This window comes from Pseudopodoces humilis, chromosome 1 (assembly GCF_049639895.1).
Source record: "Pseudopodoces humilis isolate 2021_Gansu_Grassland_sample_001 chromosome 1, ASM4963989v1, whole genome shotgun sequence".
Classification (NCBI taxonomy): Eukaryota; Metazoa; Chordata; class Aves; order Passeriformes; family Paridae; genus Pseudopodoces; species Pseudopodoces humilis.
The window spans coordinates 13,178,284-13,250,372 of NC_142200.1; the positions used below are offsets into that span (position 1 = coordinate 13,178,284).

Consider the following 72,089-nt stretch of genomic DNA (forward strand, 5'->3'; position numbering starts at 1 on the left):
CATGACAGAGACAGCAGTTGGGTCAGGTCACATACAACCCACTCTATAGGGCTTCCTTCCAGCCCACAGTGAGCAGCAGTAGAGGCTCTCACTTGAGAAACCAGGTTTCCTTCTCCTGCTCCACAGATCTCCTGAGAGAGGCCTCTGACAAGCAAGTTGTTCTTCAGTTGTCTCTGTGTCCAGGTTTTCCACCTGTGAAATGGGAACAGCACTTACCTTCTTTACAGGAGCACCTTGAGGATAAATACAATAAATTCTGAGCTGGTCAGGTTATAATGGTGTTTAGATAAGCACCACAACTGAGCAATAATTCTGGAGAAAAGAGAACAGTCATGCTGAATTCAGCTTCATAAAAAAATTAAATACTTTCATTTCTGTTTACTAATTTTAGTATGTAACATTTGCTTTTTCTTCTGGTTTTTTTTTTCTTTATGGTTTTCTTTATATCTCAACAAAGACTACTGTGTCATGACCAATTGTACAAATACAGCCAAGAAAGAAAGACAACATGCTCTCACTTTCAAGTTTTTGTAGGACTGAAAAGAGAAATGTTCTATTTGCATCTCAGTCCGAGAACTAATGGCTTACTGTCATCTTTGGACAAAAACCTGGGAAGCCTTTCTGTACAACTTGGGCAGCCTGGCAGAGGAGTATGAAATGCATCAGGATGCTTTTGTTCAGAGACCAATCTCACAATGTCTAGATAAAAATGAGCAAACAAGTTTTAGAAGTTTTAAGCTCTCTTATTTTTTGAAATTCAGATGGAGAAATTATGAATGTCAAAATTCTTTAAAGTTATAAAGCAAATGCAAAACTGCAACAATTAGAGGAAGTGCAACAGGAGTCAGCATTGTGATCTGGTTTAGGAAGTGAAAGAGACAACACAGGTCTAGTGATTATCCAGTGGTTTTTCTTTTATTTTTATGAAGGGCACAGGTCTATGTAGTCACTGCTTCTGCCTCTCTCTTTTAAAAGCTGTGGTTTGCAGCTGTGTTTTAAGGAAACTTTTTACAGTAGCACAACTTTACTCACATCAGGAGTTATAACCAATATGCACAGCCAGAGAAATCATGATAATCTGAACAGACTGACCTCCTGCAGATCAATAATCTTGCAGCACCTGTGTCACTTTGGATTATTTTCAGACATTTAGCAAGGCAGAAGCAGAATCAGGACTTCAGTGAAGCACGTGCTGTGCATATTTTCTGCCAAAATTCTAACAAAATTTTAGCTTTCTAACATGTGCACTTTCACTTCTCGTTAGAAAGAGAATAATTGCAGTAACTGTTGCTTATCTCCACCCTTTGAAGGAAAGTCTCCTTTGAAGCTCCTTCTCCTTATTTACCAGCAGCTACCACACAGTGCTATCCAAACACCATGAAATATTTTCTAAGAATAGGGACCTGCATAGTACCTTAGATACTGCTGCACTGCAGCTTCACATCAAATAGAGATGTTTGAGGAAAAGTCTATTTGGCATCTGTGGTCTTGTTCCTTTCACCTTAAATGAATTGAGACAAATTATCTCCCTATGTCCCTCCCCACCTCCCAGCTTAGATCTTTCATTCTTTGGAGAGGTCTCAGCTTGTGTCCTTGAAGGTCATAGGCTTGGAGGAATTCTCTTACAAGGAAGTAAGATTTTTTAGAACCAGCTTGCACATTTTCCCTGGAATACCTGTCACAAGGATTACATATTATATCCATATCAGTATTTGCATACATCCAGCACACACATACCATTTCTAAGTCACACCTACTTTTTTAGCACCCGGTATAAAGTAATATAAAATTTAACTACTGACTTTTTTTCCTGTTTTGTTTTTTTTTTTAAAGAACATAACTGCACATTCCAGTCTGACTGTCCATGGATATTCCTCAAAGTACAGCAAAACTCTATCCATACTAACACAAAAATTCTATTCTTTCATTCCATTTTACCTGTGAAAGTTGTTCTTCATTACTGTAGTTTTTATCTTTATCTCTTCTCTGTCCTTTGTTTGTCTTTGATACTTAAGAGGGAAAGTTCAGTCTTTCCTCACTATGCAAACAGTTTCCATGCCACGGTAACTGCACTCTGCTATCTGGACTTCCATGAGTAGATTACAAGGCTTGAATAGCACTCACCACTCAAGGGTTTTACACGTCAGGTTTGAACTTGGAGGTTAGATACAAATGCCAGCTAAGCTTAGACAGCCCTTTAATTGACTCCACATGTGTGATTCGTACTCTGTAGGTTTAAATATGCAGAACATTAAGACCTGGCCTCCATGACCTCAGCTGGCTGCAGAGACTGCAGCTGTGGCATGCACAGTCTGTGGTGTGCAGGGCATAGCCAGGTTGCAGGGCACAGGGAAACCAAATCAAAGATCAGCATCAGTTTAAAACATTGTAACTGACTTTACTCTTCTCACCAATATTCACAGAATGTCACATGGCAAACTAGCCATGAAATTAATTAAATATATGTGAAACTAGCCCCAATGCAACCGTACCTTCTCATGAAATCATAGCCTCAATTTTGTATGTCTAGCACCAGGTAAGTCAGAGTAGCAAGGTAGTTTTTTTGACACTTTCCAAAGACAAAATTAATAACCAGACTACTGCCATAAATATATTAAGTAACTTTAATGCTGGTTAGCATAAGTCTTCATTATATACTTTCATCCATATACTCCAGTGTAAATGTATTTTATACAATATGAAGTATTTTTAAAAGTATATGGCTCTAGGTAAAATGTTCACAAAAAGTTTGGATGCAATGAGAGAATAAGGGGAAAAAAAATCAGCCAGAGTATAAAATCTTTGGAAGAAAAAAACCATCAGAAAACAGGTACATGACAACATCCCATTGTAGTAATTCAGGATGACCAAGTGGTTCCATAGTCAGAAGGGTGCCACTCACTGCTGTGCCACCCACAAGAACCCAGCCTGGGTCAGCAGGGTACTGCTGAGGGTGGCTGCCCCTTGGAGATCCTTGTACCTGACAAGTTTGATAAAGCAGCCTCCATGGCAGACACCCTTGCTGCCTCAAGGAGAGCGAGCAGGCCTGGGAATGAAGGAAATCCTTTCTTCCTTTACACAACCACTGCTGGTCTCTGCAGAATAATCAGGTGCACTGGCAAGATGTAGTGAACAAGTTGTTTTACAAATGATAGGGAGCCTTTACTGTCCCAGCTTATCTTTTTGGCACTATTCACAAAAGCAAAAGTTATTTACTAGCATAATAACTAAAAGCTTCACCATGTGCAAAATTATATGAGTGTCAGGGAGCAGAGAACAATGCTATAGTTGAGTTTTGCTAAGTCAATTTTCTGTACATAATATTACATGTCATCATACACCAGAATATTCAAGAGAGGCTCAATTAAATGTCATTCGCATGAAAAGCAAACTCCATAGTGGGTGGACTGCTTTGCACTCCACTGCTTTCAGCAAGATGTTGCATAGGCATCTGTCCAAATAAAAAACACCTTTACAACACTGCAGCTTTAGAATGCAACAAATAACACACTGCAAGAATTGAGGTCAGACATTATTCACTATTTGGTAACATTCCATTCAAATGATATTGACTCACATAATACCTAACAAATGCAGCATTTGAAGTAACAAGAACAAAGCTGTACTCCAACAAAGTTAAACAGTGCAAAATTTCCTGTTAAACAAAAATATACCATGTATATACACACACAACTCAAATGCACTGTTTTGTTTTATAGTATAAATATATCTGATTAGGCTAAATTCCTAAAACGAATAAACTACTGATTGAAAGTCCCAGTTTTCATCTAGTATGGAATACAGTAAGCTTTAAGGCTCAGGTGACCCTATCCGGACACAGCTATAAGTGAATATAAAAAGATTTCACTGGATGTTTTTCAAAAATATTTTCTCTGTACATCAAAGTTAATAACATATAGGTACTAAGTTGTAATTTCAAAGTCAGCTTGGGATCTGGTCATGCAAAGGGCAGAACACCCATGACTCTACCAGGAGCCTCAAGGCTCCACCTGTATGGAGTGCTCTGTAATGCTGAAAAGCACTTAATCCCAAGGCTTAACATGGGGCGAGTATTTTAGCTGCCTGTGCACTTAACATCTTGGCTTGGTTTCCATTTTCTTCCTTTTCTGGCGTAGCACTGGAGGTCTGTTGTCTGCTAATGACATATCTCTTTATCCCTAAACTCTCTATTATCTTACAATGAGTACACAGTAAAAGTAAATATCAGAAAGGGAAGAGATGGAAACATTTTTCTGTTGAAGAAATCCTGATTAGGGGTTACTTGCATTTAAAGCAAATTTTAAGCAGGGGAAAAAAAAAACAGTCTTTTTAGAATTAAATTACAGTAAAACAGACATGTAGCACTTAATTTGATCTGAAGTGGAACACGTGGGCATTAACCTCTCTTCAACTGTTATTTAGCCTCCATCTCCTTAATGCCAGGGCTGTGCTGCAACCATAACAAATAGCTGTTGCAAAGGCAAAAATCTAGAGGAGGAGCAGAGAAAAAAAAAAAAAAAAAAAAAAAGAAGAAAAAAGAAAAAAGTGAATTACACATTGTTCTACAATATTTTTCTATTCTAAATGAATACAGGAACACAAGTGATTCAAAAGGTACCTCCCCCAACCAAAATGCTTAATAAGGTAAAGACAGGTTTGGGATCCTCTGAAGTTTTCTCAGGAACTTCTCTGTAATAACCCCATTTTACTACTATCTCATGTTACTACTATTCACTTGTTTGCTTCAGCAGACATTTAGAAATAGAATATGAAATAAAATTTCTGCGTAAGTTATGGTGAAAGTAAATGTGTATGTACACTGTGTATTTCAGTTCTCTTATCTAGACTGATCAAACATCAATCTCAGATGTTTCTAACTGAATGCCTTTACCCCAGCAAACATCAAAGAAGACATCCCTCCAAACAGCAGAACTCTTTTACTTGGAGAAACACAGAAACAACAACTCCTATCTGTCCCCTTTGACCAGATATTCAGCCATTAGAACAAATTCCCAGGCAATGCCAGGGAAATTGCTCCTGCGTAAAAACTGATTTGAACTGAAGGTCATGCCACAATGAAAGTGAATATATAATGTACACTGGACCAAAGAAATGAGAAACAGGATTTCTGAAAACATGTCTCATATTATCCAGTGATAACAATGAATTGTCTCTTGTAATCTACCAATTCAATGATCCTTTGCTTTACATACAAGTGTTAATTTAACTAATTAAAGTTTTGAATAAATGCTACACCACAGAACTGTAAAAACTGAACATATATATATTTCTAATCATGTTAAATAAATGTAAACTTAAAAGACAATGTTAGAAACCTTTTTACTTTTTGTCATGTGGCTCACAGGACTGTTTTATTAATATATTTTTAAGATTCAAAATTTTTTTCTGGATGTTTTGACTTCCTAAATATATACTTCTGGAAAAAATGCAAAGACACTAAGGACTACATTTATTTCATTCACCATTTTCCAGCTACTCTTAATTAAGATACTGAGGCAAGCTACAAAAGAGTCTTCTCCTCCTCTATCTTGACAGGGATTTGAGGGGCTTGAAGAATTGAATTAAAAAAGTTAGCATGGAAGCAGGGAACGGTTTCTTGGAGTGCCCAGTATTCTGTTGTCAGACCAAATGACTGCAGTGACCATATACTCAGGGGGATCTGAACACACTAAACCAGGACTTAGAATTTAAGATATTTCCTCAGTATAAAGTCCCTCCCTTAGTTCAGGCACAGCTGGAACATCACCTCTGTCCTTGTGCCACATGGCCACCCAGGAATCAGACGTGCTTGAGTACGTTACTGGCAGGTGGGTGATGTGAGGAACACTGGCCTTGGGACACTGACATGCCCACTTCACCTCTTCAGGGCCTGGCTTGCCAAAGCTAAAGGCTTTTCCTTTCTATTCTGCTCTTGCAGACAGAATGCGAATCTTACACCTTCTGTTCACCTGTTTTCATCTTAAGATGAACTGAAAGTGCTTACTGTGCAAAAGTTGTGATGCACAGAGTTTTAAGGACAACAGATAACCCCAGAGGGTTTAGAAGCTTAATATATACAGTTCCCTGGTATGAAAGTCTTTGGATGGAACAAAAAATTAAGAGCAGTGGTTTCAGTTCTTTAAGTTAAGCCTGACACACCTCTACTCATCCCTGAAGAGTCCAGCCAGGATTAAAACTAAAGCCTGTTATATTTTCTGATTCAGCTGTGCAAATCCCACATCACCAAATACATTGATTCAGTGATGATGCAACTACAGTGAAAAAAAGGCATTCTGGGCTTAGGCTATCAAGAAAATCACTCCAATAATTGCAATGAGACAGCAGAGTCTTGATGTAGTAAGGACTTATGTGGAGCTTCATAAAGATCTAGTCCAAATTTTTTAATCTCCATGACATGTTCAGGACTATCTAAATGGTAAAAAAAAAAACAACTGAAATTTTGAGCAATGGTGTAAATTTCATACCTCATACCTCATCCTTGGATAGAGGCTCAGTTCTTTTTCTTCTACTAACCAAAATGTTTTTACAAAATACCTTGTCTAAAAAATATAAGCTGTAGTGATCATATATTTTAAAACACTACAGTGAACACTATCAACTCTACACCATACTGAAGAATAAGCGGTTTATCCCATAAGCATTAGCTGATACAAATATTTTTGCATGTTTCTGTTAGATACTACTTGCTGCTGTCAAAGGCAATTCTTTCTCTCACAGCTCCTCTTTCTATTCCAGTTTGCTGTTAAATTCCCAAGTTGAATGGCTGGCTACAAGTGCTTGCTACAGACTTATGTTCCCCTGATACAAATATATGAAACACCTACCGAGGCTGCTATGCTTATGTTATATTCACGACCACTTAGAATGCTCTCATATATGGTGGAGTTGAATTTGCAGGGAAAGTGATGCAGAGATGTAGTTGCTGCTTGCAGTAGAAATGCTCCAAAATAAAAGACAAAAGTAGCCCCATGGAAAATAAAGTCCTAAAAAGCAAATAACAGAATCAGTCTGGGCTTCAATACATATCTAATTCTTCTCATCTCAGTACAAATGAAATCCAGCACTGAAACATGAAACAAGAACTGATAACACTAACTTGAGATAAGCAGTATTAAATCCATCTGACAGCTTAACCTGGACATGTTTTCACAGCTTCTTGCAATTATAAGCAACTCACTAACATTATCAGTGATCAAGGGCAGCTCTCCCTCTCCCCAAATCTTACGTTCTTTTAAATTAAGAGGCACATACTCTTCTTTATGTACCTGCTGACATTTTAGACCACCTTAAAGTTAGTGGAGTTTACAGAAATCTCTCTTCAAACAGATAAAAAAAGAAGACATATACAGGGCAACTTGATCACAATTCAAGCAGTACAACACAATCTTGCAGTCCCATAAGTCTCTTCTCAGCTATAACCAAAGCTTCAAACATCTTCCCTCCATGCTTAAATTTTGGTTCTCTAATGCCAGAAACAATTCAGCTTTGACACAGCTGAGATGTCCAACATCCCAATACAATGAGATCCAAGAATTGGGGCATTTCCACAACTCTCTCTGACTTGGCCCTACCTAATAGTCATTAACCTGACAGCTCTTCATGATACTGTGGAATAAAATGTCCAAGACCTGTGAGGACAGGTTTTAGGATTTATTTCAAATATGCTTCTCTACTGGCCCTCTCCAGGCAATTCCCTCCACAATGATGAATGCTAACTGAACATAAGGTTTAAACTCCTAACTCTCATTTCTGGGTTCCATTACTGACACACATATAAAAAATCTGGTGCCTTTGCAGGCCCTAGTTCAGATCCCAGTATTGCAGCAGCAAGATCTAAGGCATGTTCCAGTACAGTTTAAAATGTCTATTCTTCCAACATCTCCTTCCATTATTCAGTCTGAAAAGCTGACATTTGCACTGCACTCAATTCTTGATCCGTAAAACATATCCTTTGTGCCTATACCTGTAAAGGTCTGGAAAAGCCACAGAGACAATTTTAAAATATACACAAGTATATGTGTGCTTTATGATACCTATGATATGCAGTCTAACTCCAGTACTAATGAGTTCCTTATGAACTTTAACTTCACTTAAGTGCAGTAGTCTATCAGTATGCCTAGAGTGAGAACCCAGGATACTTTATGTGTGTCCAGCAGACAGCACTCACCTGCATAGAAATTACTGGGTGACATCCTCACCTGATGCCTGCCTGAGAGCAAAGTGAGAATGTGCTGCACTACCTTGTCCAGAGAAATGCATTTTCTTCATAGATGTAAGATTTTCTTTTAATTGAAAGAATCTTCTTTTCAAACACATTACTTGTTCCACATTTGACTGCAGCTAAAGCTACTTAAATCATACCCTAGTCAGTTTTGGTAAGTTATGATATAAGCTGCTACTACAGTATCCCCATTCCACTTAGATCAGGACTGACTGCATACAGGAGAGATATTTTTCTGGAGAGACTCTTTCATCTCCTTCATTCTCCTGCCAAACCCTGTAATTTCCTTCTCCTGGAAGCAATTATAGCGAAGCTCTGTAGCATCAGTAAGGTTTCAAATTTACATGGTTATGGTTTCTGTGACCAAAAATGCCAAGATATTGTGAGGGACCTTTTCTTGGGTTTTAGTAATTATTGTTATCTAGTGCCTAACTCTCCCTTGCTTCCACACTTGTATAATCATTGAAACCTCATACAAAGTGTATGTAAAACACTATCAAAGCAGCATGATAAGTTCACATCTAATTTTGTAAATGAGTGTGTTGTGAGTCAGGCTGTAAAGGGCAGTACTTGTCATACCATCTGATTTAATACACTGATGTACTGAGTGATGGAGCTCCATAAGGTCCATATTTTCCACTGTGTACTATCTTATTTTTAAAGTATCTTTATTAGTATAAGCAGATATATTTACACCATAAGGTATTACTAAATCCAGGACTACATTTATAGTAACAAAAAGAGTTTGAGTATTTCCAGTAATTAATTATTTATTTGCAACAGAACGTGAAAAGGACCCAACTTGTCAAGTGCTGCTAAAGAGTTTAGTGTCAACAAATTACAAAACATTTGGGTACCCGAAAATAGTGGTAAAGTGTCTTCTCTTATATTTGTTGACAGCTGGAAGGGGCTGGGTTTCAGCTACCAACTTAGAGACAAAATTATTCCCTTTGCACTTATTTAAGATCACAGAATCACAGAATTACTAGGTTGGAAGAGACCTTCAAGATTATCGAGTCCAACCCATGCCCTAACACCTCAACTAAACCATGGTACTGAGTGCCACATCCAGTCTTTTTTAAACACATCTAGGGACAGTGACTCCAGCATCTCCTCAGGCAGACCATTCCAGTCTGACTGGATGTCAATTGAGTTATAACAGCTGTTTTGATAAAGTTATAGATGCAGTTTTTATACTAGTAATGTATCCACTTCCTGACATAGAAAATTTTCCAGCAATTTATTATACACAAGGGAACAAAATTAACAGTACAACAAACTGCCAGCATCAAGAAGCCAATGCGTAACATACACGACTGTTTTAAGATGAAATTTGTATAGCATTTTCAATCTATAAAAGGCTTTGTCCTTATGCAGCATCTCTTAAATAAATGCATGATTGTAAACTGGCAAACAGTTTCAATGAAACCCAGGACACTATTAATTTACTTTAGTTATGCTTAAGGGCTTTGTTGCATCATAATTTGTGAGGATGTTGCAGCATAAATCCCTGTAAAGGTCTCTGTGATTGCAACTGATTATTAGCCTAATTACTGTCTGTATTGTGCTGGAAAGCTGATGCTGTATGTATGTTTATTCACTATCAAAGTACTAAAGTTTGTTTTTTAATAGAATCCAGTCTGTTAGCACTGATGGGCTTTGATTTATCAGAGCTCCAAACTCATAAAGCTTTATGATTTGCTTTAAAGAACTTCTGTTTTAAGAAGTTAATGAATTGCCTGAACAGAGAGATATCCACAGCTGTTGACACTGAAGCATGCAATTCCAGCTATGATCAGGGGGAGTGTCAACAGGAGAACTAAGCTGCCCAGGAGGAAAGTGAAGGTGATCAGCAGTTACAGTCAGACATACTTCAGTAGTTTAGAATTTGCAGTTCTTTCGGAAGATTTTTTTTTGAAAATTAAAAATTATGATCACAGTTATGCCACCTCTTATCATTCATTTCCAGTACTATAATGTGTGGTATAATCTCATGCTAAACTACTTGAGTACTAAAAACTCAAAGTAAAAAATAGTTAATGACAACAAAGGAGCATGTAAATTACCAGTCAATAACCTGAGGTATCCATGTGGTTGACAAAAACTAATACAAAAACCTTCCCTTTTTTAACAGGAAGCTAGAGTCTTTGAGAACTACTGGCACAAGCCATAACAATCAATTCAACAAGATTCAGGCTCTGTCTTCAAAATGAAAAGCTCAGCAAAGAATACTTATATCTTCTTATATCTTATATCAGCCTCACCAAGCTCCATCTAAGAAAGATGAAGATGTTAAGTCTCCTGTTAAGATGTTAAGATATCATAGTGCAGGTTATGATGTCTTTTACCACCTAAGGTCTAACAGCCACTCATCATTGCTCCCCTAGCTTTGAGGAATTGACCCAAAAGTCACAAGTAGACTTTCTTAGGAACTGGAGGGGACCTTCTGAGTGCTGAAGTACAGTCTGTGCTATCTCAGACAATCACATCAGACAGTATATTCATAAATGCATTCTTTCCTTTATAATATTAGATATATCTTTCTACATCCCATTATTCACAAGGTGTTACTACCACTTCTCTAATAGTCAGAAAGTATTTTCTGATTTCCAGTCCACAATAATTTCTGGCCATTTAAACCAGTTTGTTGTCACGCCTTGTTAAATGAGTCCTCTTCCTGCTGCTCATACATTTTATATGCTCAGAGATGACAAGTGTACTCCTTCAAAAGCTCCTTCAGCCTCCATCATAAAACAGGTCTTGGATTTCCTCTGCTACCTCTGTAACCCTATTCTTTCTTTTTCCAGTTTTGAATTCCTGCTTGAAAAACTTTGTGCTAAAGCAAAAAGTCAGGTGTTAAAACTTAGGATCAACACTTCTCATTAAACATTTTTCAGTTTATAAAACAAACAGAATCCTTAAATGAAGAAAAAATCTTACCGCTTGGTTCCAGTTAACAGCAACTCTATTTGCATAACCAAAGAGGAACACAGAGAGAAACACAATGGAGAGGAACCACGCTGTTACTGCCACAAACATTACCCATCCCTGCAGCAGTGGCAGTGGAACTTGGGTAGAGGCGACCAAAATCCAGACTATTGTTCCAAACAGCTGCAAGGAAAGGAATACAGAGAATGAACTGAGAGATAACTTCTACTCCATCTTTTCTGCCTAAGAACTGATATTACACATTACATATCATCAGATGACTCTTAGGAATCATGAGAAAACACTCCAAAAGTACTCAGAGCCCAAGACCTCCTCTCAGAAATGATAGGCACTAAGTGGTGAAAAGACAAAGCCACTCTGAAATTCCTAAAAGCTCTTAAAATAGTCTTGAAAGTGAGATTTACAAACCCAGGTGACTTGTGTGCTGCTGCTGAAAATTCTACCCTGACTGAATTTTGGGCAAAATACAAGAACCGTGAAAACACAGTTCACATACACACACAAATATCTCTGTATTTACACTAATCAGCACAAAAAGGATGTACTTCTACTACTTTGGATTCAATCTCATACTGTTTCACTTTGTCATCCTAATCAGATGAGATATAGAAAGAAGATAAAAACACACCCATTTTTTCAATGTATTTGTAATACCAAGCTGAAAGAGGACACAAAGCATTAAAGCAAAAGAAAAAGCTAGAATACGGAATGAGTTGTAAACTATGCTGCAAAGACTAGAAAAATATAGAGCTTTCCAGAATCATGTTAACTTGGAGAAGAATTCAGCAGTGCCAATTTTCATTTCAGCAGACTCCTCACAGAAAATGAGTGGTAGGGACGCTGTGCTAGGAATGGTCTGATGGAGAATTTATGTACTCTAAAGCTTCCCTGGTTTAATCAACTCTTGGCCTAAGGAACATTACTATTTCTTCCTGCAAATCCTGCCTTTTAATAAAAAAGGGTAAATAGGTAACAATTATAATTCACTCCAAATATGTTTGTTTATTACAGAAATACTGAACTGCATAATCCAACTTGATAAATAGTGTCAACTAAAATCTATTTCCAAGCACAAGTTACTTCTTTCCTGTTTAAATTCTACAGATTTACAAACCAGAAGTCAGAGGTTACATTTTCAGATTCAGAGAGCTTTCTTTTGTATCAGTTGGGTAAGAGATACCTTTCAAAAGATGCCTGCTATAAAATTAGTTGGTTCTTCTCTGCTGTTACACTGCAGCAGCATATATGTAAAGATGCATTGCTAGTCTCAGTTCAAAGCTCCCATGGGTTTATGTATTACTGTTCAAGTTGTTCTCTAGGGTTCCTTTTTTAGCTGCGAAGAACGAAACTTTCTCTAGTTTCACAAGACTGCAGGTGCAAGTCTGTTACTTGGTGACCAGAGAGTGATGGGCAGTGAGGAAGTAAAAGGGATAGCAGAAAGTGTCTGTTAAACAGAAAACAGAGACAAATGAAATGTTTTCAGTATTTTGAATGTGCAAACTTGCAGGGTTCCTTAAAAATAAATTTAGAACTGTACTGTAGAGACTGCTGTAATGTCAGCACCCACTGTTGTGCTATTTCCCTCACACTACACCTGTCCACTACAGCTTGGCTGTCAGATGTACAATTGGTTGGCAGACCAAATTAACCTTTTGTCCCTACTGCCTCTGGGCCTGATTCAGTACACGGACTTGTGTTTCCAGTTTCGACTTGTCCCTTGCTCAGGTACAATTTTACAGCTTGTGAGGTGGGATCCAGCTCACATACTGGAACCCAAGCAGTATTCTGCTCTGACCATAAGAAAAATACCTAAAATTAATAAAGTCAGATGAGTTCTACTAAGTTTTTATAAGTTCTATAAGTTTTCGTGTTTTTTATCTCCCACTAATCAGCGGCACTGCAGAGCGCCATACCCAACCCCAGCTCAAAGGTCCTCTCAGCCCTTTGCACACCAGCGAGGTCTAACACACACATGACATTGAACATACTTATAGGAGTTTGCAGAGGACGCGTAACACGCGCACGGACAAAACCTGCTGTAACTCTCCGTGTGCCTTTTTGGGTCGGGGGGTCAGCGTGGCTCAAAGCCTCGAAAGCCCCGCGAAAGCCACCTGTGTGCGGGGCCGGTCCCGCTGCGGCCCGGCCCGGCCCCCGCACCTGCCCCGCTCACAAAATGGCAGGTGAGCAGGCCCGCGGCCGCTCCCCACCCCGGCCCCTCGCACTCACGATCTCCAGGAAGATGACGGCTCCCGAGAAGGTGCGCAGGATCTCCAGGCCGGAGGGCAGCGTGACCCGCGGAGGCGGGAAGTAGGGAGCGGGGTTGGGAGGCGGCGGCATGGACGAGGCTCCCCTGGGCAACATGTTGCTGCGGCGGTGGCTGCTGTGCCGAGCGCGGCCAGGTGGGCGAGGAGGCGGCGGTGAGGGCGGGCGCAGGTGCGGCCTCCCCCGGCCCGGCCCGGCGCCGGCCCCGCCCCGCAGCCGCCTCCTCGCCCGGGGCTGGGCGGCGGCCCCGCCGTGCGGGCACCGCGGCCGGGAGCGGGCCGTGTCCGGCCGCCGCCTCTCGGCTCCCCCAGGAGCGCGGCGCTCCGCGTTCGCGAGTCCTGAATCAGACCAGCCGGACTCGGGCGCGATTTCCTAATGACGGTTTGCAAAAGGTTGTTATTTGCCTTCTGGTTACGGATATTTGGGCTTCGAAATGGCGAGGTTGCCTTTTTGGGTTTCTTTTTTGTTGTTTTTTTTTTTTTTTTTTAAAGGAGCCTACTAGGTTGTCCATTCAAAATACTGAAAACATTTGATTGGTCTCTTCTTTTTGTTCGGTCTGGCTCAACTGTGCACCATTGCTTAAAAGTAATAGAAAATGTTTGTAAAAGTTTGGTGTAGAGAAAGGTACACATCCACCCAACCATTTATAATCCATTTTATTTCTTGCATTTCTTTGTAAAAGCATATTCTCCAGATAAAGGATATGCCATTCAGCAGCACTTCACTTATTTCTCCCGTCGTGACTTAGACTGGGATGTCCTGCCTCTGGAATGACCGAGTTTAACCTAATGTTGTCCCATGCACTGTTTATCCTCCACACATACAGCTGTGACTTTACAGATTACACTTTAAGAAGGTTTCATGCAAGTGTGTGTAGCTGCCCTGGAAGTTGAACTAGCTTGGGCATGACGACTGTATTCCTCTCTTTTTCGGTGCATGATGTTTCTCAGATATGCTTTTGTGATGACAAGAAATGCCACAGCCGGAGATGCCTGTCTTCCCCATGCCAATCCAAGCCCTAGGTGGAGAGCAGCTGGCTCCATAAAACAGGACTCATCTGAGTTTCTGTCACACCATTTTGTACATAAATAGGTTTGATGCTTTCAAAATGTATTAATAGCTGCTTGGCTTTGAAATCGTGACTTCTAAAGGAGGAAGAAGAAAAAGTTTGCATTCTTTCTTGTGCTCTGTCTTTATCCCTATGCCTCTTGTAGCTGGATGCCTCTTGAACTCTTATGTAGGAGATGTGGGATTGAATCCCCATTAGGCTGAAGAAGGCACTAAGCCCAGCCTCCCCTCTCTTTTGAGTCCTTCACCCCATCGCTTATCCAATGAGATTTTTTTTTTAATTTTTTTTTCCTCTAGACCTATTTTAAAAGTGAACCTTGTATCCCATCCTTTTATCTTCAGGAAAAGGCCCCAGGCTCTGGAAGTGCATGCCTACAGGACATGGTTTGGGTGTGTTTTGGAAAGGAATGAGGTTCACATTTGTGCCTAAGTGATTAGGTGTAGGGGGTTTGTTCTTGGGGTTGCATTCTGGAGATCATATGTCCAATTAATTGCACAGTCTGGCCCAAAATCTGTTAAGACTGCCCTGCAGAGGGAGAACTCTGAGTGGGTGGAAAACAGGGTTGGTTAGTTTATGGTTCAGTACAAGAAATGTGATTGTCCTTATCTTACACAAAGGAACTACAAGTAATACTTGGTCATAAACATTTCCAATGTTATTATCCAGCTGCACAGTTAATCTGTGTGAACTCCAGCAGTACTGGATTTTGCTAATGATTACATACCATGTGCAGTCACTTTTTCTCGCTTTTAAATACTGTTTCTTTCTACCTGCACATTCCTTACAACACTTATTTTCCTGAAATTTAGTCAGTTTTAACAAAAAAGTCCAAATTTCACTTTCACTACTAGGTATACACTGAGTAGAGTTTTGGTTGTGCTTTTTCCTAAATACTAATCATTTAAATTAATGTGGCTGTTTAAATTATTTTTGCTGTGTTCAGACAAGATATGCTACAGTGCCATGTGGGATTGCTTTTATACTGATTCATATGCTGTTTGAATCTTTTAAAAACTGGGTTTTTAAAGAGATTAGTGTCAGGATTGCATTTTTAAGTTTCCATGCAAATGCACATGTTTGTGTTGAACTGTTTTTTCATAGCATTTCTGTGTAACTAATTGCATCTTGGCATGTTACAAGGTAAACTAATGATCCAGCTTCCAGTCCACCAGAGTCAACAAGTAGACAGAAGTATATTGATTCACTGTGTGTAGGAAAGTGTGTCTGTACAACCACAAGGACTAAAAACTGCTCTTAAATGGCTGTTAAAAGCTCTTTCCCCTTCATGTTCTTATGCTTATGGCAGAATAATGTAAAGGAGGCATTGTCACAGAACTGTTAAACCAGCTGCTATCAATTTTAGATTAGGAAAATAATTGATGATTTAATTCCACATATAGTGATTTCCACATTATATATAGAAATGAAAATATATATTTTGGAATGCTGTAATTCTTCTCCCCCAGGTGGCCAACCATCAATAAGTTATGAAAATCTGTAGTCAGCTATAATAAAAGATAAATTAGTATTTTGAAAAACATATACATATACTGGGTATGAAAATTACTTACACAGCAGGCCTATGCAGCAGGATTCATCCTACCTTTTGGTAGTATGGCATGATACTTCTGGAGGAGCTGAATATTAGTAAGGATACTAGAATAATAGGTGAAAGTGATGTCAATTTCAGAATTCACGGTCTTATCACACATTATCAGAATTCACACCTTATCTGAGTATGTTATCATGAGCACTTCAGGAAGAGATGTAATCTCATGTCCTGTGTTACAGTGTACACAGGAGTGGTCTGCCAACGTGGTCAAAGAGATGGAAAATAAACCAAATAAATGATAGTAGCCCTACTCTCCTGTTGCTCTGTTTATTCAGAAGCAGATTTCCCCAAGCCAGAGTGGGGAACAAGGTTTTCCTGACAGTATTAGGATCTGCTTCTTTCTTCCAGTTACTTTCTTGTTCTGGAGGAAGTTGCCCCCAAAAGTCATCTGTGTTTCTTTTAGATTTGCAAACCTGCTCTTTCTTAAGATGGAACACAAACTCTCCTAATCCTATAGATAGTTACATATCAAAAATAGAAAGCCTGGAGCTGATCATGCAAAACAGACTTTTTATTTATAAATTAATTAATTTAACATGCTTCTGAAAATTGCGTGCAGGATTCTGATCTCCTACTGGTACAAACTCTGGAGTCATTCCCCTTTAACCAGTGGAATTAAATAGGCATAAAACTGGTTTGCATAAGATGAGTGATAAGGAAAGCCTTTAGCATCATTTGTGTAGTGTATTTACTCAGTGGTACCAGAACTTCAGGGTCATGGTTGGGCTTATGCATATTATGAATTAGTGTGCAAATGCCACCACATTGTTGAGGTTTCTTGGGAGGCAGTGCAAGAGTTTTAATCTTTAACAGGCTGGGCCAGGCTTCTGAATGCATGCTGCCCCTTCTTGCATCATTACACTAAGGGGAAAACAACTATTAAAATCTCTTACTTCATCCAGTTAAACTGAGCTTGGGATGTTTGCTGAGGAGAGGAAGTGAAGATAAATGTGCCACCTGTTTGGTCCACCAGTGCCAGGGATGGCTGGTTACCAAACCAGTCCCTGGAGCAGCTTAAAGCAGTGTCAGAGCTGTTCTCAGCAGTGATTTCTGGCTGGCTCATAAGGCTACGGTGGTACTTTGGACATGACCTCTTCCTGCAGAAGTGTCTTCTGTGCCCAGAGCTGTGGGATGAAAGGCATTGACCTGGTTACTTTGGCTCTCAGGGTACCCTTTACAGCAGGGAATCCTTTGCTGGCTGGTCAGGGGTGTTTGAGGGTCCCTTCCCACAAGCACCACACAGCTAGAGGCTGGTGTGGGCCCAGGGACTCTCCGTGGTGGAGTAAACTGGTGTTAGGGAGGTCAGGCTGAGCCTCCTGACCTGTCCTCATAACATTGTTTTTATGATCCTAAGGTTACCAGCACTTCATTTGTTTGACTTGGTGGCACTGCTCTTCTCTAGCAATATAAGGTGCCAAGGGCCAATTTTCCTTTGATTTACTTTGAGAAATTCCTTTTAGATGTGTGAGGGTGCAACAAAGGTAAAAATGCAGAATCTCATCATATGATAGAGGAGGATCCTGACCTGAGATGGTGCAGGAGGCAAGATGGGTAGACAGGGACATGCCAGAGCAAAGCCAAGTTACCTAATGGGAAAATGTCTCAAGAAGTCAGTGTTCTGCTTCTTGGCATAGGTGAGCCAGTAGGAAAAATGGTTTGCATGGATTGTCCTCAGAAGAGAGTGTGAAAGTCTTAGAGGTACAAGTTGGGAGTATGACATTGTTGTAGATGAGGGAAGAGTAAATAGCACTGGTTGTTTATGACAGAATTGTCCAGGGAAAGCAGGAAATAGACTGTACAGCAGCAATACTTTTTTTCCCTGTCCCACTCCAGCTTCATGGTATAAAAGAGGACCAGTTCAGCCATCTCAGAGGGACTGAAGGAGAATGTGCTAAGTGCTGCCATTGCAGGATGCAGCACAGACCCCTGCCATTGGTACTGCTGGTAGCATGGGCCTCTTCTCACTCTGTCAACATTCAACACTAGATAGTAGTCTTTGCTCTTAACGTGTTGGCCTCTGATCTTATCTCCCATTGGGCAGCAGTAGGTATCCATTGTTTTCATGAACTATCAGTGCTTTCAGGAAGTCACCTTTTTCCTCAGTTGCAGTTTGTTTGCCTTCTAGGACTGTTTTATTGAACAAAAACCTGGCTAAAAATCCAATATAAGGCAAAGAATAATTAGGCAAAAGATAATGGTGGCTTTATTTTGTGATGACTAAATTCAGGAAGGAGAAGCATGGAGACATTGAAATATAATTGTATAAAAAAGCACTGTAATGGTTTGAAATAGCATAAAAATGCTGCTGCAAAAGAAGTGAGTCTAAAGATTTCAAAGCACTCTGAGTTATCAATTTGTAATAAAAAGGATCTATCAGTGTTACAATGTATACACATAATTAGGACTTACCTGATTACTGTTAGTAGTATGGTAAAGACCTCTTTGTATATAGGCATCATTAGGGGCATCATAAGTAAGTTCTATATTTTGAGTTAGTTTCAGTTTGCTTAAAACAGCAGGGTCTTATTCTAATGACATCTGTTGTTACTTACAGTAACTACTTGAGTTAGAAAACTGAGAGGGAGTTCTTCAGCTACCAAAACACTGGCAGACCTATAATCCTTCCACTGACTATGCATCCTTTCAAAACTGTCTCCAAGCCTCTAGCCTCCAAGCTAGAGGCATCCAAGGGCCTCTGAAGTTCACAAAATTAATTAATTTCTGTACTAATAGATCAGTTTAAAAATAAACGCAAGACTTACGAGTCAGATACACTGCTATGTTCTAGCTTCTTTATGGAATGTACAGTACGTGGATATTTTCACTCTTTTAAATGGTAGGTGGAAAGCCATTATTGGGATTTTTCTTTTAGATAAGAAATGCTGATGCAGCTTCTAGAAACCTTCAGGTGGTCTGAGCCATGCTTCTTCATCTTTAGACACTCTGTTGCTGTTCCCATATTAATTAAGGGGGAAAATTAAATTATCACAGTTATTTTTTTATACTGAAAAAATATTGATTTCATTATAAAATTCAAATTGTTCATAAAAGGTTGTTTTATTTTTCTTATGTGTAGGTGATTTTAGGGATATTGGTACCTGGAGTGTAATTTTCTTGAGTGAAGTTTACAACATTTTATATCCTGGAGGACTCCAAGGGTCTCAATTGACATGAATGATTCATGATATATCAGCATTGGTCTCTCTTGGTTTCAGTTGTTTTATTTTACTTAGAGTAGGCACAAATACATGTTCTCTAACTTTGAACTTCAGATTTTGAATTTTTCCATCCTCTGCAATGATAAACTCCTGTAGGACAGTCAGGTATTTTCAGGAACTGGATGCCCCTTACAGTATAGGAACCTAACTTCTAATGCTTGATTTTTCTCATGTCAGATTGAGAAATGCTGCTTGCTTATCTGCTCAGATCCTCTGAAAACCTGTCCTGATACTGATGGCAAGTTCCAAACAGTAACTCTTTGAGCCATCAACTCCTGTAGCTACATCAGAAATTAACATAACACATGAGAACAATATCTTTATTTCAGGGAATTACTGTGAATATATTTCTGCAGGCCTATCTCAGCTATTTAGTTCCCACTGAACCTCGCCTCAGATTCTTTCACAATGTTTTTGTAAGTTTAAGTATTTGATCAAGTAGATTTTGATTCACAGGAAAGCAAACAGGTTTGGGGTTCCTTTTTTTCTTTTTCTTCTTTCATAAATCCTAAACCAGTTAAACTGCATTCCTGTTGGCCTGACGTCCTTCATGAAGAAATAAGTGTTACACACAGTATGTATGCAATTTCTGGATTGAAAACAATCTGTGGTGTGGCTGGCAGGTTTAGCTTACGAATCATCAAGGAAGGTGAGATGGTTTGTGCTATCCTCATATTGAGTCAAACTTTGCTAAGATATGGTGTAGACTATGAAAAATAAGTTAAAAACAAACTCACTTTCCCTTCACGATTTTTAATGGGACAACCCATTAATATTTTTTTTCATTCACAAGTGAATTATTTTATTTCATTCACAGTTGCTGATGACTTCTTATATTCATTAATGTCTGGCTTTGTGCTGTGTTTCCTGACATCTTTCAGGATGGACATGCTTGTGCACATGCTTCTCCTATGTAGAGTGTTTCAATCCACTACAGTAAATAATTCCAGACAGTGGACTTGCCCAGTGTTCTCATGTACTGGATGAGGGGAGAGAAAGGGATGGTGAATTGGCTACCAGGTAAATTTTGTAATTTATTTACAAGGTAGTAATTAAAAAATGAAACCAAACAAATTTTAAACAGTAGACTACCTACAAATTTAAACAAAATTATTTTTCTACCCTCAGATTTGATTTGGAATGGGACCTTATGTTCGCATATCCTTCAGTGTTTACAATCTGTAGCAGTGCATTTTAAATACTTGAATAGCCTTGCCTTTTTCTGCCTACCAGTAGTTTTGTGGAGCTATTTAAGTAGCTTAGATTTTAATCCACAGATATTTGAAAGAAGGATGAATCAGTGGTCAAAAAACACAGCTCATTAATTTTACATAATAGCAAAAGAATAAATAGGTCAGTATTCTGTGCATTACTTTATTAATAGGATAGTATAATTGCCGTGTAGTTAGTGTTTATGGGGTACTTTGAAGATGTAAATTGTTTTACAGGACTAAAGTGTTCATACATTTCTACATCTAGCTATACTCAAAAAGAAATACTTAACCTCACATGAAGTCTTTTTGGGTATATGGTGCAGTGAAAGAAACAAAGCTGGAATTCAGCTGGTGAAGTGCTTATGTGTATCTCCAGTTACCTTCCACTACAAATAAGAAAGCAATAGCATCATTTGATGAACAATTTGTTTTGTGCTTTAGTAGGTATCTGGATGTAGATCATAGGAATCACTTGTGTCTGCCTTGTCCTTGGTTTTGCAGAAAATGTATTTCTGCTTCTTCAGGTCCTGAGAAATTTCTCTCTGTCTTGCAAACATAGCTTGCAGAAAGCTCTAGTATTCCTGTGCTGTTGAACTGAAATTTCTTGTTGGACCTACTGATAACATTTTAGATTTTCTCTGAAAAACTTTAAAGCCTTTTCTAAAGACATAGAAATTAGCTCACAGTGGGAAATCCATCAGCTCACATGGTAAGCATCTGCCAACTCTGTATTCACATTTTTCTGCAATGTTTTACTTAATCTTCTACTGACTGACTGATCATCATTGTGACTCCTTCCACCCTTCACACAGTAGAGTGTTCCATTCACTTCAGGAATGTTGTGGGAAACTGATATAAATACTTCTATTGTATGAAGTTGGGAAAATTAGTATCTCTTGCTAGACAATTTACTGCTGAGAGGTTAACAAGATAGCAAAACTTGCAGCATCTAGTAAGAGTAAAAAAAATGAACAGGGGATTCATCACTGAAATCTGCTTTCAAAAAGATACTACTTATGCTTTTTAGGACTCTTTAGGTTTGAACTATGTCCACATCAATAAGACCAAAGTAATGATTGACATCTGGCTACTTTTTAAAAGTTATGTTTGTTTTGCAAAACACATAAGTAAAAAAAACATGACAAAAAAAACGACATATAATGAAATTGCATCATTTGAGGTTGTGGCTCTGCAGATGCATCTATTACTGCCTTATACCAATGAGAAGCTCCAGTTCCTACTCCCCCAGCATCTGCAGGTCTGCACTTAATTAAGCACAGGAGCTCCGTGGGATTTAAGCAGAGATATGGCATTGAGGATGCTGAGGTGCAGCACAAAGGGCCTTAGGGATTCAGAACTCAAAATGCGCATTCACACACTCTCCCCAGCCACAGACAGCTCTGTGTGGTCAGCTGCTGTGCTGTCTGCAAAATGGCATGATGTGAGTTCCGGGTCCCACCCACCTAAAAATCAATTGAAACTGTTCCTCCCTATGTTGGAAGATCTGCATGGAGCAACCTTTCCAGGCCAGGAGTGGGTGGGGCCCGAAGCTTTAGCTGGGCACGCTGCATGCAGCAGATAGGCAGAAATTCTTTTACAATTTGCTGTTCTCCCTTGCCACAAAAGCATAAAAGAAGCACAGATTAAGCTACTACTTTGATCTTGCTCATTATTTTTTCCCCATGTTGAATAGTTTGTGTATGACTTTAAGAAGGAGGAAAAAAGAAATAGCAATTTATGGCTTCTGTACCCGTGCAAACCTATTAAATCAAGACAATCTAGAGCAATGCTTTCCAAATAACCATGTTAATCCCTCTCTCTGTGACACATTTACTATTTTTGTCATCATGCATGCTGTCAAATTGCATCTAAATAACCATTTCAGCTAGCTGAACTACAATTGCAAGGTACTTTTTAAGACTGTATGTAAAACTACATAGAGATGCCTATATATTCTTGTAGCTGTGGTCAAGAATGTGGCAATCTATTGCTCTAGGTGCTAATTTTTTTTTTTTTTAAAGTCATTAAAAGCAGTGAAAGAAGTAGAAAGAAAGAAATGGATGAGTCTCTTTGAAATGCTTGAAGAAAATGTATTCTAATGGCATGTATTGATTCTGTGATAATTTTTATTAGAGTTAGTTTCCTAAAACATTATATTTACCATAGATACCTTAAATATGTTAAGAGCCTTGGGAGAACAGGATGATAGTGCTTGTACTGAGTGACATTCTTCAGAATACAGAAGATCATAAATTCCTGGTTGTCCAAGAGCAGGACACATGATGAAGTATTCTTGCTATCTTAGGCAGTGTTCTTGTTTTCACTGCACATCTACAAGTAGCTTTGTAAGGAGGTTGTTGTGGCTGAACAGGGAGCTTGGTGGACCTCCAATATGGAAAGGTAATATAGAGGAGATGGAAGCAGGGACTGGCTACAATGGAATAATTTAGAAGTATTATCTGAGTTTGTAGGAGTATCCTTGGGAGATACAAAGCCTAAATGCAGTTGAAACTTGCATGGGAAGCCCAACAAGAAGAGCTTCCAAAGCTTTGTTAGTATAAAAAGGCTGAGGAAGGAATATGTAGAATCATTGCTAAATGAAGGAGGTGATGTAGTGACAGCAGACACTGATAAAATTGGAGGCATTTGCTATCTCTACCTCCTCTACCTCCAAACTATCCCATGCATCTGTGCTTAGGGAAAGGGTGCAAAGAGAACTAACTACCAGCAGTAGATGAGTGTTTAGCTGGGAATTACTTCAGAGTCTGACCAGAAAACACCATGGAAGCAGGCAGACAGACCACATTCAAGGTGACACATTTTTTTGGCACATTTCAAGGTGCCAAAAAAAAAAGATTGGATGTCTCTGCAGGGCCACTCTATCACATCAGAAGGGTTATGGAGATAATGGAAGGTTCCTATTAACTAGAAATAGGTAAATGTTGCACCATTTTTTCAGGAAGGCCAAAGACAATCTGAGGAACTATAAACTGGTCAGCATTGCTTTGGTCCCTGTGGAACTTAAGGGAACGGGTCCCTTTGAGCATGTTTCTGGGCATATGAAGGAGGAGGTGATCAGAAACAATCAGCATGGAACTACCAAATGTAAATCATGTCTGACTGCCTGATTTTGTTTATGATTCTATGACTGGATTTGTGGGTGAGGGGAGAGAAGTGGCTATCATTTACTTCAAGTTTATCAAGTTTTTTGACATTGTCTCCAACAACATCCTTGTATCCTAGTTGGGATGGATGTTATGGTCTGTATGGATAAAAATTGATTGATTTGGCTTAGAGGGGAGAGGTTAAATGAGTTTTCTCTACCCAGACAACATTTTCCTGTTTACCTAGTAGAGTGCCAGGAGATCTAGAGACTGGAACAGTCCTGTTTAACATCTTTACCAGGTACTTCAAGGAGGTGATAAAATCCACTTTCCTGAGGTTTGTAGATGATACCAAATTGGAGGCAACAGTGAATATGCTGTGGACAGTGCTACCATACAGAAGAACCTAGGCAGGCTGGAGGAATGGGCCAAGAGGAAACTTATGAAATTCAGCAAGAATAAATACAAAGTTCCTGTCACGTGGGAATGCTGAGCCTTTGCATCAATATATGCTGGGGGTGACTGGCTTTACTGCCAAGGCTCTGGAGAGTCCTGGCAGACAGCACATGGCCTGTGCATCAGGAGTGTGCCCTTGCAGCAAAGAAGGTAATGGCATCCTGACTGTGCTGGAGAGAGCACAGCCAGGAGCTTGTGGGAAGGGATTATTGCTCCTGCTCAGTACCTGTCAGACCACAGCTAGGCACTGTGTCCTTTTGAGCCCCTCCAGGAAAGGCAATGAGAAATTTAAGCCAAGTTTAGCTGAGACTCCCCAGAATGACTGGAGCCACGTGAGGAGGAGTCAAAGGAACTGGATTTATTCAGCCCGGAGAAGAGGTGGCTTCACGTGAACCTGATAGCAGCCTGCCAGCACCTATGAGGGTGTCTTCAAGAAGACAAAGCCAGGCTCTTCACAATGGGAAGTTAAGTGGTAAGTAAGAAACAGCAAGCATAAATTGAAACAATAATATTTGGCCTGGTAATAATGGAAAGAAAAACATGTGAAAAAGTTATACTGGGATTAGGTAAAATGGTTTAGGTGTCACACATTAACAGACCATAAATCGTGCATAGTATGACACCTTTTCCTATGTTCCTGGCTCCATCCACCTAATGTATAAACCCAAGATAATTTATCCACCACAGTGAATTTACATTGGCTGCAGTGGAAACCTTTGATGTAGCCCAAATTCTTAATTATAGCAAGCATATTTTTTCTTCAAAACATGGCTATAATATTTCAGTTAGTGAAGGCACAAGCCTGTGTCCACAAGGCATGGGGCAGGCACCTACCTGCCAGGTTTCCTCTGTGATATAAGCTTTTTTATTTGCTCTGGCCTGTGAGTTGAGCTTCTTGGCAAAATTTATTAACTGGGGTTAGTGCTGCAGGAATGGGCTGCACAAGTACCTGCTCACACTTATGCCTGGCTGCCTTGAACATTGGACATCTACTGTGCTCCTCTGCTGTCCCTCTTCTCTATTTAGCAAAGGAGCTGCCGTCCCAAGTTTGCTTGTTCCAGCTGATGTAGCTCTGCCCAGTGTTCCAATAATACATAGAGGGTAAAAGGGTTGGTTTTGTTCATTTTTTTTCTATTTAAGAAAGGATGAGCTGGTGTGGTAGTAGAGGATGAAGATGGAAGAAGTGGGCAGTCCCAGCCTTTCCGTTGTAGAAATCCAGCACAAGTTCCTCACTCACTTCCTCACTCAGCCACGAAGCCAGAGGCTGCAATAGTCATTCCTTCCTGTACATGGAGCTTGGTCCAGGATTACTCATAACTCATAGTCACCTAAAAAAACCCTGAAGTTTCAATTAGACATGTATTTCCTGATTTTGAATGTCTTGGAGAGCAGCTGGTCTAATCTAAGACAGAGCCCAATCCTGCAAAGAAGTATTGCTCCACTTTCACCTTCTCCCAGCTCTGAGTTTCCTCTTAAAGAGCAGGAAAATGTCCTACCCATGATGGATGTAGAATTAAGGACACCTCTAAATTTTCTCAGCCAGTGGTCTCAGTATGGCCAAAGGGTTTCAGAATATAGACCTTACTAGAATATAGTAAGCATGTTTTGGTGGCAGAAATAAAGATGAAGTGCTGAGAAGTGATTGTGCCTACCCACAAGGATATTACTATGCCACTTCTGCATGACTGGTAGGAACTGACCTGCTATGGATGAGGCCAGCAGCCTTGGGCTTGAACTTCTCAAAGGCATTATTTTTCCTCAAGAAGCTTTTTCTTTAATTAGTTATTAATTCTTTATCATTACCCATTAATGCTTCTAAAATCAAAATGTTTAGCTTAATGAGTTTATTACAATAGATCCTAAAAAATGTAATTCTGCCTAGTGTTGAGGAATATTAGTTCCCAGAGAGGGAACAACTCAGGCTGTTACATCATGCAAAGTGAACCTGTTTTCCCAAATACTCTCATAGCATAGAAGAGGAGCAATGAAAAGAAACGTGGACCCACCCCTTCATTCACAGGTCTGAATAGTTTCCTGGAGGGTGTGTAGCAAGACAGATGATTTACTGCTGGTAGCAACAGTAGGTTTTCTGGAGGAACAAGTGTCAGAGAAACCAGATTACAAGAGCAGTTCTGAGTCACAGAGTCCCCTGGGATGCTTCTGTGTTGGTCAATGATCAGAGGTGAACTTGGAGTCAAACAACAAGGCAAATGGTTTGGAGAATTTTCCTGTTTAGGGTAAGGTTGAGGACATATGATTGTTTGGTTGCCTTTTCAGTGCTGTACTCAGCAGTGGAAGGGAGACATGGAGCTGACCCTCCACATTACTAGATGATGGCATGTCCAGCTCTTTGTATACCCAGAGGAGGATTATGTGCACCTGGTGCTCAGTGACCTGCAGGGAATGTTGTTGCATGGTGTCAAGCATCTAGCATTCTCCTTAGCTTCCAGATAGCCTTCCTTAATTTTTAGTGTTAAGTGGGAAAGAAAACCTACAGACTTGCCTTGCAATGACCCTAAGGTTTCTCTTGGGATCTCCTGCTGTGAGGAAAGGCAAACCATGACTAAGCACTTTATGTGTCTGAAAAGCTCTGTCAGTATTCTCAAAGATATGAAAATGTGATTCTTTGTGGGCATTCTGACATGGAGATCTAAGTAGCCAGGCAGTGACAGCAGAGCCTTCATGTTCTGTGCTCGTTATTTTTGGTGAGTCCCTCTGAACTGCATTACCAAGTTGTTCAACCACACCTGAATCTGGGTTCCTGGGGGATAAAACCTGTTCTATAGCTCCTTCCTGTGTTACAAAGGCATGGGTGATTTTAGCATTAGACATCAAACGTCACTGGCTTCTGAGTTACGGAGTTAATATGTTCCTAGAATCACTTGTTAAACCAGAAATGCACATAGTATAGCTTATATTGCATGTGCCTGTTTACAGCCTACAGGAATGGTGTTGCTTCCTTTCCACTGTTCTCTTTGTGCTAGACTTCTGTATGTTTATCACAGACCTTAGGGACTTCAGACACTAGAACTGCTCCATCTGTTTTTAGGTTGCCTCCAAGCTGTGCAGGCTTGCGTGCTTATTTACTATTAATTCATCACAATTCAGGCAAGCCTGATGGATGATAGAGTTGAAAACAGAGATAAGTGAGAACTCTTCTGCGTAGAATCATAGAATGGTTTGGGTTGGAAGGAACCTTAAAGATCATCTAGTTCAAAACCCCACACTGTAAGCAGGGCCTCTTTTCACTAGATCAGATTTCTCAGTGCTCCATCCAGCCTGGCCTTAAACATTTCCAGGGATGCGGCATCCACAACTTCTCTGGGCTCATCACCCTCACAGCAGAGAACTTCTTTCTCATATCTAATCTAAATCTACTCTCCTTCAGTTTGAACTCATTCCCCCTCATTCTGTCACTACATGTCCTTGTTCAAAGTCTATCTCCATTTTCCTTGTGGGCTCCTTTCAGGTACTGGAAGGCTGCAATTAGGTCACCCCAAAGCCCTCTTTTTTCCAGGCTGAACACAACCAAATCTCTCAGCTTTTCCTCATAGGGGAGGTGCTCCATCCTGCTAATCATCTTGGTGGCCTCCTCTGGACTTGCTCCAACAGGTCCCTGGCCTTTCTGTGCTGGGGACCCCAGAGCTGACACAGCACTGCAGGTGGGCCCTCAGCAGAGTGAAGTAGAGGGGCAGAATCACAGGGCTTTGGATAAAGCCCAGTACATGTTTGACTTTCTGGCCTGTGAGTGCACATTGCCAGCTCATGTCCAGCCTCCCATCCACCAGCACCCTCAATTCCTTCTCAGTAGGGCTGCTCTCCATCTGTTCATCCCTCACCTGGACTGATACCAGGGGTTGCCCCAACTCAAGTGCAGCACCTGGCACTTAGTCATGTTAAACCTCGTAAGGTTCCCATGGGCCACTTCTCAAACCTGGTCCCTCTGGGTGGCATCCAGATCCCTGTGAATTGCATCCCATCCTTCAGGTGTGTCAACTGCACCACCCAGCTTGGTGCTATCTGCAAATGTGCTGAGGGTGCACTTCATCTTTTTGTCTGTGTCATTAATGAAGATATTAAATAGTGCTGATCCTACTGCAGATCCTGAGGGACATCCCTTGTCACTGACGTCCATTGATACTCTGAGCAGTTGACCAACACCCTCTGGATGTGACCATCTAACCAATTCTTTATCCATCTAACATTGAATCCACCTCTCCAGTTTAAAGGGAATGTTACTGTAAGGAACTGTGTCAAAGGCTTTACAGAAGACCAGATAAATGCCTATCAGGCAATATAGTTGCACAGACAAATTAAGGAGAGTATAACAACTTCTAAGTTTGAGGTTGGTCCTATTTTGCATGCAAGATTTAACCAAATGACTTCCAGCGATACCTCCCACCTCAAATTATGATTTTAACAAAGAAGGATTTTTTCAAGAAATACTTAAAATCTTTTCTCCAATCTGTGAAGTCATTAGGGAAATTGCTGGGACTCCCTGTGCAAGTCACAGATTAATGAAGGTCATGCTCTTTCTATCTGTGGACTGTGCAAATCACATCAGTACTTCATATACCAATGATCTTACTATTTCTGGAACTGGTGAAATTCTATTCACTTCTGCATACTCTAAATTTACCCCTAAATTACACACAGAAATGCCAATCCTAAAATGCATGTAGAAATGAAATAAAAATTCGCAACCATCTGGATGCCCCTGTAGACCTGTGCTGACTTTACAGTCACTGGTGACAAAACAGTAGTTACTCTTGCTTAGCCCAGTGATGTGAAGGCTGGATTCAGCCCTGTCCCTGGTTTCCTATCCCTGATTTGCTCTCCCTACTGTGAATGAATGAGGATGTGTTATTTTATGTACAGCCAGTGCCAGGCACATTCCCTGTCACTTTTATTTCCTCTTCTTGAAGAATTCACAGACAAAGTAGATGGTGACTTGACACTCAGAGTCATTCCACTCTCCTGTGCTGAGCATTTCCACACAGTCCTCATGACCAGCTGGGTCATGAGGCTCCCCTTGCTTCCAGTTACTGTAGTTCTGCAGTGGGCTGTTGTCTGAATACACAAACTGTCCTTCTCTTTCCATGTCATTCAGCCCAATGAAGGCTCGGAAGAGGCCGCTGTTGGAGATGTAGTCAGCAATCAGGGCATTGGTTGCTTCATCTTTAGGCATGGCCAGTGATCCTCCTCTGTCCCTGCAGTGGATCAAGGCTTCTCTGTAATTCTTCTCTTCTTTCACAATGTAATAGAATTTCTCATCTGTCTCCCTGATACCTGCTATAACTTTGAAGAAGAAAAATTGTCAACAGATGCTTAAGGTTATTCTATTACAATATGAAAACGAGATGATTTTTACATTAGAATTAATAAAAGGGAAGTATGAATAGTATTCCCACCACTGTATTTATGAAGAATGATGAGGACATGATCAGAGATTGATGTGACTAATGGGTTTGTCAAGCATTTAGCACACGTTAGGACAAGAACTATTCAGTCCTGATTGGTGTGTCTCCTGTGACACTTTATTTTTATTTCCTGGATATCTAGTACTAATCTGTTGGGGAGGATGAAACAGGGAAACCTTGTGAATATGATTGTTTAACGAAAGATTCTGAAGGTATGAGGCCTAGAATTGAGATAGAAATGAAAGCCTGCTTTGAGTTATAGGATACTGAGTACTGGTTACTATATAACCAAAGAACAATAGCCTAGCCAGCTAGAGGAGAATCCCTGTTGATAAAACAATGTCCGTCTGCTGATAGAAAGTCCAAAGGTCAAGAAGCAAGAAAAGAACTTGTAAAGCTTTGTAGAATCTAAAATGCAACACTGTATGTTAATATAGGGAAACGCATAGGCTGTATGTAAATTCTTTAGTGGGTGTGTCTCATGGTGATTGGTTACTAAGAATTAGAATATTCACGATAGAAAAAGATATATTGGATTGTAACAAGAACTTAGCTCTCTTAACTCTTACCTCTTAGCTCTTCTCTCTTACCCCTCTCTCAGCTCCCCTCTCCCCCGCTCTTACCTCTGAACCCCTCTCCCTTACCTCTCTTACCCCTTTACCCCTCTCCCCGACGCTTAACTCTCAGCCCCCTCTCCCTGCTCCTATCCCTCTCGTCTTCCCTGCTCTCTCCCTCTGGTTTTTCCCTCTTTCCCTCTGTTGCTCTCTTACTCCCTCCCTCCCCTTTTCCAACCTCGCTTCTCCTGCTCTGCGGGCTCTCACTCCTCCCCCTGACCACGTGGACGCCGAGGCTGGTGGCGGACACGGGTCTCCCCTCTTTTTACCCTTATAATAAATTGCTTATACTTGAACAGCTTGACCCTGGAAAAGTCTCTCACCGTGAGCGAGCGTTTTTTCACTCCAATACTAATCAACATAAGGCATGCTAAATGGTCAAATGGCAATGTCTTATTCTGGATCATCCTATTGCTTTGTATGTTCTTGAATACAGATTGTGAAAGAGTGCCCAGGGACAAGAACACAGGTACAGATAGCTTTTTCAGGCCCTTTCCATGTAGAAGAAAATGAATGTGACTGCCAAGTTAAAACATTTTAGATACGGCCTGATATTCAGAGCTGCTGTAGCACTGTGACATTGACTAGGAAGAAAATTGTGATTACTCAGCAGCTTTAAAAGTCAGACCTCTCAACCAATGAGCATATAGCCTAGTGAATTAAGTAGTGCCAAGGAGCATGCCTGGGTTGCTGGAAGTTGATTGTCTCTGCTGATGGATGGCTGGAATGGTCCTGAGCAGAGTTTGGTCTGGGAAAATTAACACTCTCCCAGATAATTCAGGAATTACCCCAGGTACAGCTTAGAATATAGTAGAGGGACACTCTTTGATAATACATCTTTCAGTTTTCTAGTGTTTTTAATATAGATGGGTGTTGTTCCATGCTGGATGCCCACAGTGACGAAGACCAGTCTCAAATTCATTTAATTACTGATACAGCCCAGTCCTGGAAGCAGTGGTAAAGCTGTCTCAAAATCACTTTTATGCCAGGGAATTGACTTCCTTTCAGTAGAGGAACCCAATGTTTTGCTGCCTGCAAACGTGGCTTATTATAACCCATATCCTTGAGTGTTGGTCCCTTGTTACAGGAAAATTGTGCATGGACTGAGGGGAGCACCCAGGAGTACTTGTCTAGGCAGCAGAAAGATCAAGAGGTTCTTACTGCTCTTCCTGCCTCTCTGGAGTAGACTGGCACAAACTGCTGCCTTATATTGCCTGACTGGCCATGAAACCTGAGCAGAAATACAGTGCAGAGGTGGTTAGCAAATCATTCCTTGTGCTTTTCATGATGCATTCTCTTGTGCTGTTGGTAATTTCAGTATTGTTTTTGCTTGCTTTTAGTCATCTATTCCTTTTATCCTTACAGATGTAAAACTGTCTCTCCTTTTAGGTTTTCAGACTGCCTGAAACAGAGGGCCCTCTCTCTGGGTCATCTGTGGACACTTGGACAGAGCAATAATGGTGGAAGAATAGCAGTGATATCGGTTATTGGAGTCAAATAAATCCCATCAAATATACAAGGGTCCTTACCATTTTTCATGAACTTGATGGATGTGTTAAGACGAGCAACATTGATATTCAATTGTCCAACAAATCTGCGGTATCTTCCACAGTCACAGACCGTGCCTGATGCAATACAAAGGATAGAGAATTTATCTATTTAGAAGCATCTGTGTGTGCGTGTGTTTGTGTGTGTGCGTGCATGGAGAGTCACCTGTAGCCCACTTCCAAAGCTCCGCTCTCACCTTACCCCACTGGCTATACTTCTGTTGATCAAATGTTTAATGTTTTGATTCTGTACAGTCTCTACACTCCCTTGCTAACTTGCTTAAGCAAGTTAATACCAACACAAATAATCAATAGCTTTCAAGCGCTGAAGTAGCTAATCCTTTTTTTTTTTTTTTTTTACTGACGTTAGGCTTGGTAGAGGTTTTGTTTGTTCTTCTGTTTTTCTCAGAAAGAAAATAAGTTACTGATGGCTTTCCATTAAGAACATTTAATATGAAATCTCTTGAAAATATAGTATAAAACAAGTATAAGTTCAAGGTGGGTAAGCATTCAGGTTTTCTTAGGACTGTGAAGAACTTTCTTGTTCATCAGAGTCAAATTCTCCTCCTGTAAGCAAATGCATTGCATTAATTTGACAAAAGATTATGTTTTATCTAAAATCACTTACTTTTTCGTCCCCATGCTCCTATTAGGAAACTGTTAAATAACTTAATTCCTTTGATGTTAAGAAGCTTTTTTCTAGTATCCAGTTTAAATGCATACTGCTGGCCTGTGTGTTAATTTTTGTGGTAACAAACATTGCCCATGAATTAGGGTGCCTTCATATTTTGTGTATGCTGATGTATTCATAGGAATCAGTCATGTCCCTACGCTATCCTTTATTTTGTTCAACAAAACATTTTCAATCTCTTCTTTATATTTAATCTATTCTTGTGTTTTTCCTTGGACCTCAAAATTTCATGGAATTCCATACAAACCAACTCTAAAATTAAAGATCCAGCAGACTTCACCATTCTGCACAGAAGGATGCATAGCATACCTGCTTTTCCTTTTTTTCCTGAAACCCCTGGTAAGCCTTTGGCTCCTTTGTCACCTGAAGAAAGAGGAAAATATATTCTTAGATCTCACACTGCATATGTCAAGGAAGCATATTCAAAAAAACCATTTAATAATATATTAACAGTGTGCTTTTAATAGGAAGCTGTGATGGACTGTACTGGAAGATGTGCCAAGTCAAACAAACCATGATTAATTCTGGTGCATGGAAATGAGAACCCTTTAATAGCTAACTCACTGATAACACAGGCATCTTTTGTGCTGCTAGTTCCTGGTACCACTTATTTTAAATATAAACTGCAAAATGGTCCTGAGAGGCTAAATGCACTCAAGAAATCCTGAAAAGGTGAGATCTGGGTTTTCTCAGGGCCTGCAAGACAGGGCCCTTCCCCAGGCTCAGCAGTTCCACGGTGAGATGAGGCAGAAGATGTGCTCTAAGCCACTGAATTCATGCGTGCCAGAGAATGCATGTGTGGGCAGCAGTTGGCACCTGCATGGAGGGAGGTCATTAAGGAGCAGCACTTCAGCTTATGGAAACGTGATTTATTTGCATGCAACTGCTTTCCCCCCCTTTCATAAATTATAAAAATTATAGAAATACTTCTCCAAATGTTATATAACTGGACTTGGCCAGCTCTTTAAAAAATCTCAGTTGTAATTTGGGTCAGGAACAGCTGGACTTTATCTGAAGTTCATGTCAGCTCTTTTGTGAATAAAACCTTCAGAGGTAAAAAATAATACTATTTGCTCTGTTTTATTGATGGCCATGTTTTTATGTACTTTTTTACTTTACATGGTTGTGGTTTTTCAAAGAATTTAGATGTTGGCTGTCATTTTAATTAGCAGGGCTTGACACTGCATACTTGCAAGCTGGAATTTCAGGGTTGCTTCTTTAAGAACTCGAATGTTTAATCATAGATTTAAACAGCGACTTAGTGACCTTTGCTTCTGCAAATAAAGAAAATGAGAAAAAACTGTAAGGGGACAATGAATTGTGCATTCAGACTAAAAGAGACTTTGATTTAAAGGCTCAGAGTGTTGCTTTACTTTCAGATAAAGAAAAGCAACTTGTGAGATTCTTCATTCTTGTCTCCTTTGGGGATTGAAGACATCTTAAGAGATAACCCTCTGAGTTTTCAGTTTTCTAGGTACTTCTGAAAATTAATCCCTCAGGTCAAAATCTTTTCTTCTTGTCTGATACTAAGGCTGGCTAGAGGCCATGAAAGGATTATTAAAAACAGTGCTTTGAGAATCTCTCCAGAGAGACTGTTCCACCCACTCAACAGTATAGCCAAGGTGATGTGGTACCCAGAGTTCTCTCGGCAGTGGTGGTGTCCCTGATCAGCTTTCAAGGCAGGTCTCCTTGTGGCAGAAGTAATATTCCTTTCTAAGTAGCTCTTTAGGAATCTCACAAAGGAATGCCTGAGTTTCTTCTCAAGATAAATAGAGCACAATTTCATGAAATTATTGTCCAGGCAGATTTGGAGTCTACTTTGATTTGCAAGTAGTTGCCATCCCTGCTTATGTGAGCACCTTCTTAACTCCTGAATTCGTTCCTTACCAAGACAGGGATGTCCTATGCATTGCTTGCTCACATGACCCACAGCAGTGCAGGTGACAAGGTGTGGCATCCCCAGCAGCAGCAGGACATTGACATAGGCCTTCAGCATCCAAATCAAAGGCACAAATTTGTCTCTTGGACTGTTCAGAGGATTTACTTTACAGGAACTGGATTTCTCCCTTCCTCTTCTACCACAGAATCATAGAATAATTTGAGGTGGAAGTGACCTTTAAAGTTCATCTAGCTCAACCCCTATGCAATGAGCAGGAACACCTTTGACTAGATCCATCAAAGAGGATTGATGTCTTAACTCAAAAAAGAAATTATTTTAACCAAATTAGTTGGATATATTGCATGTGGAAAATAAAACTAAGGTATTTCAGTTAGTTCTCATCACCAATCTTTATGCATAACTTTATCTGGAGAGCACTGGTCATGCCATTTTCTAATATTGCTCTGTATTTGGAGATCTCTCAAACTACATATTTACCTTGAGGGAAAAAACCCCAAGAAAATCCCCAGACCAGAGCTTACCCTTTTCACCAATTGGACCAATTTTCCCAAGCATTCCCTGGTCACCAACATCTCCCACTGGTCCTTTGTTTCCTAAGAGAAGAAATGAAGAGGAAATGAGTATGGACGGTTGCTGACATTTCATTCCTGAGGCACAGTCTAGGTCTCTACTGCTGCTGTTTTTCCTGAGTGTGGCCAGTCTGCATGTGTAGCAAAGTGAAGTGAGTGCAGCCCTGGTGATATTTGGAAGAGTATGGCCAGATCTCTGCTCCTGTAGGGTATGACAGTAGGACATTGCAAAAAACCTCAATAGAATTGCCTGTTCAAACATCATATTGTCTTAGAGAAAAGAGAAACTAATATTTCTAGTGATTTACTTTGCAGGCTAGTAACCAAACCAGGCTGACAGGCAAAACACTTTCCTAAGTCTTTGTAGCTTTGCTGGGAGTCCTTCTCAAAGCATGACTGCAAGTAGGGAGCTACTAATTTTGTTGTATGTGTTTTCCCTGTTTTCAGAGCACCAAAATAACAGGTGTCCTTCTAAAATGTTTAATAAATAGTGTAAGTTCTGAAATAGCTGTCTAATGACAACAGGCCAATCTAGGCAATCTCAGTTTGCAAAAGGAATTTAACATCAATAAGATGCTTTGTAAATGGTTGATTCCCTGAATTGCTTGTATCTTACCTGATATTCATTTTAAGGTAAGAAGCAAAATCATAAGAATGCATTTAAAAATGGGAAAAGTTTTTAATCATAACAATAAAAATCGTCATTTTAAAGTTTCTATAAAAACAGAAACTTTCCTGTTTAGTCTCAAGACACAGTCAAGGAAGAAAGACCTTGGATATACATTGTCATTAAACACTAAATATAAATTAAGCTTTCAAATTTAGAGTATGCAAACAAGGCTGACATGGTCACATCTGGTGCCTCCAAATGATCTGCCCAGGTGACACTGTGGATATGGGACATATTTAATTGAGCCAAGTTGTGAAACATCTGCGACTCCGTGTTCTCATCTTGGATTCCGTTTGATCAGAGGAACTTTTTCTGTGTGTGTGTGTGTGTATGGCTTTGTTTGCTTTTCTGCAGAATACAGACCACTGAAACCAAATTTTATTGAGCACCCTGATGTATTGCTAGGCAATAATGCTCGAAATTCAATTTCAATTAAAAGCTAATTTTAGTAAGAGTGATCTTTCTGATTATGTATAAGATCTAGGTTTTCTGAATAACACTCATGACAGTGACATATATTTGTCTTAACTGTCAGTAGGAATAGAACCAACATAAGTATTTTTATGTTCACCAATTAATGTTTGACAGGATTGTAAAATCCACTGGTGAAACAGGAATGAATAGCATTAAACACCAATCATATACATCAGTACAATTGTGTATAATGATATTCATATACTAGCAGTAGCCAACAAACCATCATAAATACCTTTTGGTCCTTTTGGTCCAACCTTTCCTTGTTTGCCTACTTCTCCTCTGTCTCCCTTTTCACCTTCATCCCCTTCCAAAAGAACAGAAAATAAAACATCATGGTACATTCCTCTCAGTGCAGTAAGTACAACTATACAAACTCAGAAAGAAAAGTTCATATTTTGTTGGGGTTTTTTTTCCCTACTGATTTCTTTTTATTTCACATTGAAGGCACAGTAGCCATGGGATAAATTTCCAGAAAAGAGATGAGGAATGTGACCATCATTAGGAAAAGCTAAATACTTTCCCTTTCAGAGAGTCTGTTACAACATGAGGATTATACAACAGTAATTTCTACTCCTACACTAAGTATTATTAGCTATAAAGCAGATAAATAAGAGAATCTCTCAGTATTGGGAAACTTAAGCACTCAGGGACAGACTGCCAAGGGAGGCAACAGGTGTTTATTAATTGTTCCTAGTGATTCCATTCCTAGTGACTCTGTGTTCAGGGTATGCAGATGCTTTCAGAATGAGAGGAATGTAAATATGTTGAAATAGATCTTGACATAGACCTTGGCACTCAGTATGACACAATTCTTGCCTACGTTTTTTGACAGATGGCATTTGTATGTTGATACAAGAAACTTGTTTTGCAATTACTCCAATGCTTTATTTTGAAAGGTCATACACGGAGTATCTCTAAGAGGCAAGATCATTGTATTTATTATGGTAGTGCAGAGATTTCTCTAAAGGATATCGAGCCTATTACACAGGTTCCTGTATAGCCCTGTATAAGCATTTTCAGCGTTGGAAGGGACAGTTTCTCACTGTACAGCCTATGGTCTAAAGGTGCAAGGCAGTAATTAGAAAGAAATGTTATTTCCTTTCACAAGTAGCATACTATATTGCTTTGCATTGTGCAGGGAATTGGAGGCACAACGAAAGATGATTTTCTCCTCTTCTTAGTTTGGAGCCAAATCCTATGAAGAAGACTTTTTTTTCTCCCCACAGCAGAGGTCGGGAGGAGACACACAACTCGTCTACACCAAAGGGCCGTCACTGAACACAGGCAGCCTTCCAGAGCCTCTCCTCTTGTTCCCTGCCTGTGTTGGCAATGAGCCTTGCCATGCAGTGGGAAGCAGTGCCATAGACTCTTGGCTCAGCTAGGATCTCATATGGTAGTGGCAGCCAGTTGTGTCTGTGCCTGCTGCCCAGAAGGGGAGAAGGCTGTTGTTCAGTACGTGGAGAGCCGAGGGAGGTGTGTCTGGATGTCAGCCAGAGAGGTGAGGACAGAACAGCAGTATGTGGCAAGACCAATAACCTGTCTCACCAAGGGTGGTGGCTCCAGCCCCAGCAGAAAGTGTTCAGGGAACTGAGGTGTACTGAGGGTGACTATGACCCAGGCAGCCACTTTCAGCCTCTTACAGCAATGGTTTTAGTATTTACCTGAGCCAAGCACTGCATCCCTTCCCCTCATGAACAGCCACTAGTGATTCTTCCCTCCACCAATTAGCCTTGTGCCTTTTAAACCCATTTATATCTTCGGCCCTTATAATAAATATCCTGTATCATAGCTCAATGATTTTTTTAATGTGCTGTGGAGAAAGTACCTTCCCATGCTTTAAGACTGATCATTACATTGGTCTCATTTTTTTCTGAAAAATACTGCCCACTCATTCCTGATTTACCTTCTGTAGTCAAAGGTAGCATGTCATGGGCTGTTATGTGGAGTGATAGCAGATGAGGAGTGCTGCACATTAATAGCAGCATATAAAATGTAGTTTTAGCCCTGTGGCACCTTTCCATCCCAGTTACATGCACTGAGCTGAGTCTGTCCCTTTATGCTGAAAAAACCCTTCCATGCTGGGACTCTTTTGTGAAGAACAGACTCACCCTGTTGGTCAGGATGCCCTTCAGGGTAAGGTCAGTGGCCCAAGCTGAGGAAGATAAAGGGCTGAACTTCACATTGAAGGCAGGAAGAAGTTGGTAAAGGGATGGACAAGGAGGAAATGAAGTGGTGTGTGCTGACTCAGTCAAGCTCTTTGTTTTTAACACTAACTTCCACATGTGAAGTAGGAAGAGAAAAAACTAAAGGTAGTCAGCAATAGAAATTTTAAACATCTCTATTTTCACTAGGTCCTGAAAATACTGTAAAAGTTAGTGTATATTTCTAAAAGCCAAACTCCCTAAATATTCAGCTGAAGCTATGGGTCTGAGCCAGGAGCTGATGAAAGGATGCCTGCTTGTTCCGGTCCTGCAGAGAAGGACTTGGGGGTGCTGGTGGATGGGAGGCTGGACACGAGCTGGCAACGTGCACTCACAGGCCAGAAAGTGAAACCTGTCCTGGGCTGCAGAGACTCCTGGACCTGAGAATGGGCAGCAGGTTGAGGAGGTGATTCTACCCCTTCACTCTGCTCTGGTGAGACCCCATCTGCAGTGCTGCAACAACCTCTGGGGTCCCCAGCACAGAAAGGCCAGGGACCTGTTGGAGCAAGTCCAGAGGAGGCCACCAAGATGATTAGCAGGATGGACCTGCTAATCATAGGGGAGAATAGCACCTCCCCTATGAGGAAAAGCTGAGAGATTTGGTTGTGTTCAGCCTGGAAAAAAGAGGGCTTTGAGGTGACCTAATTGCAGCCTTCCAGTACCTGAAAGGAGCCCACAAGGAAAATGGAGATAGACTTTGAACAAGGACATGTAGTGACAGAATGAGGGGGAATGAGTTCAAACTGAAGGAGATTTAGATTAGATATGAGAAAGAAGTTCTCTGCTGTGAGGGTGATGAGCCCAGAGAAGTTGTGGATGCTGCATCCCTGGAAATGTTTAAGGCCAGGCTGGATGGAGCACTGAGCAACCAGATCTAGTGGAAAGGTGTCTCTGTTCATGGCAGGGGGATTTGAACTAGATGATCTTTAAGGTTCCTTCCAACCCAAACCATTCTATGATTTTACAATTCTACTGACTATCAAACAGCAGAGCTAGAGAATGTATGGTCGACTTTCACTGTTGACCTCAATACTAAGAAGAGGAAATAGTTCTTTCTAAATCCATGTGTGAACCTCTGTGAAAAGTGCAAAACTACTTTTCTGAAAAGTAGTGAAAAAAACGTACTTTTCAGTAGTTCAGAAATTCAGAAAATATCCCAGAGGCTGATGAAGGGCTTGTGAAATGACATTTTGGGAGGTAGTTAAGAGCTGACTTCATCATTGTCAGTAAACCCATACAGGGGGAAAAATGTGACAATAGAAAGGAAGTAGGGAATGATTCAAAGACTGGAAAAGCTGGATGAATCTTGACTAGATGCAACATGGCGATATTTCACAAATGGACTGTTCCCTGACAAGGAAGGGAGGTGGAGGAGGCTCTTCATATCCAGCCTTTCCCTCTGCAATGAATTCCTTTGTGCAAAATATGCTGTATTTCTGGGTCTCGTATAGAAGCTGCTGAGGGAGGATCCTTGGCCTGTGGAGATCAAACCAAATTCCTGCCGTCCTTCCAAACCAGGGCTTGTCATCCTGGCAGTCCTCCTCACCTCTCTCAGACCAGCCAGTTACATTCTCTGCAGGCTGCTCTGTAGAGTTAAAGGCTCTGGAGAGACTGTTATTTGTTGCCTAAGGAAGATCCTTCCTTCCTTCCTTCCTTCCCTCCTTCCTTCCTTCCTTCCTTCCTTCCTGCCTGCCTGCCTGCCTGCCTGCCTGCCTGCCTGCCTGCCTTCCTGCCTTTCTCATTTGTGAAACAGTTAATCCTAAAAATAGAACCCAGGAAAGAAAGTCAATATACAAGTGGAGAAGCTGTGATTACTTTCTAAAGATGTTTTATTCCTGTCTCAGTTTCAACAATTTGAGCCACTGAAAGTTCCAGTGACTTTTCCTGAGGGACTTTGGAACAAGATTTTCACACCTGGGGCTGCTGGAGTTGAAGCTACATTGTCTTCTATGGACCATCAGCCTGAGAGCTGACAGGTGAAAGGAGTGAAAGTTGTGGCAAAGTTTGTTCCGGAGATTTCCAGAGATCGGGGAGTACTTCAACTTTTATTAACACTTTATGTGATCCAAATTTTTGCTTAAGACCTCTAAAAGCCTAAGAGAGAGGGAAATAAATTCCATCACTTGTTTCATCTTGGTTTAAAGAAGTCTGCCACACTCTGTCTTACTTTTCATATCCTGGAAAATGGGAAGAACAATAATTTGTCTGTCTGTAAGAGAAGATAATCCTGCTTTTCTCCCCATGTGTCATCTGAGAATAGGTAGGCCATTACAAAACAAGGGTAGTCACAAACTGTATTAGTTAGCGATACCATTTTATTGCTAATTTAGGACTAGATTAAGCCAAGTGCCTGCTGACGTGGTACATGCTGTGTCCTCCTTTAGCGGCTGTGCATCTCAAATTTTGGCACGAAATGTAAACTCTTGGGTTGTGCTTCCCTCTTGTGGTCTTGCTATGATTTGCAACCAGGTAGGAGAAGGTGACGGCTGACTGTTTTGGGCAAGGGTTGAGTTGGCTTTATTTCTTGTTTACCTTAGGTATCCCTCCCTTTCCTCTGAGACTTCATGTAGACAAGCCATCCCACTGCATTAGCCACTTTTTTTTTTTTTTTCTAATCTTCCGGAAAAAAAAAATTAAATCTGTCCTGCTAGTACTCTAGACTGGGTTTCTCAGTTCTGTAGTATTGTGCTTTGTGCAACATGAATTTTCTGACCTCTTATGCTTGTTATCTATACCTAGAGGGTAACCTCTCCTCTGTGCTGCTTTGCATTTGGGGTAGTGTCAGGTTAAATTTTAACCTAATTAGCAGATTGTCACTTTAAAACTGTAGTTACCAGGATGTCAGATAATGTACTGCACTAGCATTTGTAGTATGGGTGAAGAAGCACTTGGAGTCATTAACTGAAGTAAGCCTATTTCTCAGCCTTGTTAGTATTTCCTCAAGTTTCTTCTGTGTCACAGATATGAAATACAAGAAACACCTGAAGCACTAAATTACTAGACTCTTCCAGCTTGGGACTGTGCAAGGCAGAAGAACAGAAACTGTAAGTAAGTAAATGTTGCAGTTATTAGAAAATTTTAATTGTAATTGAAAGGTTTACAGACCTTCTGTAAACAAGTTCAGGAAAATGCTGAAGGTCTAATCACCAGCAGAATTTTTTAAGCAGTTGAAAGGGGCTCTGTCTTTTTTGGAGTTTGACTAAATAACACTAAATAACAAAATGTTGAGAGGTTACCTTTGGTAAGAATTTACTGACCTTCAAGTGACTTAGATTTCCCTGCTAAATCTTTTGTAGGCAATTTATCTATTTTGTATTCATGAATTGAGGACATTTTTACCTTCATAGATATTGTTCACATGTATTTAGTGACTCTCCAAGTTTTGTACTCAAGGGCTGACCCTGGTTCTTGGAGAACCTGGGTGTAATTCCTGGGGGTTACAGAGCCCACACTTATCTGCATCAGGCTGAGAGCGTGTCTGCAGGCTGCCTGAAGGCTAAAGCTGGGAGGAGACTCTGAACTGGGCTTATGCATGTGTACCTCTCAGCAGACTTGGAGCTATGTTAAGAGACTCCCTGGGACCACTTTGTCAAGTGTGATGGTGTGCCATGGCCTCAGGTCAGCTCCATTTCCTGTCTTCTGGGCAAAAGTTAATGCTACAGAAATGTTAATGCTCTCTCATCCTCTCTTTTGCAGATATGTCTCCCTCCAGAATTCAGGGCATGCCCACCTTTTCAAATGATAGAAACATCATTTTTGCTGGGCTACAGCACAGTTGTCCTCCCACACCAGCTACTCTAAACTGAAAAAATCCCACTACCACCCAAAAAGTCCTTGAAAAGCCCTGGGACTAGTTTGCTGTGAGGGGGGAAGGATGTTTAATCTTGATGAGGATACTACATGGTGGTATTCTCAAGCAAGGCAAGCAGTTTGCACTGCTTGCCTTAGATGCATTTATCATTCCTAGGCATAGCCAATGCCCTGTCACAAAGGCTTTGTATGGATTTTGTTACATGTGTGACACAGTTCTGCTGAGCTCCATGTTTCATGCCCTTAGTCCTACCTGAAGTGGCAGACAGACCCTCTCCACCTCAAGAGACTGAATGTGAAGAGTACAGGTGATTTCTGCCTCTCCTGGGCATTAAACTAAAAGGATAAGGAGATAAGCATAATTCTGAAGCCTTGAGAACCCTACAGGAGCAGCTGAAAGCCTGTCCTCCTGGAAAAACCCTACATATAGCCACAGGATTAGCTCTGTAGCCTGGGACACTGAGTCACCCTGAGCAGGGAGAACCTTTGCAGCACTTGGGCATGCACAGTATCTGCCGAGAGGGTTTGTCACCAGAGGGAGTCACAGACTTTAAGAAATAAGAAAACACAGCCCAGTTTGTATTTCCAATGTATGAGCACGTCACAGTTACGTCAGTGGAAAGACTCAAAATTTCCTCTAATTTCACTTTCAGTGTCTTTTAGATCCTTAGCAAATTTCCCATAACAGTGTGCATTCTTGCTCTCATGCTGCATTTGGCTAGTGAGGACAGGATTTCTTGACATCAGCTGCTTGACATGATGCTCCCTTCCCTGTACTTCCTCCTCCCCTCAATTCCCAGCACTGTCCTGCATGCCTCCCTCCCCTCTGCCTGATGCTGAGCACTCTTTTGACCCTATTTTGAAGAAATTCATCTCCCTAAACAGTACTCAATAAGGCAGATACACATTTTTAGTGAGTGAGCTGAAGCAGCTCAGTGAAGAGCCTGGTTTGGTCAGAGCCTGGTGCTGACAGTGCCGAGATCATGGGTTCAGTCCCCAGATGGGCTATTCATGTAAGAGTTGGATTCAATGATCCTCATGTGTCCCTTCCAGCTCAGAATGAGTCAGCACAAAGTGAAGTGGGGACCACATGGTCAGAATGGAAGAAAAGTAATATCTTTGGCCTCCCTTTTTTGTCAGAAAACCAGAGAGTTGAGTAGTATGTTCAGCTGTTGTGTGAAACTGCACCCATGGTCACCTTCCCAGGTGTCCTGAAGGAATATGCAGGGCTCCTACATACACACCATTCTTACACAGGTTATTTTTCTTCACCCAGGTTCAAATTAGAAAATACAATCCCTTCCCTTGTAAAATAAAAAAGAATCTTCAAGAAAAATAATTAATTCTCTGATCACTTTTATACTTATAAATATCCATTGACTTCATTAGAAATACCTTCCTCTCCTATTGCTTTGGATGAGGCATACCTAAGCCTTCGGCAGGCTCAGTGAACCTCTGCTGACTTGTATTATTTGAAAGTGTGGGCCTTTGTGCATGAATGGAATATACATTATATCTTTAATAACACAGAAATAATTTCAATCATTCTTTATTCTCCTTTTACTTGGTCTGCCTGATTCGATTTTCCCAGCCTGTTGCACTGCCATTCTAACATGAGCTCAGAGGCCCATGAATTATGGTGGCTTCAGTGAGGAACCAGACTGCCATTGATAAAAAATACAGACCCACATCTTTTGAATTTCTGTATTTAAGTCCACACATACGTGCTTTGTAGCTCAGGCTGATAATCTCCAGAAACTTACTGTGTGCTAAAATGAGGAATTTTAGAAGCCATTAAAAATAGAATTATGTGTTGAAATTAAAGGACTCTTCAGATCAAAAATGAGGCACTAAGAGGGAAGTTTAGTTATAAATTTGAACAGCTATAGGATGTGGTAAGGCATTTTATATTTTTGGAAGGCAATGTGGATAGCAGCATATCTGGTTTCTGAAAGAGTTTGAGATTTTCCAGGAGTGGAACTGCGTAAGCGCAATTAAAGCTGAGAGATGGACAGCTATGCTGGTGACCACAGTAAATGCTATTTTGAGCTACCAGCCAATGTCACAGAGTTTATAAGCATCATTTGTCAGAAATAATGATAAGGAAACATTTTACATCTAAACTGCTATGGGAAACTCCCAGTGCTCTTCAGATTTCATCTCATTCCAGTTTCTCACTCTGGATCTGATTCAAGACTTTCAAAGTTCTTGTGTCTGGATTTCAAAGAAAATTAACTAAGATCAGGGACAGATAGCAAGATCTAGAGCCAGTCTACTGAAGTGCTGAGATCCCATGAATCCATGTGAAACCAGCTTCTGCAGTGCCAGCCCCTGCTCACATATTTAATGGGAATTCAGAAGTCAGAGTTTTGGGTCCTTCTCTGCTTTTTTCTGTCCTCATGTTGTTGTTTTTATTGATTTACTCAGGGCAGGTCAACTCCTGTCTCATCTATGACAAGAGTCCACTTAAAACTTTCTTTGCAGATCAGAGCTTGCAGTTTCTAGGGGAGAGCAGGCTAGAAGAAAGGACAGAGCTGGGATACCCCTCAAAGGCAGAGCCCAGGGGAGCAGAGCCTGATCCTCCTGACACTGCCAGGGCAAAAACCAACAGCTGGTGCCTCCCCACAGTCCCAGACCCTTTCTCATCATCAGCAACAGCCAGACTGCTTTGCCTCCAGGATTGGAAGGGTAGAAAGTGAGCAATAAAGCCATGACTACTTTTGCTAGACCAAGAACCTTGCCTCTCTGTAAAACTCATTGTTTCATTTCTGCTTCATTTCTTGGTTCTCTTTCCACTCAAGAAGTCAGTCAAGTACAGAACATGGTCTTTATTGCCCCAGTTAAAGCTGTGAATCGGTGTTACCTAATTTAACTTACCTAATGTAAGTTTTCAGAGTTCCTGTGCCACAACAGCCCAGCTAGGAACAAGTTGTTCCTAACATCTTAGGTCAAACATCAAAAATCACTAGTTACAAACACTGAAATCTCTGCTCTTTTTTTTTTTTTTTTCCTTTTCCTGCTCTTTTTTTTTTTTTTTTTCTTTTTCTGGGGAGTGGGGAAGGGATAAGAGGGGCAGGGGTGTTCCTAGGGTATTTCAATAGGAATCCTAGAAAATGCCTCACACATTGCTGGTTTTAACTGCCATATAAGCCAGCTGGCTGTGTATCTCAAATAGTTTTTCAGGAAGGTAGTACAAGACAGCCATTGCAGTGGGCTCTTTTCATTGAAAACATTTCCCTCTTTTTGAGAAGAGGCCTAAGTGTTGCCTAGAAAAGGAAATGGAGAAAAGTGCCAACTTTTTCCTCTCTCTTATTTTATTCTTTTTAATTTTCTGTTCTTTTCTGGAGTGCCCATTTGGCAAATTTCTTTGCACAATTCTTGTCAAACAGGCTTCAGGTTTCATTTTATTGCCCAGCAAGGGGAACCAGCAGCTGAGGGGGACAGCAGCACCTGGTGAGCACCATGTGAGCCACCAGAGGTGGGGCTGGAACTTGCAGGGTTCGTCACACCAGGCATAGGAGCTCGGACACGCTGCTGTCCTTGCAGCATAACCTGCAAAGCCTGGCAGGACATTCACTGCATTCCTTCTCTTCCTGGGACACTGCAGTCTTCCAGAGTGTTTTCTAGCTCTAACTGTTGTACACAATGTGCTCTGGTTTTGCCTCATGCTTTCTGGGAGCTGGTGGAACTGTCACAAGCTATTTGAAGACTTTTCTGATAATTAGCCTGGAATTACCCTATTTTTTTTCATCCCACTGCTCATGTAATACTTCTCTCGTGACATCTCAGGTATGAGCATAACAAAGAGATGTTTTTGAAGGGGAAGAATTAGGCATGCACAAGGTAACTTGGACAAGTTACATGTGGATTGTGTAAGTGGCCTATCTTCACAACCATTCTCGAACAGGTGATTTTCAGGGTGAGCATGTGAAGAGGTTGAGATCTTGCTCCTGTAGCAACTGTGAATGCCTAGAGGATTGAGTCATGCAGCCTCCAATAATGCAGGCAATAAAGGGTTATAAATTCTGAACTCTCCAAACCCCCACACTTCTCCCTCAGCACTCTCCTCTTCACTGTACTGTGTGATGGACACAGTGGTATCTATCTCTACTGTACAGGACCAGGGTCCATCCCACTTGTCGCACACAGATTTAGCCTATGGGACAATTTGTGCCTTGCACTGGTATAGGCGAGGTGGGACAGTGTAGGAAGTCTTACAGGTATTGAATACCTTTTAATTCCTTACAGTTCTGGTTGCTTTGGCCCATTAGACACTTCCATGTTCTCATGGAAGGAGGAAGTTGTCACAACAGGTTTCTAACCTGTTGTGGTTGAAACAGCTGGTGAATGTACTGTATGAGATCAGCATCACTGTCTTCTGGGAGCACCACTGTATTTTACCATAGGTAAGCAGGTGAGTAGGTGGAAGTGAGGGGGTAAAACTTGATCAGGATGAGTCAAAACCCATTTTAAGAGAACAGTGGACAAGAGATGTAGCACATGGAATAAAAATGACAGCAGCAAACATCAGAGGCTTGTCTGTTATCAAGGTTAGAGTTTAAACAGCAAAGTTTTGCCTGTGGCTGTGGTCATAAGCTTGGGATCATGTGCTGAGTCATAGACATAAGATGGATAAAGGAAAACTGACAGCAGGACAGACTTTCTTCTGGCATATTAGGTAAGCATGTTTCATCCTTGACTACAAGGGATGCCTGAGATGTAACAGGGCAGTTCATATGCTCAGCCTGCTTGGCTTTTAATTGTCCAGATGGCTGGAAGTTAAAACAACTGGTGCCATTAAGGGCTACTTGTAACCGTCCTGAATGATTTCAGCTCTGGTAGGAACTGAAATTAATCTATAGGATCATATCACATAGTCTCCAAAATGTGTTTGATGACCTGCAGTGGATATGAGCCAGTAATTATACTCAATACACCTTCTACCAATCATGGATTTTGGGGATGGTGATCTGAAGTAGTAGACTGAACTGTGCCAATAAACTTCTGGTGTCATCTTGTGCCTTGATGTCAGCCAGGAAGAATAGGACTTAGGTATAGCATAGGTAATGACTAAATCCTGACTTTCTCAGTACTGCACTTAGAGAGAATGATAATATCTCCCCTTCAAATGCTCCCTATACAAGGTAGACCACAGAAGCCAGCTGGAGTCCCAGCTATTCTGTGTTGTCATGAGACCCTCCTCATTAGCCTTGTGACTTGTTAAACACAATTCTGTCAAACTTTGTTCTCCAGCCTGCCATTACTCAGATACTAACTAAACCAACACCCACCAGCTCCCTTGGGGATCATTACATCTCTCCACATTTATGCTGTGGCAGCAAAAGTCTAAGCTTGGATTGTAATCATAAAGAAATTAATTTCCTGATTAAAAATGGTCCTTTAAGCAACATGCATTTGAATAATCCATCATAAAAACAAATGAGTCTGTAGCGGTGCTCTTGACTTGATAATCTTTTTTCTGCTTTAAATTTAAATCAGCTGCATTTTTTTTCTCTCAGTCTGTAGCCTATAGAAAAATACAATGAATTACTAAAAAGAAAACAATAGTTTGAAACTGCAATAGCCATGGTGTAGAATATATATTTTAGATCTGTCACTGCAAGATAGATTTGGATGTCATGGACCTAATAAGATACCCTTCAGGCAATTCCACTGACGTTAGTTGTGTTACAGAAAAAGTAAGTTAATGCAGAAAATTTGGCTTCAGATATTTGCAAAGTTTTGAAGATAAAAGACCTGTACATGCCAGAGTTGATATAATTCTTCTGTGGCAAAGTTCCTGTTTAATTCAACAGGAGCTACTGGATCAGGTCTGATGAATGTAGCAGAAATGTATTTACAAGTAAACATCTGAAAATAATGGCACTTTGGTAATTTTAAATATTGTATATTTCTCCCTATCTGTAGATGCAAAGCAGACCATTAACAGTTCACAATAGGTGCCTACTTTTAAACAAGTCCCTCAGTTTGTATCTCTTAGCTGTTTTCATTGTGTGGCAAGCACAAGAAATAACAGAAGATTTGTGTGGCTGGAGAAAGATGCAAAAAGACACCTTCATTCCTGAAACTAAAGAAATGTTCCTGAAACTAAAGAAATGAATATTTAAATCTCCTTGCTTCTTCATTTTCCCCCCATTACAGTTACAGTTTACTAAATGTTTGTACAGTCTACAATATTTCACATCTTTCATGTCCAGCCCATGCCACAAGCCCTCCAAGTCTCTATTGATAAAAAATCAGCCTTTATCAGCAGTGGTCTCAGTATTAGCAACCTGATAATTCCTCACCTTTTGGTCCAGGTAAAATTGTGTGTGTTGAGCAGACATCTGTTGTAGGTCGATTGTCAACATCAAAACCAAAAATCTGAACTTGCAAGATAAAAAACACTACAAGGGTCCCATATTTCCTTAGCTGTTGTTCTTTCTTGCTGCTCATCCTTGCAGTTTCTCAGGAAATGCCTTTCGTTGTTACAGTCTTAAGAAATGCAGCTGACTCAAAAATAAATGCTTCACTAACTAGAGCAGTGAAAAGCTTGGGAGCTACATGCACGAACAGCTAAATAAAGTGAAGAAAGGAGTTTGACGATGCTGTAGTTATTTCTGTCCTGCACATTATCCAGGATATTTATTTAACACTGACAGCTGTTTATTCTAATTTATCTCTTATCTGTGAGACATTTAGCTGCTTTTGCCATGGAAAATTTCTCCAACATATGGGAATATCTCTCGTAATTTTTTTCCTCTCATCACTGATTCTTCATGCCCAGCTTTTCACTTACTCAAGGGACAAAAGACTTTGGTATTGAATCCAAGTGTGTACTAATTAGTTATAGGATACATTTGGCTGGTTGTGTGCTGGAAGAATAAAGCATACTGCATATAACATGTAGAGATACATTTCCATAAAAGCTTTCCACCAAGGAGACTGTTACTGACAACAGATGAGCTGCCAGTCCACTGTGGGTGGAAATCACCAGTGACACATCTCACCTTTTGGATGCTAGGTACCCACAGTCCCCAGAGTAGCAAATGAAAAGTTGCTATTACCCATGGGTGTTTTAGCCTGAAACCCACAAATGATGGGTTTATGCTTACATAATACAGCTCCACAATGCTAGCCCCAAGCCCAGATCATGTTGGTAGACACAGTATAGAATGGACGAACTTCAGGACAGAAGACACAGAACAAGATGAGCTTGAATGACTGCATGACCTTCTCCCTTGTCACTCTTCCCATCGGAGAGGCCATATATGGAGACAGTGGTGTAGCACAGATCCCAACAGAACATTACCTTTGGGTCGTCCAGAGGAAATGCCAGGTGGTTCAAATCTTGAGGCAACCTTCAGGTGTTCATCTGGGTGCTGGATCCCTGAAACCAGGGTCAGAGGCCTCTTGGGTGGAGGAACAGGTTGCATGCATCCTTCCTTTTGGAAGGAGCTGTGACAGATACTTGCCTGTGTGTAATCCCTTCCTGGAAAAAACTCTGGCTTTCTCTTAAGGAGAGCACAGTAAACAGGGATAGGAGGATGTTCAACATAGCCTGGCAGAAGAGAAAGGAGAGATGACTATTTGTAATTTTTCCAGGAATTTTATTAACTTCTGGTTTCTCACACAATGAGACAGCTACTCAAAAAGCTAAACTAGGCTTTTGAACTCTGTAGTGTGTGAGAGTGTGTTTGCTTTCTATTCTAGGAAAAACTGTATTTCCCGTGTTAATAGCTTTTGAGAGGCTTTGCTCATTCCTTAAGAGAGTATCGGTTCCCTGGTCCTATGTTTCAGTCTTTGGGCATACAGAGTAAGTACTGATGTAAAAGTGAAATCCTTTATTTAAAGCCTGAGGGAGGGCTCTGACTTCAGGCTTTTATCTGTGATAAAATGTTGGCCAAAGTCCCAAGAAGGGTCAAGATACTCCTCTCCCTTTTTCTTTCTAGCCTGCTCACAGACTGTCCCCCTTTCCAAAACACTTGTTTTTTGTGTGTTAAACTGTATACAGTGCTTTTCAGAAATAAATAGTGGTCTCTGTCCTAAAGAATGTCATCTAACTTACCCCCTCAAATGTGGCCTTGATAACGGGTACACACGGCTAGAGGGGGAGGAAAGACAAAGCCAGGATTATAGTTGAGTAGAGTCCTACCAGAAATAAACTTGTTCCTCTGTGATTTGCATTGGGCACTGTGCCTCTGACTTGTACACTGTAAATCTGTTTTATTTAACTTTTTCTGCTTTTCACTTTCCATTTTGTGAGCAGAAGGTCAATGTAAGAGCAAGAATAGAGAGCGTAGGAGTGGGAAGCTAGTGTACTTAGGGTTGGAGGAGGCATTTTGGGAAATGTTGCCAAACTGACATGAATGATGCTATCTGTTCCACGGCACTGAGAGACTTACAGTGACTTGTTTGTTATTTATCAGGGATAAAGAGGGGTGAGAGAGGAAACCATTTGTTTAACTACTTCAGTTACTATCTGGGACTAAGCAGGGAACATTTTTCTGACAGTGGTGTGATCATTTACAAATGTTTTCATTCCACATTAGAAAAGAAATCAAGTCTCTACTCTTCCTTGGCCCCCACCTCCCACACCCACCCCACCTTCCATCACAGTCACAAGCCCCCTGAAAATACTATGAGAAATTAGAATTAATGGATCTAAAAACTTGGTAACTGAAAATACTTACTCAAAATGTAGGAGATACAGATTTTAATTATTTCTCTGCCTAGTTCAAACTGGTGCTTGCAGGAGAGCCATAAGGTTATATTGCCTTATTGCAAGGATGTGTGCTAATCAGTTATGTCTTCCTGTGTGTTGGACCAGGAATGCTGCCCTGGAGCTAGAAAACCTGCCTTAATTAGCAATCCATCAAAACTGATGTACTACCAGGAAAAGCTTGGGTTTTGGCAAATCAGTATTTATCAAACCAGTTTCACAGAAAAATCTTCAAGCAGCTTCATTGCTGATGGAGACTTAATGAAGCAGTGTGCCTATTGTGCATGTTTAATTCTCATTGAATCATGGCTGTAGGCAAGGAAGAAAAACAAACTAGGCTACATCGTCCAGACATAAAAGTCACAAAACAAACTCTTCCAAGGGCCTGAATGTTTTACAAGGAAACCCTGAAGAGGCACAAAAAAATATCCAGAAATATTCTGTTCTTTGAGGTGAGCACTAGTCAGGTAATCTTAGTCTTGTGCATTGTCTATCAGGAGTCCAAGTAACTTTCTTGGAGATTTGCATAACCTTTGCTTACTTAATTTGCTTACTCTTCAGGTGTTAGTAGTTAAATGTCAACAGAATATAAGGAGCACAGACAACATGCTGAAACACTGTTCATCAAAAGGTGGCCAGATCTACAGCCAGTTTTCATCATTTGCAGAGTCACGGATCCTGTGGTTGGTCTGCAGGTCAATACATCCTGCTTGTAACTAACTATGGGCTGATTGAGCCATAAGTGTTGAGAGTCAGCTGGCATCCTTTCTGGCCCAAATTCAGCATTAAAGAGAACATTCCCCTTCTGTACCTTACTGTACTGAATGAACTTGGGAGCACCTGAAGAAAAAAAAGAAAGGTAGAATATTTCTTTGATTTGGGATCCTAGATGGTTTCTCTTATGGTGTCAGGGGTCATGATGATTTGGGGTGTTTCATTCTGTCACGCTGGATACATCAGTCATTGTGGTTTGCAATGTGTAGGGGGGAAAGTAATCCTAGGACTATTTTGTAAAATGTCATTTTTGGTCTTGACACCATGCAATGGCTACTTGAGCCTGTAAACACAGTCTCCACCAGTTGTTGTTCCTCTGATTAAGATATAAACAATGACTAGATTTTGATATGCCTCAAAATAATTGACAAAAACAGCCAACCTAAGGACAAAATTGCCCAAAATTTTATGGCTTATATGTTTGGTAAACAGAGCTTGTAGAACTCTAATGATTATAGATCATCATCCAACATCTTGTTGGATGTTTGAGAGGCTTCATTAGCCTCAGCTGCATAGAAATTTATGCTCCACTACCAGCTATGATCTCTCTGGTTTCCTGCTGATGAGTTTGTCTCTGTTGAGTTGGGTACCTTGAGGGATGGGTGTGAGCTTTTTCTGGTCTGACACAGGGATTGTCTGGGAGAACCTTAGGTCTGCACTAGAGCTTACAATCCCTTCTTAGGATGCTCCTACCTCTCCTTTCCCACTCCTATTCCCCTCAGTTTTTAGCCCTTAAACAGAAAAGCTGACACAGGTCCCAGCTGTACGTATCTGCTGTGAGGCAGGAGGGATTTGGGGACAGCTGGTGCCCAGGGAACAGAACAGCTTCTGTTTCAGCAGATTTCAGCACTGAAATCTCATAAGGAGCTTGGATTGCAGACCACAGATTCAGAGAGCTGCTAGATGCTTTATGAGGTGCACTACTGAACCCTGTACCCCATTTGGTACACAGACCTCAATTGTGTGCAACTTCTGCTCACTCAGGTAGCACTGCATTACAACTTTCTGTTTCTAACTTTTGCACTTAGCAAGAATGTCCTGGCTCACCTTTGACATAATGGCACCAGACTGTCAGAGAGTCCTAAGACAGATACTTATTGCTATTGTTTTCCTTGCAATCACTCAGAGAAGCTATCCAAAAATGTAAGGCATTCACAAATGCATTCAGAGATGTGATAGGAATTAAATACTCAATGTGGCTTGTAACTATGTTTATCTAAGTGCAGCCTCTTCCTGTGTAAGAACAGATTTTTGCAAACAAGAGGGCAATGATTCAGTTCCAGAGGAAGACTGACAAAATAAACCCCAGTTTCTACTGACCTGATGCAGTGCTGAACAGTGTCCTACCCTGGGAAAATATTTCCTGCTTAATTTTCATAAATATTTATGTAATTCCTTCTGGGAAATATGTCTTCTTCAGAAAACTAAACATGCTGCTCCCTGACATAAATTTAACTGTTTGTTTACACATGAGAGATTATGGGCATGTACCCAGACTCAGATTTTTATATTCTTATTTCAGGCATTTCTGTCTTTTAGAGTTCTTTGCTCTCCTCCTAGAGATCACATCATATCTTGAGCTGTGGAGCCCATTTCTGGCTCTGGAGTTTGAACATCCCTGATGCTCTTTGGAGAGTTGTTATTTTGGGCTGCAGAAATAGGAACCAAATATAATTTTCTGCCTGGAATCACACATCTGTCCTGCCTAGTTATACCACTCCCATTCTGGTTTGAGGCTCCTGTCTTAAAAAAATAAAAATCATGTAAGCAATTAAACAGAGGATTGCATGGCTAATGAAAGTATTTCTATTTAGAAACAGACCTGAACATGCATCTGTGAACTGAAATAGCACTGGTGTGCAGTCTTTGGTGTTTGCTTTCTAAGTTTATAGTATGGATTAGTGGCAAAGTGGTGCACAGGTTGCCCCAAGAGAATAGATATACTCCCCACCATGACAAACTGAAAAAGATTGATTTAGCTCTCTTTAATACTTCTTAAGAGAACAGAAAAGTCACTGACAATGCAACACAAACTGACAGAACCTTGTACAAAGCCTTGGATTAGGGCAAAGCTGAGCTTTGCTTTCCAGCATGCTCGAAAGCCCTTCCATGAAGTGGTGAACTGTGTGGGGTCCTCTGGAAAAAGCCATGTGATGGGGGCAGACATAGTCACAGGAGATTACAGATGTTAGGCTTGTGTCCAGGAGAAAACCCTAAAATGACTAAGTGGAACATAGGTGATGTGCTGATCTGTGGATTTTTTATGAAACATGTTTATCATGCAGACCAACAACAAAACTCCAAACCTCTAACTCTACCAGTCCTACTTGATCTTACTCTCCTGGTCCTAGAATTCAGCTGATGGGTCTTGCATTACCCATGTTATAAGTTAACCTTATAGGTTATTATTATACAGATCATCTAGATTTATAATTATTTAGTTTCTCTTTTTTTCTTCCTTTTCAGTTCAAACTCTGCTGTATACCTTCTGAAGAAAGCTAGACCCAAACAGCTTTTAGCACACAAAGAAACCAGGAGGCAGCTACCTGCCCTGCAAGATCCAGCTAAAAGGGAGGGCATAGATGTGAGGAAAATGAGAGAGCAGGAAAACAGACAGAGCTTGAAAACCTCCCTCCAAGCCCAGAGGCTCTTGGCCCTGGTCACTGCCTGGACCCTGCTATCAAATGTGTCTCAAGATGTCTGTCCTGCCCAGTGAACTCTATCTTACGTCCTAAGTTGTTTCCCTGCTGTTTGGGGACGCACAGTGTTGTGTAATGTGTTGTAACATTGGTTTCATGTCTGTGTGGGTGTCTTTCTGGCAAGAAAAATAAAGTTTTGAGCCTCATTCTCCCATCTTCCTAGCTATTGTCTGCCAGACTGTTTGCTAGTGTAAAGGAGGCAAGGTGATGGTGGTGGCTTATTTTCCACTTGACTGCATAACAAAACTAAAGGAAAAAAAGCTCCTTCATTCAGTTCATACTCGGAAAGCCCTTTGTTTTTTGTTTCTGTTTTTGTTTTTACCTGCTAATGAATTAAATCTTTTTACAAGTTCAAGATTTGTGTAATGAAGAAATATTTTTAAAATTATAAGGTTTTCCTACTCGGTGATGATTATTGCTGGTACCTCTGGAGATTTTGACGTGTGATTTGGAAACTGGAAGGTTGGATTCCAATCCCCAATTCATATGCATGCCTCTGAATTGTGGATACTTGTTTAGGTGAACAATGTGATGTCATAATGTCTGGGTTTTAGTCTAATAATGGTTTAACATATAAAGTACAATACTAGCACAGACTGGATGAAAGGACTGCTGTGACTTCTACCAATCTGGAGTAATTCACATCACCTGGAATAACTGCTGAGCTACCTCTGGCAAACTAAAAAATGAGCTACAGGGCTTATAAACAGACTTCTGAATAGTAATGACTTTGTCATTGATGGAAACTGTTGAGAACCACAGAGCTTTCTGCATTTTTCCTTGAGGCAGGATTCTCCTAGACTTCAAGTTTTTGTTTATCTCATCCCCACATATGAAGTGACATCTACTTGGATGCTTTCCTTTTTAATCTACCTGCTCTCTGGCTGCAGCAATATAAGTACAGATATAGAAGAAAGGTTCATAAATCAGCACAGCAATTCTCATCAACAAAAACTTGGGCATGGTTTTGTTTAATGTGTGGAATTTTGTGACAGCATTCAAAAGAATTTATGAGTTTACAAGATTAAATCAGTTCCAAAGACAGTGTCGGACTGTGTCCAACAGTATCAGTAAAACATTATGTAGCACTGTCATTTCTCCAAGTATTTTGGACTTTCCAGCTTTGTTCTTATGGGGTCACTTTCAATCTAAGGGACAGGAAATTGCCACAATCTGCTAGGTGCTTGCAATTTGGTCGGAGCAGCATGAGTTGGGAGCAAAGAGTCGATCCTAGCAGTTCTTGTGCTGTTCTGTGGCAAAGAGGTCTTACCCCTCAGGCAGTTAAAAGCACATCCTTAAGTTCTTACCAGACAGAAATAGTTAAGGATAAACCTGAACTTATGAGCAGTTGGGTTAATGGTATGAGATTTCTTCTCATCTTGACTGGTCCTTGGCTTTACAGCACAGAAAGGTTTGCCATGCAAAGCATCCACAGTGCTGCATCACAGCATTCTCTTAATTCTCTTTCTAAAGACCAAAAACCTAACCAAAAGCAAAAAGGCTGTGCAAAGAGCAGGGAGAGCGTGTATGTACAACCCATCACAAAGATCTGACTGCTCTTCTCCTTCTTCATCTCTTTTCTTTTCTGGTGCAGTATATGTCTTGATACCTTGGCAATGAAAATGACTTCGCACAGAGAAGGAGGCTGTTTGGCTAATATCAGAGGTGATTCCAGCTTCATGGTGTTGACACGGTCCATTTACTGTTGAATCTGTGCTTACACTCCAGCTATGATGTTGCATCCACATTCTTGGGCTTGGATTTGTGCCCTTCCTGCCCACAGCCAGAGTGTGCACACCATGGCTTGGCTGCCCACCCTCGTACCCATGCAGCAGGATGGCGCAGCGCCTGCTCACAGAGGTGGGAAGCCAATTTCACAAGGGTACAGATGAGCACTGGAAATAGATTTTGACTTGCATCCTGCTCAGTGCTGCCTATGCCAGTTGCCCAGCTGGAAATGGCTTATTTTCAATGGTAACTTTAAAAAAAAAAATAATTTCTATGATTAATCAATCTGAAAATGAATTATTGCAAATTAGCACTAGTAAAATATTCACATGTTTTACTTTAAGAAGGATTTGTAGTAGGGAATGAGTCAGTATCTGAATGCTTAGTGACAGCTTCCTCAGATGTGATGACTGTACCTGCTGTCATGCTCTGGCATACAGGCACATGTCCAGTGAGTGCTGCTCCTCAGGAGTGTGGGTAGGCAATCAAGTCAGAAACTGAATGCTGAGCTGCCCTTTTTCAAGGAAACATGGGGAAAGAGATGAAATTTGTTGATGAGAACCCCTGAATATCAGGGCAAACATTATGGCATTATTGCTTTATTTATTTGCATCAATCAGCAATTAATAAATAGTAAGTAACAGGGACCCACAGTAATAGAACAAGGAAAGAAAGGAATTATCAATCTTAAAAAGAAAGCAGTGATGAGACAGTGAGAAGTTATGATTTATCTGTTTTTCTAATTACATGAGATTAGAACCAGACTAGAAACATCTGCTGCTTTGATTTTGCTGCTCCTGGGATTCCTCAGTCCTTTCCTTGTAAGTAGAAGATTTCTAGTGAACAAGATCTGGCCTGAAGAAATCCATCAAGGTGTATTCATTACTTAGGTTTTCTGTTTGTGCTGATTTAAAGATTTGGCCATTTTGATTTTCTTTGGATTAGATGAGCTCAAGGGAGCTCTCCAAAGGAACGTGTCATTGCTTTTCTGTTTGTGGCTTTTTATGTGATGCAATTCAATAAAACTTCCATGTAGGCAGTCATTAATTGTCAAAACCAAAAATACCCCTAAACTCCTGTCTGCAATTATCCTTACTGTGCTATATTTGGGACACGTTATGGTTTCTATCATTAAGAAGGCCTCCTTGTAATGCCCCATCATGGATAAAACATAGCCACAAAAATGATGCATATGGACAAAATATAAAGTGAAATTATGGGTTTCTATACTGAAATGGAACTAGCGATGATGCATATGCCAGACACGAATGACACACAGAACAGAACTGTTGGTAAACAGGGGAAAACTATAAATATGCTTAAGACGAGACATCACACATTGTTTCAAGTGACAAACTTTGTACTAAAAGAAAGAAAAAGATCACAAATCTAGACAGACAGCTCTGCTAAAAGTTATATAGCTGCATGATTCATTCCCCAAAGAAATCAATGTCAGGATGACATTTTTCTTCAGGCAATATTGGCAACTGCTCGTAATTTGGGTAAACTTTCTCTGCCCTATAAAAACAAACCATCAAACCAAAAGGTAACCACTGAAACAGCTACCACTCAACCAAAAAAAAAAGTGTTTTGAACTGAGCACAACATAAAACTGCATGAGTCAATCTACCGTAAACTTTCAGCAAATAGGATGTGTCATCAAGATCAACTTCGGTGTTTCCAATGAGCATAGGCTTATACAGCAGGCTTTTTAGAAACAGACTTCACTCCAAATAGTAATTCCCTACTTTCAATAAACCCTGACTGGCTGCAACCAGTTATTTCTTCAGATACACACAGCCAAAATAACTGACACGTAAACAGAAGCCTATGGAGCTAGATTAATTACAGGGATTATGTATAGTATTCAGAGCTTTTAAAACAGAAGGGATCATTACGGTGATACAGGCTGACTTCCTACTGTTCTGGTGGGGGTGATGTGAGAGGCAAAGAATGCCTTGATATTGTGTAAGCACTGCCTAGCAGTAACTAAAACAAACCTGTCTTATCAACATTGTTTCAGCACAAATCCAAAACACAGCCTCATATCGGCTACTGTGAAGAAAATTACATCTCAGCCAAAACCCTCACACCTATTATTGTGGCTTAACCCCAGTCATCGACTAAGCCTCAAGCAGCTCCTAACTCACTCTCCCACCAGCAGGAGTGGGAGAGAATCAGCAGAGTAAAACCTAGAACGCTTGTGGGTTGAGATAAAGACGGTTTAATAGAGAAAGCAAAAGCTTTGTACAGAAGTGAAGCAAAAGAAGGATCAATTCACTGCTTCCCCTGGGCAGGCAGGTGTTCAGCCGTCTCCAGGAGAGCAGGGCCCCACCATGTGCAATGGTGACTTGGGACAACAAACACCATCATTCAAACGTCCCCCTCTTCCTGCTTCCTCACATCTTTGTACCCTGAGCATGATGTCATATGGTCTGGAATTTCCTTTAGGCCAGTTTGGGTCACCTGTCCTGGCTGTGTCTCCTCCCAAACACCCGGGCATCCCCAATTTCCTCCCCATCATGGCCGTATGAACAGCAGCAAAGGCCTTGGCTCTGTGCAAGCCCTGCTCAGCAATAACAAAAACATCTCTATATTATCAACCTTGTGCTCAGCACAAATCCAAAACATAGCCCCATAGCAGCCACTCTGAAGAAAATTATCTCGACTTCAGCCAAAACCAGCACATGTATGTATAAGCCCAGGAATTTCATGGAATGATTCCTGCTCAGAGTTGCTGGTAGTAATTGGAAGATGTATCATCTCTATATTACTACTTCAGTGAGTGAAAATACAAGTACCCTGTTCTAGTAACTAGTTGCCACTGTTTTGTAACTTGCCGGATCTTCAGAAAAACATATTTAGTAAAGTATATTTAATACATTTATCTGTTTAAATAAACAATTGTATTTGAAGAATTTATAACTTTCTATCAATTTTAGGCCCAAATGCCCACTAGTTCTACATCCTTTTCCCTAAAAGCTGACTTATCTCATGTATTACAGTTAGAGACCAGCTTTCTTCTCAAAGTGTAACACTTACCAGAGAAGTTTTTCATCCTACAGCCTACAGCAAGGCTTGGTCTGCTTCCATTAGATAACAGTCCTGAGGCCCACTGATTAAACTTGCTGCAGCACATAGTGTTCTTGACAAACTCCACAGCTATTTAAGTCAGAGCCTTGTCTTACCACTGTCTTTCATTTAGAGAGGTGGCAGAGGTGTTGTTCTTATCAACATAGGGTTGATAACATAGAGATGTTTTTGTTATTGCTGAGCATGGCTTTCACAGAGCCAAGGCCTTTCTGATTTTCTTATGGCTACAGCAACAAGGAAATTGGGGGTGCCTTGCTTTCCTAGTGATCTTGGTTGTTCTCACATGATGCTCCACTTTGTCTCTCTTGAAAAAAATGGGAGTCACAAACCAGGACAGAGTTAAGATATTTGCAAATATCTTTATCTGAGGTTAAAACCTCAACATTTTGCCTAAATAACATTTGAGATGACACAGACAATTTGCGTGATAAAGGGAAGAGTCATCCCCCATTATGCAGGGGGAGACAATTTGGTTTGCAGATCAACCAGTGCAGTGGTTACAAAGAAAGCTAAGATGATCCTGTGAGTCAGTCTACATCCAGCAAAGCTAAGAAGTTTTGGCACAGTACCACAGTATTGCTTATGCGGTTGTTCCTAGGAACAGTTCAGGTGTAGAAATTGTGCCTGTATTTTTCCTTTGGCTGTATCTCATAGCTCCAGAGTGGAGAGTTGATTCTATTAGATTTCCACAAAGCATTTGATATTGTCCTGTATGTGGGAGAAATAAATTTCACCATAAATGAGAATAAGAAAGCCAGGTAGCTTTTTCAGATACATCTTGTTTTATACCTGATAGGTGTGTGACAAGGTTTGGGAAGGATGCAAATGGAAAAGACATGGGAGCAACAGAGAATATCCCATTTATTTTTGTGGAAAGAAGAAATAGGGTAAAGAGAAAAGATAAAGGGAAGCTACACAACTGGAATGGAATTCTCCAGCATGTCTTTCAATGCAAATGAATGAAAATCTCCCATTAACTTCCCGAAGTTTTGTACCAAATCCTTTGTGAATATAGAATGGGAAAAGAAGTGTTTAAATACTAAAGAGCCCACTTCACCTCTTCACCAGGTTCATTTCAGGAGAATGATGTAAATTCACAGTGGGAACAGGTATATGTAGAAAAACATAAGAATGGACCTTATCAAAGGTCCTTCCATTAAAAGTAAATGCTTTTCACTTACTTTGGAAAGTAGAAAATATTCAGGGTGAAATCACATGACAAATAATGTGAGAAAGATAATTTGACTTATGCAGAAAGTTGTCTCTGAAGACAATTTTGTGCTTTTGCCCAACAGTACAACATTTTGTCCATAACAGCTTTTTATTTTTTGGCATGTCTTAGTAGTCTGTATTTTTTTCTTCAGAAGTTTCAGATGTTTCCAAAAAGGAGAAATCACAAAGAAGAATTACATTTAATGCAGATGAACAGCTTATCTACTGTCAACATCCCCATGAGGAAGCAAGGTATAGTTTATTTCAACTCCATTGGAGCAAGGCAACATATTGGATTATTCAGTGAATCATTCTAGAGGGCAGTAACATGGGCCAACATTCTCAGTGTTTAGTCAAGTTCACAGAATTTTTCTAATTTGACTTGATTTTTTTTTTTTAAACAGAAAATCCAATAAAAAATAAAACAGTCTAAAGGTCAGATTGCAACTACAGAATATTTCTGAATGTCAGAAGACCAGAAGTTTGGTACTGTTTCTTCAATGAAAAGGTTTATTTTTTTTAAGTCATAGATGTATTTGCTGAACATCAGAGCTTTTCAGGTCTGATGGAAAATTCCTGACTACCTAACTACAACTATTACAGTTGGTATGTGCCAGAGAATGTGACAAATGCTACCAAAAATTCAAAGAATCACCTGAAAATCAATTGTTGATATGACCTTATGGATACAAATTTTACAAATTATTAGCTTCTAAGCAATTTCACAAAGCTTAGCTGTCTTCCCTTAGCTTCCTGAGAAACTCTATCATCTGCATCAGAGACTGAAACTGCATGCTCTTGATAGTCTCTTGGGAATTATTAGCATAACCTCTGTTTTTCCTTTTTTTTTTCCTTTATTTTTATAATGCTCACTGACTGGAAAAATGAATAAACATGTAACTGTAAACGGCCCTTTGGAAAATCCAGAACTTTCACAGAAGAGTCATGTGGACGATCACTTGTTCCCCATGTCTCAACTTTGTGGTGGTCTGGGAGGCAAAAAAGATGTTCCTCTGGCAAGCCCCAAAGATAAATAAGTTAGAAAAAAAGTTGTACTTGCATATTTTTTTTCCTGACATCAAAGCGTCTTGAGAGAGACATAAAGCTATTATGTGACATTTTCCTTTTTTTTTCTTCCTGTAATAGTTGTGGCAGATACTCAGCATTTATTTTGCACATTTAAATTCAGATTCATTCAGGAAGACCAGACAAGAAACCTGCTGAGGATTCCTCTCACCCTGTTGATAGTGATAGCACTTCTATTGGGATAATCTGGACCAGCAATTTGCAAGTCATACTTGGGTATGGAGGAAAGGAGGGGACTTTTCTCCATCCTGTGGTAGGCTGTAACTTATATTGCTTTTAAAAGGGTGGCAGTTGTTCCACCCGCACACCTGTGAGTCCTGACCCATTTCAGCATAAAATGTTTCTGTTACTTCATCCTGAGAAGTTTTAACATCTTTGGTGCTTCCAGCAGGGCTTTGAAATGTGGTTGAGGAGTGTGCACACGTATATGTGGCAGGACAAAAAGGAGGAGCTCTTTCTCTAAAAAGAAATATATAGCTTTTGTCTTGCGAAGTTGTTTTTCCAGAGATGTTTCTGCCTCTCCCTATTAGAGCTCAGGGAAGCTGTGGCAGCTTGCCAGCACCACAAAGCTGATGCTGGTGCAGCTCCACTGCAGCCAGCACAGCAGAAGAGGTTGCAGAGATGCTGAGGCTGCTCTCTGGGGAATGGAGGCTGAGACAGGCTCCCTCCTTTGCCCCACTTTAGGAGCCCTCTTCATCCCATTTTCCACCAGTTCTCTCCATTGGAAATAAGGTGTGTGTGGTGGCTGAGTGTATAAATGATTGTTCAGAGCACTGGCTTAGGTGCAGCTATCACAAGCAGTCAGCATCAATGTCCCACTGCTGATAGAGAAGTGGTTCCATGTGAACAGAGGGGACTTTCTTAAACAAAATAAATTAGCAACATACATTTGAAACTCACACTGTTTTTTAGGTGCAAAATCAATTAATCTGAAGTTGAGAATTGCCAGGTATTTGCCTATTAGGTTAATCCAAATTCAGTCAGGTAGTTTTGTGCCCTGGTACAATCTTCAGTTGCCTTTTTCATGGACTCTTTCTTCCCTTGGGTCCTGATTCACATGAAGTTAGATCTGGTTACAAAATAAACACTTTGAAACAAGGAAGTACTGAACCTGGGGTTTCCCAAGCATCCTTCATTCTGCAAGGTTGCAGGCCTGCCATTCCCCATTTAGTCATGCCCAGACTGAACACAAAGTGTCATAGTGTATCAAAACTCCCATTGAATCCAATAGCCTGAAAGGATCAATGATGTGCATGGACTGTGATTACCAATACTGCATTGCTGCACTTAATGGATCAGTCATCCATTCATATGTGAATGTCACTTTTTGAGATCCTAAACCAAAGGCAAGTATAAGCTCCAAGGCATGGGAAGGAGAAAAGCAAATAATAGCTGGGCTGTAAGCAGAAATTGAGCCTTTGTACAGAACAGTAGAGCAGAATCGTAGGAAAGCTGGCAGGTAGTTTAAAATAGATAACCCATGGGAAGGTAACCCATCCAGTCTCCAAATTAAACTATGAAGAAGCTTTAAAAAACATTTTCAGGCATAAAGAAGATTAAGTGTTATGGACACTTATTTATTTTGAGTCTTTGACCAGGCTTCTGAGATGAGGTTTAGCAAACCTACTTCTTGATTTTGGATTTCATAGAAAGTCAAGGTTGAAAGCAACCTTGAAGATCTTCCAGTCCAACTGTGAACCCAGCACTGCCACTGTAACCCTAAACCCTAAATCACATCACCCAGTGCCAGATTCAGACACCTCTTAATCACCTCCAGGGTGTCATTTGTCACTGGCTTGCAACCTAACACGAGCAGACCCAAACATCTAGTGTTTTGCTTAGTTACCAAATAGGCATTTAGGGCAAATTTTCCCTTTCCTATGACTTTTTCTTCATGTGGATATGTACCCCAAAGGCAAATTTAACAATAACAATATACTATGATTTTCAGCCCTAAATAATTTGCCTTTTTCACAAAGAATCTTTTTCTGATGTTTTGCATATTGTGGTGCCAGTGGAGGTGAACAGATGCAGTTGAACTGTTAAGACAAGTATCTTTCTGCAAAATTTGATTGAACTGTTAAGAGAGAGCCCTTCCCAGATGTCTTTTCTTCATTGTAACACACTGACTAAATATGACAAAGTTTTCTGTATCAGCAGTGCTTTGCGGGGTCTGAGTGTGTTGACCCTTTCTCAGTAAAAGCTTTTTGATGCAAGTACCCAAAGGCATGTGAGTTCCAGTTGTTTGTAACTATAAACTAATTGTTAAAAGTGACTTGACTTTCAAAAGATTTTTACTGTAAAATATTTTCTTGTCTGAAGCAGCATGGTACTTGACAAAGTTTTCAGGCCGAAGAACCATTTTGATATATTTGAATTTTAAAGCAACAGCTTACTACCTCCATGGGGAAATTTTTTAGGAAATTTCGGTCGGTTTGGTTTTCCAGATGTTTGCTTGTTTTTTTTTTTGTTTTTGTTCACCAGATTATCCTCACCTGCTTTAATTGTTTCAGCAAAATAAGTGCACTTCCCTGTTGTTTTGGGAATACATCTACTCCTGGGATTTGGTGCAGAATATGTGAAAAAGATGTGACTTTACCCAGATTGTTCCCTTATCCTTCAAAGCAACTCGTAAAAATTTTGTCTTTAATCCCTTCAGCAGCTGTGTGTGGTACAAGATGAAAGAATAGAGAAGGAATGCTGGATTAGAGTTCTAGCCTCAGCAGAAGACTGAGTTAACTATAGAAACATTGTTTCTCCATCACATGGTAATCTTCCTTCAATAACTGCAATATACACTAACTTTTCCTGTTGTATCTATGCAAGATAGATATTATGAGCAGGTAGAAGGAAGATGCATAATACTCTGTGCATTATCAAACCTTCAGAAGGTAGGAGACAAGCTTCTTTTAACAGCTTGAATTTCTTACAGTTAAATTGAACAAGAGCAGAGATAAAAAGCACACCCAAAATTAATGACGTGTTTGAAATGTCACAATTTTCAGTATTAAGATTGTAATCTTTGTCCTTTCCTCTATGTGCTTTCCTCTAAGTCCTTTCTTCTAGACAAATGTGGATTTACTTTGAATGAATGCAAGGCATATTTATGGTGTCTATTTATTTAATTTGTTTATTATTTGTTTTTAACAACTATTAATTACACTGATCCCTGTGCTTGCTTATTAACAATGTAAGCAAAGCTTTAGAACTCAACAGAATTCCACAGATGCTTAAACCCAAGTATTTTGTGTTCATTTCAGAACCAAGTTTTTTGTAACTTTCCTTGTATCCTGCTCTAATACAGCAATTTTTGACACTTGAATTCAGCTTCCTTCACCAGAGAATTTGTGTGAGTATGTACATGCCATGAAAATATGTTTTTATTGCAATGATAAATCCCCAAAAGAGGAGTTTGTAATGGAAACTTTAATTTTTAAATGACTGTGGAACCAGAAGGCTGGGCAACACTTAAAGAACACAGGGGCATATTTTAAAATAAGACCTAACTTACCTTTGTAAGGCTAGAGGAAATGAAATTAAACCTTCAATCTGGAGGCCAAGCCAGCAACACTGACTGTATTGCAGTGGGCACAAACTCGGTCCAAGACCTTAGATATCCTCAGTTTTCCTGAGATCTCACAGCTTACCTAGTATCAGACAGCCAGGGGAATCCTGGAAATAAAACAAAATGCCACAGGAAGTGGCATCATGATTCAGAAGATGACATTCTTCACCCTGAGTCACTCGTGCCCTGCTGGGGTGCTCTCCTGCAGGTGAATCCCAACACTGAGGCTCTGAGTCCTGACCACCTCAGGCTGTCACAAGAATAGCAGCCTTTATCCTGGCTTTGGGCTGTATTGCAGACTGGGTAATTACCTTAAAGTTCTGGTTATTTTAATTGCCTATAGTTTTTTCTTCTGTACTTCCTTCCCTTTAGTCTATGCCAAGTTGCTGGCATTGCCATAACAGTTGCTGTGTTTCTAGGGGCTCCAGGGGATCTGGCTGGATTTCATTAATTGCTGAGTTGCTGCTTCAGTCATGCCTTTTTAGCTAGTGACACAGCTGAAACAAAAGCTGAGCTGCCTTTCTTATTTGGAAAGTGCCCAGCCTACTGGAGTTCATATGCAAGAAAGAATACTGCTAGCCTGAGGAAGACTGGAAATTTGTGCTATGCCAATAAATAATCTTGACATAGTATCACAGATGCCAAAAAGCAAAAAGTACAATAGGCAGAAGACGCCATTCCCACACAGAAGACATAATGGACTTAAAGCATTAAGTCAGTTCTTATATTTTATCTCTGGTGCATATCTTAGCACTAAGATGAAATTTTCAGTCACACGTATCTGCCTCAGGAACACTTAGCACAAAGTCATAAAGAATGAGCAATTGCTCTACTTTTGCAGGTTATTTTTAAAATAAGAAAGCTCTTTCTTACAGTTGTGGAATAATAAGCATTGCAATTAATGTTAAAGACCGAAGTATGCTAGGTAACAGAAGTACAAATAAATTTAATTCTCCTAAACTTCAGTTGAATTGCTATCTAGAATGCCAGTTATTATAACTGATTTGATTTCATTCAGTGAAAACTACTTGATCAAATGCAAACATTAGAATGAGTCTGAGGCTCAGAAAGCACACACCAAATACCTGCATTCAGTAGATTTTTATGGTGGCTTATAATAGAAAGTAAGAAATGCTGATAGAACTTTAGCCATTGCCTTGCTATCAAATGCCTCTGTAATTCCAAATTAGCATGCTTCATATTATCTGCCACCTCAGCTGCTTGTTGTGCATTCATTATGACATGAGAAATGATGGCTCCCTGGCAATTTTAGTAATTTTGATGTGTGCAAGTGGATGCTTTGGCATTTGTTCTTCTATTCAAACAATACAGCAGAAAACACTGTTTTACTGATCTGTAAGAAACCTGATTGCAGTAAGTCCTGGGTGCTTCTTGAATTGGTTCTGTTGATTTCAAAGAGCTGAGAGTACACAATGACTCACAAGACACGTCACCACCTGGCGAAATCATGTCCTAATATATCTGTGTGGTGCTTGGTGGTTTCAGTTGACAGAGAGTCATGCAGATATTGCCTTTTATTGTATTAAGCATTCCCACCTGAGTTGTTTTGAAAGCCTTGAAGTTTGCTTTGAGCATCAGATTCAAGCGTTTGTGAAGCATTAATGTAAAATTCAAGGTACCGCATTTCTTGACTTTCATAATGAAAACATGCTAACTGTAAATTTCATAAAATTGTGGTGAAGGAAAATAAGCCATGTTATTAAGATTGCAATTCAGAGCAGGTTCAAAAGCTCTATGAGTCTTAATGGACCTTTTAATACATGTATTGAGAGTTAGGGGCCTATTTCTAAGCCCTAAACACAATGCATTTAATGCCAAAACTAAAAGAAACGCAGTGGATACTGCCATAATCATCAATTATTTCATTCAGTCATTTAGGAAGCAGCCAGCCTGCCTTTAGCTTTTGCCAAAACTTACACTAAAGTCAACTGACTGTTTAAACACTCAGCATATTCTTTTGCTTTATTTCCTTGGTTATTTTTGAATATATGCAGTCTTCTAGTGTATGTACCTGTGCACTTCTACACATCCTTTTAACACTTTAATCTGTCCTGCTATCATAGTGTCCTTTAGCAGCTATAGAGCACTTCTTGAGTTGCTTGTTTTCTGCAGTTACAAAGGAAGCACATGAAAGATTTTTATACAAGAACTTAATAAAAGTCTTAAGAATGTCTTAAGAAATGCCAAATTTTAAATTGAAACCTGAGTTCAGGTATATTTCAGGTATATCTTTTCTGGACATGGGGCTTATCATCATTGCAGAGCTGATTTCAGTTATACTTTTATAGTTGACTTTAAGCCCTAATCTACATATCTTTACATTATGCATGCTGGTTCTTTTAACTTGAGATATTGATCTGCCAAAGACTTTAATCTAAACTTCAACTAACAAAACTTTTCAGTTATTAATAGGATACAAGCTGCCTCCTCTTCTTTGCTGTTAGTTTTTTACTGTCTGTCCAAAACTTCTTTCTTGCACCAAAATGGCCTCTCAATTCATACAAGAGCATTTCAGACCCACAGTTCAGCTGTTAAAAAACCAAGAGAAAGTGCTGTTCAAAGAAGGGCAACATGTCCAGGGAAGGGCAAGGGAACCAGGAAGGGTCTGGAGCAGAAATCTGAGGAGGAGGAGGAACTGAGGGAGCTGGGCATGTTCACCCTGGAGAAAAGGAGGCTCCGGGGAGCCCTTATTGTTCTCCACAACTCTCTAAAAGGTGGCTATAGCCAGCTGGGGATCAATCCCTTCTCCAAAACAGTAAGAGACAGGACAAGAGAAAATGGCCTCAAGTGGCACTCAGGGAGGTTTAGATTGGATATTAGGGAAAATTTCTTCACTGAAAGGGTGGTCAGGCATTTGAATGGACTACCCCAGGAAGTGATGAAATCACCATCCCTGGAAATGTTCAAAGGTGTGTGGATGTGGCACTTGGGTAGGGTTTAGCAATGGACATGGTGGGACTGGGTTAACAGTTGGGCTCTATGCCTCTTTTCAAGGGCATTTCCAACCTTAACAATCTTGTGGTTCTGTTGCAGCCCCAGAGGACCTCACAGCACACACAAAGTGACTTCAGTGCAACCTAAGAAGTTTAGGTGCACTTCACAGTGTGGCCACCTCTATCAGCATGAGGTTAGATTGAGCTTAGGTAACAGAACACTGAAGTAAGTTTTTGTCTCATATTCTTTAATGCATTACAGAATGTCAGTCAGACTTACATCCTTCCATGATTTTCAGAAGACCTCAGCTCATCTTCTGTATTCATTTGTGCTGGGTAAAAATTCAGTGTTTTTCAAGAGCAACATCCAAGTGGGGAAGGCACACAGGAAGATATGTATGCCAGGTCCTCTTCTACAGGTTCCACATTAAACAGTTGCTAAATGAAAAGGTTGTTTGGTGTGCTATAAAATAAAGTCATCTTTCTGCAGACCTACAGCCCACCAGAACAAGGGGACAGGATGGAGTGTGCCTTTTCCAGTATTCCCCACCCACTGACCCAGAGCATGAAACCCACAGAGTTCTTGGAACTGCAAACAGTGTTTGAATTCAGACTAAAACTGGAAAACAGAAACTGGTCCTTTTTTTTTTTTTTTTTTTTTGAGTCACATCAGTCAATGCTATTTACAAAATTGGTTTATGGAGACCACAGGTGGACACTCTGACTCATTACACATGAATACTAAATATATCCAAGACAATCTTGGAAAATCCCATAAAGAAAGAGGGAATAGCCGTCTGATTTTTTATATTTATAACATTGGGGTTTGGATGCCAGTAATGGAAATTACATTGTTTTCACAAAAAGCAGGTGAGGGACAGTAAGGGACTGAATGATTGCCAGGATACATGTGGCTGGAAGGAGAAGGCAGCTTGAAGCTGGACACGGAGGTAGGTTTGTCATGCTGTCGTAGGTTGCTGTTTGCACTTGTGGCAGGCTGTGGTGAGGTTAGCAATGCATTCCACAATTGTTGGGAGTTAAGAAAATGTTATGTCCCTTAGCCAGGGTGAAAAGAACACCTGCCCAGGAAGCCAGCGTAAAATTCAGTACTGTCACAGCCCTATTTCATTGCTATGTGGAGAATTTGAATAGTACTTACAACCTCATATCCTGCCACACATTTTAGTCTCTCTGATCTTGAAAACCAGGGAGGTCCAAGGTCTGTAATATATACAGGAAAGCAGATAATGGATCCCTTTGTTTGTCATCACTGAATTCTGTTTTGATGGATGTTTCAGTGCCAAGCCTTCCCTTATTGTCACTGCTGAAGGAGAGCTATTGCTGGACTCCCTGGAGTCCCTTGCTTAGCCCTGGGAAATGGAATAGTGTGAAACTGAAATAAGCCATATTAGTTCTAGCATGAAACCTTGTTTTATATGTAAACTGAGAAACAACAGACTCTGTTAAGAAGAACTTAATATGGAAGAAGTTAGTGATTTAGATTTTTACCCTTTCCTGAATGACCAGTAAAGTGAATAAACTTGATGCCCAAAAGCAAATTTTTACTTGTATGTCACCCAAACCTGTATGCCATTTCTCATTGCCAAGATCCCAAGTCACACTCCATCTTGGTAATGCCAAACAGTACCTCACTACTCCCCACTCTGAAACATTTCCAAGAATTAGAAAGAATTCTGCCACTTCTGTCTTGTTGGAAATAGCAATGTGGTACTGTGAATATAGGCACAATGAGAAACTATTGATGCAAAGTCAAATGAAGTAGTTTTGAAATAACTGTTCTGGTTAAAGCTGTATAGCAGAAGTGGTATCACATTTTTGTGAAGGAGTTTGTACCAAGTGGTTTGTTAGCTGAGCTGATATAATGGGAACTTACTTGACTAAAATCTGCTAATTTAGCTTGGCTTGCTGATACTTTAGTAAAAGAGATACAGCTTCAAAAAAGTCACTTTTTTGAATGACTGAAGTTCTGGAGCTGGACTTGGAAATACCCAACCAGTCTATCTGCTTGGCTTGCTGCAGTCAGTCTCTAATCAGCTCTCCATTTGTTCTGTGTGTCTCCCTAATGCTCCTTTCAGCCTGCTGCTACAGTGCTTCTAATAGCAATTTCTGTTTTTTTCACTGCTTTCAAAGGAGTTGATTCTTCAGCATATTACACCCATTTCCATCCATTCACCTTTAATACTACCTATTTAGTAGACTTAAACCAAAGTAAAATATTGCTTTGAATTTCAGGATGTTGTTGTTGTTGTCTGTTGAATTTAACTCATCACCAGTACAGAAGACACAAACAGAAGAGCACAAATGGAAAACTTTATTGCAAAAACAGAGGGATGGCAAAGGAGTATCCATTTTTTTTTTCCCCTGTGGAAGAATGAGTGTCTTTGTTTCAACCTTAGGTTCAGCAATTTCTACCAACTTACTGTCTGCAAATCTTGGTTCTGCATTGATCATCATAGTCATATGAAATTATTTAAAAGGTATTTTGTTGCAAAGGTCACATGAAATCATTTAATAAAAACTTAAAAGTGAATTTTCCAGCTCATCTCTCATTGAAACGCACTTTTGGCTTAAAAGAACCTGCTGAGTTGTAAGAGTGAGCAGGACTGGGCATTTTCCCAATAATAAGATGGCAATAACAGGAAGGAATGCTTGGCTATGTTATATGGTAAGGGAACAATGCTTCCATGAATTTTATGTGTTTATAGTCGTAGACACTTCATGGTACTTAGTTCTGTGGGTTTTTTGAAATTACCCAGTGCAGGAAAATCACATAGGTGGTCTGCAGCCATCACTAAGACTTTTGTAAGTACCCCCACCAAAAAATAAAAGGAAATGTAAGTCTTTTTGTGGGGATGAGATGGAAAGGAAACTTTTTGAGGGTAAAGAGTAATTTTATGAGCCTAACTATGTTTCATTTAAAGCTTTGCAATGGCTCTTCACTTCAAAGTGGTTTCCCTCAATGTGCACTTTGGTCTCTCTTACAAAGAAGCAGCACTACTGAAGATTCCCTCCCTTTCATGAAGTAAAAGGTCAAAAGACCTGAAATCAAATCCCTGCCTTGGAAGCAGAGATCACACACTGCTGAGCTACCAACTCCAGGTCTGCTCATTGCTGTCTCTCTGAACTGATGGACCTCAAATTCAAGTTACAGAGTGTCCCAATTTCAGCAAGAAAGAATAATGTATTCCTCATTCCCAACCTGATGCTTAGGCTCTGTTCTGTGAAGCAAAAGCCATGGACTTGGGGTCTGTCATTCTAGAAATTCCATATGCCAGCTGTCCTACTTACTTGTCCTACTATACTATATGGTACTACACTATGTCCTTACTTGTCCTACCATAACAAGTACTATAACCTTGGAGTTACTCTGTAATGAGCCTCTTCCCACCATCTTTAAATGAATGTGGCTGTGGCTCAGGCTTCAGTGCGCCCTACTTGTGTTGTGAACACATTCAATTTTTCAAGCAATTTATGGCTCCATTTTCCTTTTTTATGAATCCCAAACAGCCCTAGGAAGGAGAATGGCTTCTGAATGCTGAGCTCAGACAAAGAGGTGTCTTTTTTATTGAAAAGGAAGTTTGTCAATGAATGAGTGAATTGTTGTATCATAGAATCATAGAATGTTCTCAGTTTGAAGGGACCCATGAGGATTATTGAGTCTAGCTCCTGGCCCTGCACAGGACACCCCAAGACTCACAGCACGTGTGTGGGAGTATTGTCCAAACGCCTCTTGAACTCAGGCAGGCTGGTGCTGTGACCACTTCCCTGGGGGACTGTTCTAGTGCTCTGGGTGAGGAACCTTTCCCTGATACTCAGCATAAACCTCCCAACACCTCCCCTGACTCAACTTCAGGCCATTTCCTCAGGTCCTGTCACTGGTCATGAGAGTGAAGAGATTTGTACCACCCCTCCACTTCCCATCCTGAAATATCCATTCACCTTCTTTAGTTATTAAAACACAAAACTATTTACAGGACTTCTGAGGCCCAGAATTCATCTGAGTAAGAATGTTTTGTATTTCAATGAAAAAGGGATGAGGCCTGAAAGTCAAACCTGTTCTTGTCTTAAAGGAAATTTCTCTTTGACTGCTCTGGCTGCTCTGCATCCTTCAAAGGAGACCACACTGTGTCAGCTAAATGATTGGAAAAATAGATTTTTTAGCAGACTGTGCAGAGTTGGACACTCAAAACTGTTTTAAACAAAGTTAAGA

General features: G+C 40.3%; 2 protein-coding genes across 4 annotated transcripts; both read right to left on the reverse strand.

Moving 5' to 3' along the window:
* Positions 1-2,606: 2,606 nt before the first annotated feature.
* On the reverse strand, positions 2,607-13,623 carry MAL2 (mal, T cell differentiation protein 2). Its single transcript, XM_005516942.3, has 4 exons — positions 13,418-13,623; positions 11,183-11,353; positions 6,846-7,004; positions 2,607-4,488 (listed from the first exon to the last, which is right to left on the reverse strand). Exons 1-4 carry the CDS (start codon positions 13,550-13,552, stop codon positions 4,408-4,410), a joined length of 546 nt encoding a protein of 181 aa, XP_005516999.1. The 5' UTR covers positions 13,553-13,623; the 3' UTR covers positions 2,607-4,407.
* Positions 13,624-29,015: 15,392 nt separating this feature from the next.
* Positions 29,016-59,077, reverse strand: COLEC10 (collectin subfamily member 10). 3 transcript variants are annotated; one of them, XM_088057313.1, is made up of 7 exons: positions 58,991-59,077; positions 49,338-49,586; positions 36,247-36,318; positions 34,820-34,891; positions 32,708-32,761; positions 31,690-31,785; positions 29,016-29,418 (listed from the first exon to the last, which is right to left on the reverse strand). In XM_088057313.1, the coding sequence occupies exons 1-7, from the start codon at positions 59,004-59,006 to the stop codon at positions 29,033-29,035; spliced, it is 945 nt and encodes a 314-aa protein (XP_087913439.1). In that variant the 5' UTR covers positions 59,007-59,077; the 3' UTR covers positions 29,016-29,032. The 3 variants fall into 3 exon arrangements, with proteins under 3 accessions (XP_087913439.1, XP_087913433.1, XP_005517000.1); XM_088057307.1 differs by having other exon boundaries at positions 29,016-29,424; XM_005516943.3 differs by lacking the exons at positions 49,338-49,586; positions 58,991-59,077 and adding an exon at positions 48,334-48,605 and having other exon boundaries at positions 29,016-29,424.
* Between the last annotated feature and the right edge of the window lie 13,012 nt (positions 59,078-72,089).

Coding starts and splice junctions, on each gene's coding strand:
- COLEC10 (XM_088057307.1), bottom strand. Junction 36,319..49,337: donor TTCCTCTGGACGACCCAAAG/GTAATGTTCTGT, acceptor TTCTTTTGGAAG/GGGATGAAGGTGAAAAGGGA. Junction 29,425..31,689: donor CATCAAGTTCATGAAAAATG/GTAAGGACCCTT, acceptor TCTTCTTCAAAG/TTATAGCAGGTATCAGGGAG.
- MAL2 (XM_005516942.3), bottom strand. CDS start 13,552: ATGTTGCCCAGGGGAGCCTCGTCCATGCCGCCGCCTCCCAACCCCGCT. Junction 11,354..13,417: donor CCGTCATCTTCCTGGAGATC/GTGAGTGCGAGG, acceptor CTTTCCTTGCAG/CTGTTTGGAACAATAGTCTG. Junction 4,489..6,845: donor ACATAAGCATAGCAGCCTCG/GTAGGTGTTTCA, acceptor CTCCTCCTCTAG/ATTTTTGCCTTTGCAACAGC.